This window comes from Lygodium microphyllum, chromosome 9, assembly GCF_053477565.2.
Source record: "Lygodium microphyllum isolate KBCC chromosome 9, Lygodium_microphyllum_v1.1.10, whole genome shotgun sequence".
Classification (NCBI taxonomy): Eukaryota; Viridiplantae; Streptophyta; class Polypodiopsida; order Schizaeales; family Lygodiaceae; genus Lygodium; species Lygodium microphyllum.
Window position 1 is genome coordinate 120,541,985 of NC_141143.1, and position 72,089 is coordinate 120,614,073.

General features: G+C 41.2%; 2 pseudogenes; both read left to right on the forward strand.

The window, feature by feature from the left end:
* Nucleotides 1–3,253: 3,253 nt before the first annotated feature.
* Nucleotides 3,254–30,115, forward strand: LOC148031500 (uncharacterized; annotated as a pseudogene).
* Nucleotides 30,116–62,294: 32,179 nt separating this feature from the next.
* LOC148031501 (pentatricopeptide repeat-containing protein At4g38010-like) lies at nucleotides 62,295–64,406 on the forward strand (annotated as a pseudogene).
* The last annotated feature ends 7,683 nt before the right edge of the window (nucleotides 64,407–72,089 follow it).

The window sequence follows — 72,089 nt, forward strand, 5'->3', positions numbered from 1 at the left end:
TGCCAAAGACATGTAGGCATTGTGACCAAATCCACCACCCACTTAAAATGAAGAGACAATGGATATGTGGGTTGCAATCCATCCCGATGTCTCACAGATGAATACATTTGACATGTCGTACATGTTTTCACAAAGTGAGCAACATCCTTATACATACCCTGCCACCAATATCTTTCTTTGATCTTTGTAAAAGTACCCCAAACACCTCTATGACCAGCCCACAAGCTTTCATGAAATTATTGCATTACTTTTACTTGTGAAGCTCTATCACCCAAAACTCGCAATGGCATACCCTGTTTCTTTTTAGCATGTTTCCATAAGTATCCATCTTTTAAAAAAAACCCATACGCTTTCCTCTTGATTTTCTTAAACTCCTCATCTGACCATTCATCTCTCTTTGTTAATGTACTGAGGCATTGACCAATTCTCGGCCACTCTCCTGTATATTTGTCTTCCAGAAACACTTTTACATAAGATACAAAACATCTAAAGTGTCTTCTCTTTGTTGTCCAAGCTTCTGTCAATGCTGTAGCAACACCTTGCATTGCTAAATTCACTCTTGCAACATCATTTTCAACCATAGTAAAGCCATCTTCTTCATCATCCATCATCCCATCTTCATTCTCATAACGTGCTTGAGATAACATGTCTACCACTGGGTTATCTCTTCTTGCAATATGCTGAAATTCAAGGTTCAAAGATTTGATGTATGCAATCCACCGGAGCATAGCAATGTCTGGAGTAGCACAACTAGTAATCATACCCAATATCGGCAAACAATCGGTCTCAATGACTACATGAGCACCCATAAAATACTCCTTATCACATTTAAGGGTTGTCACAATTCCTCATAATTTTCTTTTAACCTATGGATATCTTCTCAATTGTTCAATCAATACTTTAGCACCAAAGCAATTTGCATATCTTTGTCCTTCCTCATCATCTTGCCCAGTTGCCCATCCAATCCTGATTGGGCTTGTATCAATAGTAATAATGATAGGCTTTCCATATGAATAGTAAGCCTTTCTCAATGTAGGAGTAGATTTTAAGAGTTGCTTCAATTTCTCCATTGCTTTCTGATGCTTCCTTTCCCAATGAAATTTCTAACCTTTCCTTAGAAGCTGATAAAGAGCATCGGCTACATGTGCAAAGTGAGGAATCTATATCAAATAGAATACACATGCACCCAAGAATCTACGCACCTCTGATACATTTGTGCATACATCTTGCATTCTATCAATCCCATCTATTTTTGCTAGTGATGGCCTTCGCCCATAAGGTCCACACATATGCCCAACAATCAAAACCTCTTCAACTCCAAAGACAAACTTTTGTCCAGAAAGAGTTAAATGCACCTCTTGTAGACTTGTCAAAATCCTCTCACAATCCACAATATGGTCTGCAACAAACTGTCTGCATCCATGAGCATCCATCTCTTCATTCTTTTCATCCACTACACACCCTTTGATTGGAACATCATCCAAGAAGGGCATAGTCAATTGTGGTACACTACAAGGGTACACACATATAGTGACGCTAAGTAGCGACGTTTTTTTTTTGGCGTCACTATTTACATCGCTAATCCTTGAAATATTTAAAGTCAAAAAATGTGTCGCTATCTGCGTCACTAAAAACGTCGCTATTAGCGTCACTATTTAGCGACGCTAATAGCGACGACTTACACTGGTAACATTTTGCGAAAACTCGAATGTTTCTTTCAAAAGCGTGCGCGAACTGCAGAAGCAAGGCGAAGGCGGAGAGAAAGAGAAAGGGAGGTGAGCAAGAGAGGGAGGTGAGCAAGGGATGTGAGCAAGGAAGCAAGCCACGAGCCGCACGCGAGGAGAGGAGCGTTGCCCGCACGAAGAGTTCATGGAAGAAGAAGAGAGCACGACGGTATGCCCTGTTTTGGTTTCTTTACAATCTTTGTTTTGCTTTGCAATGTAGGCTAGAAAGTGTTGGTTTCTCTTCGATCTTTGTGTTGCTTTGCAATGTAGGTTAGGAAGTGTTGAAAGAGAGAGAAATGGAAGCGAGTGTTTTCAAATTTTTTCTTGTGTTGGTTTTTATTCTTTGCAATGTAGGTTAGAAAGTGTTGGTTTTTCTTCAATCTTTGTGTAGCAATGTAGGTCAGGAAGTGTTGAAAGAGAGAAATGGAAGAGAGTGTTTTTATATTTTTTCTTGTGGTCATTCTCTTCAATCTTTGCAATGTATATAGGGTAGGAAGTGTTGAAAGAAAGAGAAATGGAAAGGAGTGTGAAGGGGGATGCTTGTTTTGTTTGATTATAATTTTAGAGAGAGTGTGAGAGAGATAGAGATGTAGAGAAAGAGAAATGAGATGCTTGTTTTGTTTGGATTGTATCTTTTTCAAGATCTTTCTAAACTACATATTCATCCACAATGATATTTCTAAATGTAGAAATACTTCTTTTTATAGGATCATAAAAGTAAAATGCTTTGGTGATGTTACTATTACTCATGAGAATACGTTTGAGAGATTTAGAATCTAATTTCTTTCTATGAGCATAAGTAATGCTTCCAAAAATTTTCAAACAACTCACGACTAGCGTTTGACCAATAAAGGCTTCAAAAGGAGTTGTGCCTTTCAAGGCATAGTGGAAGATCTTTTAACTATTATAAAAATGTATGTGTGTGAGCATAGTTTAGAGCCGACCTCAAAGATAGATAAGTTTAGAGCCGAACTCAAAGAGATAGGTACGAAAATTTTTAAAAAAAGACCCAAAATATATATAGTGGAGTAGTCCCAATATACAATATAGAATCGTTATTAAATTATCATTCCATTACATCGCAGTCAAGATGTCTAGCACTCACGACCAACATGGTGGGGATCGTGAGGCTTGGCTCAATCAACGTGTCCCCTGTCCATGCACGCAATGCAAATTGGCCATTTGTCGAAAACGTCGTTTGTCCATAGAGCATGTGCAACGGTATGGAGAGTTTCGAGTTGAGATAATTGACCAAGCAGTCTTGAATTACGAGATTGCAGTAAGTTCTCTCTCATTACTATATGACATGTAATTGATTTAAGTATAACAGTTTGGGGTTATCTTAGAAGTTAGCTCCTTAACGTCCTTTACAGGGTTAGGGCCATGTCGATACATTGCAGTCCGCAGATCTCTTGCATCCAGTAAGACAGGTTCGTCCGCGCTCTATACAATTGCCATCTAAGATAACTAATTGTCTCATAGAAGGTGATAACTCTCAATCCCCTTCTATGGGTGAGAATGCTGGAGACATGGACGATCCTCCTACTTTTTTGGAGCCTGAGTTAGAGGACGTGATCGAATCATTGCTTCCGACGGACTCGGAATCCCAAGATCCTTTAATTGCGGAGGCTACCATTCCATTGTATGATGGGAGTCGGTATCCCGTTTGAAGACACTTCTTGCATTGTTGAGCATACAAAGAAAGTATGGATGGAGCGATGCGAGTGTGACAGAGCTATTCAGGTATATTATGATGTGTATGATTCTTTATTGAAAGACATTAAAATGTGCTATGTAGTACTCTAATAATGTGCTTCATTGCAATTTGTAGAACGTTGAAATCTTACATTTTGCCTACCCAAAACACGATTCCTAAGTCTCGTGATGATGCAAGACAAGTGCTGCGAAAGCTAGGCATGGATTATAATTGCATTCATGCTTGCCCCAGTGATTTTGTTCTCTTCCGGGGAGAGCTTGAATTGTTGGCCACATGTCCTAAGTGCGGTGCGGACAGGTATCGAAATGACTTGCAAGGACAAACTGTTCCACAGAAGGTTTTGAGGCACTTTCCGCTGATACCGCGTGTTCATCACATTTTTCGGACCAAGAGTTTTGCAAAGTTGACTACATGGCATACGAAAAATCGATCCACTGATAGTGTACAGCGTACACCAGCTGACTCGGAAGCATGGCATCACATTGACGAGACTTTCCCTGACTTTGCAAAGGAGGCGAGGAATCTACGATTCAGTCTTGCCATGGATGGGGTAAATCCTTTTGGTTTACATTCCACCTCCTATGGTGTATGGCCCGTGGTCCTTGTTAACTACAATATACCGCCATGGCTTTCCACCAAGAAAGGACACCTTTTGCTCAGCTTGCTTGTGCCTGGACGATACAAAGTCAAGAATATGGATGTCTACCTCTCTCCACTGATTGATGAGCTAAAGGACTTGTGGGAGGGAATTGTAGTGGAGGACATGAGCAGACATATTGGTAGGCGATCCGCAACTATAAGGGCAATTCTTATGTGGACCATGCATGACTTTCCAGGTTATGGAGAATGCTCTAGTAAAGCGTGTTTTCTTATTTTTCTAGTTTTCTTTGAGCGATATTGGTGTTATGACATGCCTCATTGTACATGTGTGTTCTGTAGGGCTAGTCATGTCAGGTTACCATGCATGTCCTATGTGTGGACCAAGGTTGGATAATCGTATCTTAAAATCTATGAAGAAGATGGTATTTGAGGAACATTGGGCTTTTTTGCCAGAGAGTCATGTCATGACAGAAGGATTTCTTGGCCGCCCTCTTGCGAGAATGAACGCACTGAGCTAGTTTGATCACAGGATGGTGGACCAAGACTCGCTTCCCAGTGGAATGCGACGCTTCTCAATTTTCTATGAGCTGACTTATTGGAAAAAACTGAAAATTAACCACCTTTTAGACCCCATGCACATTTTTAAGAATGTGGGTAGCTTGATATGGGACCACCTCACTAGGCAGCGAGACACACTAGGAGCGAGGATGGATTTGAAAGCAGTGGGAAAGATGGAACCATATTGGCCTATAATTGGTCGAGTGCAATTGCCATGCGCTCCTTGGGTTTTGTCTGGCAATGAAGTGCGATGAGTAAAGGAAAACATCAAGTCCTTTCGCACGCCGACTGGCCTAATGCATTCTCTCAAGACAGCATTCACAAAGGATGACCAACTGACAGGACTCAAATCCCATGATTGGCATAAGATGTGTCAGGTATGTACGGTATGAGGCTGCGTATGGCATGATTCTGCATATTAGATTTCAGAATCTCCATTTGTTTATGCACAATATTAATTACATGGCTTTCACAATTCGTATTGCCGATTGCAATCGTGGGGTCTCTGACATCGGAGGTAAGGACAGCCATTTACAAATTGTCCGAGTTGGTTCAGTTTGTCTCCCAAAAAGAGATTCACACATCATCAATTGAATCCGCAAAATGCATGGCAGTAGAGACTGCTTGTCTTTTGGAGAAGTATCTTCCCACTAGCATGCTCACGATACAAACCCATCTTCTAGTGCATATTGTAGATGAACTATAGGTTGCAGGTCCAGTCCATAGTCGATGGATGTTTTTCCTTGAACGGTTCATGAAGACCTTAAAGGGATTTGTGCGACAACGGGCTCATCCTAAGGGTAGCATGGCTGAAGGTTGGTTAGTGTCGGAGGCCTTGGTGTACATTTCTGAGTGGTTGTTCACTGTGGACCGGGACAAAGGCTTGATATGGTCACTTAAGGAGGATGATCGTCTGAATGGAGATGTCCTAGTGGGAAACGGAATAGAGAAGAAGATGGATGCATCCATGGAGTCCAAGGTGAACTGATTTTGTATGCTGCATAGCGCTACGATGGAGAAGTGGCTACACTGGTATGAGGATGCTCGAGCTGAGCGAGAGTCTGCAAGATCTTCGACGGAGTACGCGGCAACGGCCCATTCGATATCCAAAGGGCTTAGAGGAGATGCCTCTACTCATGTCCACTAGATGGCTACATGAGGCCCTAACCAAAGCATCTCAAGATGGAGAAACAGTTATTGAAGAAGAGTGGGACTTCTCACATGGATGCAATCCCAAGAAATTACAATCTATACTGCAAATCGCAACTAATATACTTGTTTTTCTCCCAGTATAAGGTCCATAGTGTAGCATGGTCACGTGGACGACATTTCAGAGTAGAGCACATCGACAAGTTACGCTGGACAATGGATTGTGGAGTGATGGCAATATTTGAGTAGGAAAGCCGATGACGTGCCACAGATCCAAACCATGTAGTTGCAGAGATGGAGTATTTCGGATGTTTATAGAGTATCCTTGTAGTGGACTATCAAAGTTTCTCCGTGACCATATTTGATGTGCAATGGTTCAAGGTTACTCTCGAAGGAGCAAGTGCAACTGTTCGGCGAGGGCCAAGTGGCTTTGTTGAGATTGACTCAACAAAGAAGTGGACTGATTTGAGTGATACATTTGTTTTGCAAAATCACTGTGAGCAGGTAAGAGTCCCTAATACTTGACGCGCTTTAGCAATCTCAAAGTGGACTTTTATACTAATCGTAATATGAATCAGGTCATCTTTTTCCCTAATCTGCAACAACCTCAATGGTGGTACGTCATTCCCATGACATCTAGGAGTATCCCCGTGTTTGCCAGAACCCCCATACCAATCGTAGAAGAGACACCTTTAATAGTGGCAATGACAGAAGGCATACAAGAAACTAAGATGAACCGCCTTGAGGACCAAGACATCTCACCTATGGAGATAGAGGAGATAGAGGATGGGTTTTTTGAAAATGAAGCAGAGTCCTCATTTTGTGGAGAAAATCGGTTAGGACAGTTTGTATGTTTTTGGAGTATGGTGTTTTTGTATTATCTTTTTTTTTTTAATCTTAAAATGAAGTCTTGCAAATTAAGTCTTAGTTTTATTATGTCTTGCAATTCATTATCTAATATTATTATTTTTCCTTGTATGTGCAGGTTTAGGATTTGGGCATGGACGACAGGATGAGTCGCGATTTTACAGATGACGACATTGACGCGATGCTAGCGCGTTTCTCACCAGAGCAGCTAGCACGGGTCAGAGATAGAGCCGATGCACAGCTTTTCTGTTTCACCTCAGCACGATCGGCAGACTCTGGACAGTCCGATGCTTCGGTCTCCAGTAGACGTAGTCGCAGGTCTCGCTTTGCTTCAGAGTCACGTAGTCGAGGAGGAGGCAGCTCCTGTTGTGGGGATACAAATGCAGTCTCTCCTTCTCACACTGCCACCAGGGAGTCGACACCGTCTTTCACTGGCGGTGGCGGGCAGACGTCTACTGCTCCCACTCCTTCACACACCCCACCAATCACTCCTAGGGCCGATAAGAAGTACACGAAATCCACTCCTCCAGGTATGTATTTTTGCATCCTTTTTCGCAGTAGCACTTATCAATTCAAGTTGTGTTTGACACATTTGTATTAATGTCATGAAAGTACCCGTTTGCAAAGTCTTGCAGGTTACTCGTATCTCATAGATAAGGCCACTAGCCATTTATACATGAATGATGAGGGAAAAGCTGCCATCTCTAGGATACATGAGTTGTGCCAACAAGTATTTCAACACAACATTACAGACAAGTGGAAGCAGATCCCAGATGCCAGCAAGGAGTACATAATCAATACATTGTATCGAGAGTTCCCTCAACCCTCTAGCAATGAAAAATTTTCGAGAGGGTGGATGATGACGCGTGTGCGTGACTATCAATCGCATAGGCGGTCTGATGCACGCGAAGCAGTCAAGCAGGGCAAATTGAAGCTGGAGTGGCTAGATACAGAGGACTGGAGTAATCTCCAGGATGAGGCGACATCCACTCCAGACAAGTGGAAGTAGCAGAAGGACGCAACAAAGACGTGCTTGGACGCAAGATCGGTGCATCACCTTGGTAGCGGTGGCTACGCAACATTCCTGGCAGATTTAGTAAGTATTAATAGGGTAGAGTACTCTAATTTAATGACATCCATGTTGATGTATGTATTTCGAACATGAATCTCAAGTATGTTTTTTTTCAATGTTTGTGTGCCACAGCAAGGTTTTACGAATCACGACCCGACTGCACTAGAGGTGACATACGGGGAGAAGCATGGCTTGAGTGCCCTGATCAAGAAGCTCTATGCTCGAGGAGGACTGGTAAGTAGTTATAAATATCATTCCTAATTTGAGAAATCTGTCATTATATGTCAGTTTGTATTTGGTACTCACAATTATATATGTATTTGCTATTGTAGGCTCCCTTCGATATGCCACTACAGCCAGAGGAGTTTGTCTGATGTGAATGAGTCGTAGAGAGCAGATTAGGCTACATAGGATTACTCCCATCTTGTATTATGTACGGCCTTATGGCCTCTATCCTCCATATGTAATAGCTAAGTGTATATGATTCGGACTTCTATGTTGTAGCATGACTCCCTATACAGAAAACGTCATTATAGCATGTATATGTTGTAGTGGTATAAAATCCTTAAGTACCCTATTCATAGCATTTTTCATGTGTGCCACTGAGTTTGTTGCACCTTGTGGGAGAGTACACATCCGTACTAACCCCAAAGGAGTCTTCATAGTTGTGATATCCCTGCTTTCAATTGCAATCTGAAACTGATCATAACCCGAGTAAAGATCACCCAAAGAATAGATCGCTCTGCCTGTAAAAGCCTCTGCAAATTCATCAACCACAAGACCTGCACCCACATTTCTTATGGTCACTTTATTGATCGGTTGCATGTCCTGAATAAATCTCAAAGCCCCATTCTTTATGGGCACAGTAAACCAACGATTTAAGCACTAGGCTAAAGAAGGCTCCAAGATCTTCATGTGAATCTTTTCATTTAGCAAATCCATTAGCTTTGGCAAGTAAGCTTTAGGCACTGGAATAGGCCTCAAGTTCCATGATACATGTGGCACAGTAAATATGACCATAGGAGAGACAACATTTGGATCCACACAACCTATTTCACTTGGCTGAAATGCAAATGGCTTCCCATGTCTAGCCAACATCCACATAAAACAGTCTCTCTCAGCAAGCAAAAGAAGCCCTTCTGCACCAACTTTCAATTCCTGTAATGTTTCATATGTAAATTGATAACCTATATCTTTAGGATCCCGTAAGCTTAGCTACCTTGACACTTTTTCATACATACCCTCACTCTTTGGTGGAAGTGGCAAAGCAATTGGTTTCACCTTTTTGTCAACTGTCTTATACTTTGTCTCCACAAGTGCTTCAACCCATTGTAATCCTTCCTGCTGAGCAAACAATGCTATAACATCATACATATCCAAAGAACATACTGACAACACTCTGTTTTCAACCTCATTTTCTGCATCTATAGTTGCTGAAATTTCAGCCATAGTGTCAGTAATATTCAGCCCATAAAAGATGCCTAAAATGCTATCATTTTCAGCTAACAACCCCAATGCTCTAAGTTTTTTAGTAGCCCATTTCATAGATATGCGTTCAGCCTTGCACATAGCTTCCATAGGCTTAAACCAACATGAACTGTTTGCTGTAAATTGAGAATGACCACTAGTAAATACATGCTTCATTCCATCAAGAGGTGAGTACACCCTCTGTATAGCACTACTGTAGCCCCGCATTACAGCAGTGCTTAATGAAAATCCAGGTCTTTGAATTCCCTTGCATTTGGAACCAAAGGAGACTCTCGAAGCATATCACGATTTCTAGGATGATTAACACAAACAGTAAGAAATTGGACTGCTTTCCTCCCATCTTTGCTTCTAACTCTTGCATAAGCAGAACCATCATCAAGTACCTTTGTTTCCATACGCACTCCTGTAATATAGGGCTGTCCCAAAATCACTGCATATGAGGAATTATCTTGCACAAAGAAGTGTTATTCTTCTTGTACATCACTAATTGTCACTTTTACATTAGGACATGCAGCATAAAGCTCTCCCGAAGAATTATTTGTAGCCCTCATATGCCAACCATGATCAGTGTCCACAGGCCATGCACCATTTTCATACAATCCACACTCAATGACATTTATCTCAAACCCATGGTCAAGTAAAGCAACACAAGGAGTTTCATGTTCCCCTATTTTCACTACCATTTCAGTGGTAGCCCTAGCCCAAAGATTTCTTGTGTACTGACTTTGAGGAATAAATCCTAGAGTCTCTTCTCCATATTGTTGCATTTGCCTTACTCCACCATGCATATTGCTACAAGACAATGCATTTTCAGCCACTTTCTTCTCTTTTTCACATACTGTCCACTGATTAGTAGCATCCTGCATAGATAATCCAGTACTTACTTCGTGCTCATATTTAGCCCGAATACCCAACAAAATAGTTTCCTCTTCCAATTGCAGCAATGCACTAGAGCTATCACCAAGAAACTGACGCTTCCTTTTAATTATGTCAATGATCTCATCATGAAATTCTTGCTTGGCAATGCCAAGCACCTCTCCCAAGGTAAATTCCACCCGATTGTTTAAGATCCGTTCTTCAAGAACCTTCTTAAGATCTATGGCTGTCTCAATGTCAGATTGCAACTTATATCCTAGATGCTTGCCCTTCTATTTGCCCTCTTCTTTGTTATGGACCTATTTTTGCTCGTGACTGACCTCTTCCATAACATGCTCGAGAGGTGGCTGATTTGCAGTTTTAGGCTGATCCACACTTCTTCTTGTCATTCTTTTAGATGTCCCTACAATATCTTCATCTCTTTTTCATTTTTCTTCCACAAGTACATCCGTGTTTTGTACCTTTGCTAAATATCCATACACTGAATATGCATCTACCGGTGATTCCCAACCAGTTATGCCACGAATGTCTTGCCCTACATGAGACATTTCACTATCAGTAACCTTTCTCTTTTCAGCTGCATATAAAGCATGTGTCCATATTTCAGCCTTTGGACCACCAACCATCACTTGGCCATGCATTCTATCCAACTGTAAACCAAAAGTAGAAGCATGTACTGCAACATAAGCATTTTGGACAGCCAAGCCTTCCAACAACTTCTGCATACCTCCCTTTTCAAAATTCAAAGCAAGAGGAAATCCCGTTTCTTGTGCATGGATCTTCCCATCTTTCCAAAAGATAAGCTATCGTGCCAAGGCCTCCTGATAGGCAACACAATCCTTTCTCTCGTGCTGCAAACTGTCACACCACATATATCTTTTTCCAGGCTTAGGGCCTACTACCCGTCCCCTTTCCTCTTGTCCTTTTTCGTCCAATTTTGCAACCTTCAATTGAAGATCCCGAATGCCTTTGACCAATTCATCTAAGACATCTTCCCTAATAGAGGGAACAATAGCAGGTACAGCCATAGGGTTAGCCACAGAAGTAGGTGGCTTATTGGATACATCAACTGTCTTGCCCGTAGCAGTGGGCAAGCTAGAGACATGCAATTTTTCTCTTCTTCTATGCTTCTTCACAAGTACAGTAACAGCTTCCTTGTCATGTCTCCACTCTGTTTTCAAACCTGTCTCTGTAGTCTGATCCTCCATCAAATCATAAAGCTTCTCTTGAAGCTCAGGATCAGCTGCTGTAGAAACAATTCAATTTTCTGACTTGCAAGAGCTTGATGTTCTGCAAGATCCAACTGCTCAAATCGACTTTCAAATTCTCTTAACAATTCCATAGCCACAAGACCCTTATTGGGTTGTAAAACTGTTTAATGTGTTTACCGCAGCACAGAGGAGTGGGAAAATGGAGCAGAGGAGCGGAAAAATGGAAAAAAGGAAATAGCCAAAAAAAGGTGCAGGATAAAAGAAGGAAAAGGCGCCTTGACCGGTAACCAAACCCTGAAAAATTTAAATGTTCGGGCACGACCCTCAAAAAGTCTCAGTGTCGCCCCGAGACAGCAAAAGAGTAAAAGGCGAACCATTAAATGTGAAAGCGCTCCCGAATCCTTGTAAAAGAGCGCCAAGCTCGCTCCTGTGCAAATTGTATGCATTAGTTGGGAATAGGATAAATTAGAATGGTGGGAAATGAGAAATTGGCTTAGGCCAATGGCCGGCCTTATAAAAAAGGGGATGACCGCCCAAAAGGGATTTAGGGTTTTGTATATAAAGTTCAAAAGTGAATGAGAAGCTCATTCTTTTGGTGTGTGGCAAAAGGAGTCTTCATCTTCTTCTCTCCTTCTTGCTTGTGTATGCTCTTGAGAGAGGGAGTGTGAGAGTGTGAGGGAGTGAGTGTGTGGGAGTGAGGGATCAAGAGGGTGAAGCTCTTCACCATCTCCTCTTCTCTTCTTCTCTTCTCTTCTCTTGTGCGCACGGCTATGGAGGATGGAGCTTGGAGATGGAGGAGGCTTGAGGATGCTTGAGCTAGCATCGAGAATCATGGAGCTACCGAGGTGTGCAAGAGAGGAGGCTACTCACATTGGCATCAAGGTAAGCTCACTAAACTCATAGGATCGACAGCATGTCGGCTAGGTGAGAGATAGCCATTAGAGCTCGCTTGAAACACTTGAAGCAATAAGCGGTCCGTGGGTCTTGGCGGTTGAGTGAAAGCTCCTATATTTTGGTTCCGTTGTTGCCAGGACCAACGAATTCAAGCTTGAGCACTTGCATGCCTCATATCAAGCCTCGAAGTAGGGGATTCATCCCCGAAACAGAGCTTGAGATAGGTTGGAAGTTTGGGTGTTTTTTATCTTCAAAACAAGTAAGTATTTTGGAATATTTTAATTGTTTGATGATTGGAAAACATGGAGAAATTATTTCAGTTTTTTGCTTTCGTTTAAAGTAGGCGAACATTAGAAAATCGCACCCGAGAGGCATAGGGTTTGCTACTGTAAAACTGAGAGAAAATCGGAAAAAACAAGTGAAAAATGGAGAAAATGCTCATTTGAATGTGTAGGAATTGCAAGGAGAGTGATCGATAACATCCTGCGTAATGTCCAGCAGGGGTATAAGTTCTTGGAGGGCAAGAAAATCCTCATTTGCAACTAGTTGAGAGTGAGTGAGAGAGAGAGAGAGAGAGAGAGAGAGAGAGAGCTTGGGTAACCCATTTTGATCGATCAATGCAAGGATTTACGTTGCTATCGGCGATCCCCAAGTATATAGATCTCTTCCCCATCACTCCAGCATCATTCATGTTGAATCTTGTAGCTTGTAATAATCAATACCTGAAGATTTTTTACGATTTCATGCTCGAAAGTGCATTCGGGTTGGTGGAATCATACATCCGATCCAGTGCTCGATTCTCAGAATCGGACGCTCGAACAACCATCCGATCGAACCATCCTGTTTGATCGGACCACTCGGACCAACACGTCTGATTTTGGAACTCGGACCACTCGGACCAACCTGTCCGATCAGACTCCTCATCCGATCGAGGGCAATCGGACCAACCCCTGTCCGATTCGTAGAATCGGACCCACGGATTAGGACACCTCAGTAATCGGACCCACCTGGTCCGATCGGACCACTTGTCCAATTTTCAGAAATTGGACACTTGACCCTTGTCCGATTCTGAGAATCGGACATCTCAAAATCGGACCCACCTAGTCCGATTCTGAGAATCGGACCACTGGTAAATCGACCACTGGTAAATCGAATGTCTGATTCTCAAAATCGGACACACCCTTAGGCAGAAAAAAGAAAACATCAAAAATTGACCCCTGCGACCGACTAGAAGTGCAACCCGCTCCAGGATAACATAGCGAACGCCTTGTAGGTAGTTTTCGATGTAGGAGTCACGACCAAGGGGTAGGGGAACAGTGCTGGAGCACTCCCCAGTGACCTGACGCGTTGAGAACGGAAATCCAATCGTAGAACCTGTGATCGACCCCTGAGTGAATAGCAAGAAGCAGCGCAGACCCTAGAATCCGCTAGAACGGCCAGGACTTGAGCGACGAAGCTTATCAGGCCCGAGACGAGACAAGAGGGCGTAAGCATATAGAGATTGTTTGCCGCACTCACATTGAATTCTGCACTTGAAGTACACATAAGAAAGCTGAAAGCCTGATTGACCACAAGTGCACGAGAAATGACACACACTGAGTGATCATAAATTGAGGATTGTATTCAATAAGTCAAGGAACTCACTCAGATAAAACCACTCAAGGAACCCACCAGCAAGAGAGAACCAAGACATAGACAAACCATCAAAGCACAGAGTAGGACCAAGCAAGGAGCGCGAGAACTCGACCATGGCGGAAGAGAGCTCAGACCATCGGTCTAATGAGGAGCTCAATTTGGACGTATTCCCAGATGCTATTCAGCAGAGCTGGTGAGCAGTTATGACACGCACACCCGGTACGAGCACCGCGGCAGGACAGCAGACGCAATCATCGCAGATCTAGAAGAGGAGAGAAGGCTAGCCCTCAAAGCATTACAGGGCATAGTTGAGTACAATAGGGATCAGCAGGCTAGGAGCCAAAGGCAAAGCATGGAGCTGCATGAGGTGCAACAAGTGCTAAACTTAGCTGGCTGAAACCGAACGGACCATGAGAGAGCACTAGAGGGAGACTTGACGTTGAGCGAGCTTATCATAAAGCGGCTGCTCAATAATATAGCAACAGAGCAGAGTGCCACCGCACTAGCGATGTCGCTGCTCGCAGGACTAGGGGCGAACCAAGGCTCAAAGAGCCAGTCCAAAATACTGATTGTTGCCAAGCAACTCGACAAGTACCAACCCCATGGACGACCCATACAGCTTTGTTGAGCAGTTTGAGCAAGTCTGCGAGGCCAACGGCCTCAACAACCTAACTCAACGCTCGCAAGCGTTCGAGCTTTGCCTAGGTGGCAAGGGTAGGACGTGATATACGAGCCTAGATGTTGTAGAGCGAGCCAACTTCAATGGCCTCAAGGATCTCTTCATCAAGAGATTCACCAAGCCCGAATACTCCAATAACCTACTAGTACGCTTGATGAACGTCAAGCAGAAAGAGGAGGACATCCATGACTACGTAACCCACGTGAGGAGTCTCTTCAAGAGAATCCCTCTGGGTGAGCAACCGCCGAGACTGAAAGAGCAGTTTTGACTGTATTCATCAGCGGCATTCGAGACGAGGAGTTATATAAGGCTTTGGTAGGCAATTCGAGCTTGCAGCAAGACGCGATAGCTAGCGTGTTTGAGGAAGCCATCAGAGTCGATGATTAGTTGAAGGAGCGGAACTCTAGGAGCTCGAATCTAGAGGAGACCAACTCGCGAAGCTCAGAGAGAGTGTCAGCCTCTAGTGAGTGATCAATCCCATCATCCCAAGATAAGGGGAAGGCCACCGAGACACACCAAGGCTTGGTTGATGTCAAGATGGAATTAGCCAAGTTGCAAGACATGTTGAGATGACCAACACGCCCGCACGTCCAATGCATGTACTGTGGCGAAAACCACTTACAGACCGAGTGTCAAGACCCTATGTCAAGACCTTGTGCTAACTATGGTAGGTTTGGCCATGACATCGCGCAATGCAGATTACCAAGAAGACTTACGTACTCGCAACCCTACGGCCAGCCTTACCCAGCGAACAGGCCGCAGCCATTCTTCGGAAGGGGAGCCCCATTGGCTCTTCTCGCACCTAACGATATGAAACCAGTCGTCCCTAGAATGGGCATAAACCCTACAGCCATTCCTAGACCACCTGGTCCTTATGTGACCCATCCACCGAGCGATGCTCCAGTCCACTATGTGGAGGAGCCGAATGAAGAAGAGACCTACGTATACCCTTACGTCTCGCACGATGACAAGGGCAACGCGATCCTCATGGATTATCGACCCGTGCCGGTAATGGCGTTAGGAAGGGACGAGGTAGAGGCCTAGGAGGGCAGAAGCAGGATCCAGTCACCTGTTGGACTTGTGGTCACCCCGGTCATGTCTCATCATGCTGCCCTGAAAGAGAGCAGCAAAACAAAGACAAGGCTGACCAAAGGTGCGCAAAGTGCGGAATCACCCATTCCTTCGTAGACTGCCCCAAGCGAAAGCCATCTTCTAGCTCAGCCAATGTACCATCTGTGTCATTGGGGCTGTTTGGTGTCAAAAACCTTAATGGGGAGGCCACACCTATCCCATTGCGGGTCATGACCCGAGCCCAAACGAAGCAGGCCGGCATCTCTCTGCTAGGACCTAGCAATCTTGACGCAACCTCGATAGGGAAGAAAAGCCGCAGGTGTAAGAAGAAGAGATCGAAAGCTAAAGTCACACTAAAAACCGAGAGTGCTACAACTCTGCCTGCTGCTGGAAAGAAGGTTTCAGATGCAAAGGCATAGACTTCAGCCCCTAAGATGGCCGAAAAGGGAAGCGCTAAGGTAGGGGAATACCCGCATCCGAAGCGATAGTTAGAGGCCATAGAAAAGATGAAGGAATGGGTGAAGGAGGCTCAAGAGCATCTCAAGGACGCTGAGCCCATCATAGAGAACGAGATCGATGATCTCTCTAGTGTAAGCATGCCAATAGCACCGCCCCAACCCAAGTCGGCAGAAGCAACTGTACCACAAGCAGTGCCACTAAGACCAAGCCTTGACGCTACAGGGCCACAGATCAGTCACGGCCATTGGCCAGGACAATCCAGGTTAGGGGAGAGATGAGCACACAATGATCTCCTGACCACGCTAGTGACTACCCCTGTAACACTTAGCCTGGGAGATCTGCTTAGGCAGCATCCTAACCTATGGCAAGATCTTAAGCAGGGGGTTGAAGGGTCACGAGAGCAGGTCACGGCAGACCCTCAAGACAATGACGCAGAAACGCAAATACCGAGCTTGACGCTGCACTCTATGCCTAAATCCTTGCACGTCAATGCCTTCTGGGAAGGTTCTGAGATGCATGCGGTCTTGCCGGTTTTAGCCCTAGGTGACACAACAATAAAGGGAATCGTAGACATGGGAGCTGGGGTTAGTGTGCTTAGCCACGCAGTGCTTCAGACTTGGGGAAACCCACCTGTCAAAACTGCTAGGTTTAATGTCACGTTAGCAAATGGTATGAGAGTGAAGCCATTTGGGATACTTAAGAATTGGCCAGTGAAGATCGCAGGTGTCCAATTCTCTATTGACTTTATAGTCATGAAGGGAGTGGACTACGATATCCTATTAGGCCGACCCTGGATGCGCAACGCTAGAGTCATCGAAGATTGGGGTAACGGCTTGATCTTCCTTGGCAATAGAACGGATGTCGTAAGGATAGAGATGGACACTTGGAAGACCTCACCAGTTGACCTAGATGCCATCTCTGCTATGCTCAAGGGTAACACTCAGGTCAAGAAGTCTTATGGGCCCTTGACCAACTATTATCCCATGCCCAAAGGATGAGCGGGATTGAATGCACATTCTCGCTACAATCGACCTGCCATTCTCAGATCATGAGGCATATGAGCAAGCCATCAAAACGATCGGCAAGTCTAACGAAGCACTCTCTATACTAGTCTGCATGATGGCAAGAAGCCTCCGTGGAAAGCCTAAGCCTGTCACCTTCCAAGTACCATCCAAAAAAAGGAAACTCCAGGGGATATGGGAATACCTAACGGACAAGCTAGCTGGCAATCCAGCTGCAAACTTCAAACCACTCCAGGATCTCTTAGAGGAATCCAAGTGGCAATGGACCAAGGTGCATGATTTAAACCTCATGTATAACTAGGCCCTAGTTCCTGACCAATGACATGAGACATATCAAACCCTAGGAGACGACGAGCAGTCGGATGACAAAGATTCTAGCAACGAATACGAAGACTACCAATCCTTCAGTGATGAGAGCGAGGGTGAAGTAGATATCGTAGAATACGACACTGAAGGACAAGAAATTGAGCAGATACAAGCAGACTCCAAGCCGCAGGAAAGGTAGACCTTTAGGGTAGAGCGAGGAGTCATGCGCATGGAATGTGATCATGCTTGGTTGGAACACATAGGATTCATAGACCTTGAGCAAGCAGGCCTAGCCCAGCCAGGAATGACATCAGTACTTAGCACTGAATCACCATCTAAACTGCGGCCACCAGGGGAGACCACCTCTTCTAGCGAGCAGGTCTAGCCCAACCAGGAACGACATCAGTACTTAGCAAGCAGGCCTAGCCCAGCCAGGAACGACATCAGTACTTAGCACAGAATCACTATCTGAACTGTGGCCACCAGGGGAGACCACATCTTCTAGTGAAGACAGAGGGTTTGACTCTGAATTGGAAGTTAGTTCAGATAGTGATCCAGAGATCCCTAGGCGGCCCAAGACCAGACGTACCAAGGGGGACCTACCCGTCCACCTGAGGCGCAAACGATTAAGGTAGGAAAAGGCAAAGCAACCCAGGGATACACGAATAGAAGAACAGCGAAAGCCGCAAGACCTCCCTAAACGCTTCACGAAATTCAAAAAAGGGGATAGGGTAGTAGTTATGTTAGGTGCCAAACGTCAAAGGTAGAGGAGCGAACCAATCGAGGGACCAGCCAAAGTCAAGGAGGTAGACTTAGCCCAGGAAGGGGAAACACCCCGACCAATATTCATTGCCGATGACTTGACTGATGAAGAAGAAACGAGTCTTGTCACTCTCTTGCAAGAGTATATAGACGTGTTTGCCTGGTCCTTAGAGGAGCTTAAGGGGGTAGATCTGAGTGTCATGACTCACAACATACTCATGATGCCAGACGCAACGCCGATCAAGCAGCGACCATACCCTATGAATCCAAAACATGCTCATGCTATCAAAGAGGAAATTGACAAGTTGATGAGAGCTAGATTCATTTACGAAATTGAACACACAGACTGGGTATCGCCCATAGTCATTGTGATGAAGAAAAATGGAAAAATCCGAGCGTGCCTCAATTACAAGAAGGTGAACACTGCTACAAAGAGGGACAACTATCCATTGCCGTACACTGAACACATGCTTGAGAGGGTGGCAGGCAAGGAAGCCTACAATTTTCTGGACGGCTTCTCAGGGTACAACCAGGTGCAAGTGCATCCTGCGAACAGTAGGCACAAGACCGCCTTTGCCACTAAGTGGGGCGTCTTTGCATACATAGTCATGCCCTTCGGGTTAACCAATGCCCCTGCCACTTTCCAACGTCTCATGTGCACCATCTTTAAGGACATGCATCGCAAGGAGTTAGAAGTCTTTGTTGACGATCTTTGTGTCCGCTCGACATGGATCGAACACTTAGACAAAATCCGTGTAGTCTTTGAGCGGTGTCGCTTGTATCGTCTCTCCTTGAACCACTTAAAGTACCAGTTTTGGGTTAAGCACGGATGCATCTTAGGGCACGTGGTGTCAAAGAATGGCATTGCCACTGACTTCTCGAAGGTCAGGGTTATTGTTGACCTTCCACCCCCAATTAACTATAAGGGAGTTCAATGCTTCTTAGGCCATACGAGGTACTATCGGCGGTTTGTACTGAACTATGCGTTGATTGCTAGACCATTATACAAGTTGTTGATCGTCTTCGAATGAACCGAGGCATGCCAACAAGCATACGAAGAATTGAAAAAGGCTCTAACAACAGCACCAATTCTACAAGCCCCAGATTGGACCATTACCTTCCATGTGCACATCGATGCTTCTAAGTTTGCCGTGGGGGCAATGCTGTGCCAACCTGGCGAACACAACTTAGATTATCCAGTGAGCTTTACTAGCACACAACTCACTGAGACGGAAATGAACTACTCGACAACAGAAAGAGAGGGATTAGCCATGGTGTTCGCTGTGAAGAAATTTCGGCATTATCTTTTGGCCACACCCTTTACCTTCTTTGTGGACCATCAAGCCTTGCTCTATCTTGTAAACAAACCTTGTGCTACAGGACTCATAGCTCGATGGCTCCTTCTGCTTCTAGAGTTCGATTTCTCCGTGGTAGTACGAAAGGGAAAACAACATTACATGGTTGATCACATGTCACGCATCCCCATGGGAGAAGCCACTGGACAAGGTATCGTGGATGAATTACCCGATGCCCATCTATTTAACCTGTCTAGTGAGAGAGAGTTATTCAAGGCTGATCTAATGCCATATTGGGCGGATGACATAGTCCAAGTGCTTGAGCACAGACTGCCTCAGCAACCAATAGAAAAAGCCCAACTTAGGCACTTAATCCTTAAGGTCCATCCCTATCAGCTGATTACAGGCCAACTCTATAGGCTGGGGCAAGACAGACTGCTACGTAGATGCGTATGTGAGCATGAGATGCACGATGTGCTCTCGGAGGCACACAGTGGCATCGCAAGAGGACACTTTAGCAGAGACACTACAGCACAGAAGGTGCTGCAGTCTCAACTATGGTGGCCCACACTTTTCTGCGATGCCACGCAATTCGTCAAGCATTGTGACGAGTGCCAACGGACAAAAGTCCTGATTCGCAAGGATCAGATGGAGTTGACCCCAATTATTGCTCGACAACCCTTTGAAAAATGGAGAATCGACTTCATAGGACCCATCAGTCCTGCGGTGCAGTACTCACAAGCTAAGTACATCATTGTAGCCATGGATTACCTCACAAAATGGGCAGAGGCAAGAGCCACATGTAAAAACGACGCTAGGACGATTGCCAAGTTCTTATGGGAGCAAGTGATCTCGCGATTCGGCTGCCCCATCGAACTGGTCAGTGACCAGGGTACACACTTCATCAACGAAGTGATAGCACATCTCCTGTCCACCTTTCTCATTATCCATCGCAAATCATCTCCATACTACCCTTAGGCAAATGGTCAGGCAGAATCCTAGAATAAGATTCTCGTCAATGTCCTGACCAAAGTAGTCTCAGCCTCACGTAGTGACTGGGACAACAAACTTATGGCGACTTTGTAGGCTTACTATACACCTTATAAAACGGCTGTCGGTCAAACCCCGTTCAGGTTGACCTATGGAACAGAAGCAATCCTACCCTTAGAATTCTTTGTTCCTAGCCTGAGAATAGCCCTTCAAGAATGATGGAAAGGGAAGGAGACATGGACGCAACGCCTGGTCGAGCTTGAACGCCTATCAGAGACCCGTCTTCTAGCCACCCATGCACTTATATGTGAGAAGGCCCGCATCGCAAGAGTTGGTTTGACAATCATGTCAAGCAGCGCGACTTTGAATAGGGTGACTTAGTACTCCTCTACTCCATTAAGGGACATAAACAGAAAATGAAATTTTGAGGCCTTGGACCCTTCAAGGTTCATGCGATCAGCCGCACAGGCAATGTCGAACTCGAAACCTTAGATGGTGAGGGAATAGGCTTCTTCAATGGCAGTCATGTCAAGAAGTACTACCCTCCCACCCATCCTTTGAACAAGCCCCCGATGTTAGAACCGCCTGTCAAAGTACGAGTGGCCACAATCATGGAGATTGATAATGAGGATGAGGAAGCCGTAGAGCCCGCATACCTCCATATAATGGTCACTGCAAAACAAACCTGCGCTTTCAATGCTTTGATCGATCAGGGAGCAGACTGCAATGTCCTAACTCACGATCATTGGACCAAACTTGGCAGCCCACCACTTCAGCCCACGAATGCTAAATTGACCCCATATGGGGCCCATTCCTACGCACTCCTCAGCAAGTGCAAAGTAGCTGTTTCTATCGAGTCTGAGACTATCGCAATGGTTTTTTACGTGTTGCCAAATGCTAAAGATGCAGGCACGGAGTCACTGCGGGGGCGAACTTTCAAAAAGCAGACTCACTGCAATGTTGATTATGAGTCGCAGTGCATCCACTTCGCAATAGGGAACGTTTGCATTGTCACAACTTTCAGCAAGGGCTGCGCGACTTCACCACCGTCTGCAAAGCCACCGATAGAATTCTCCATGACCAAATCTACGGAGGGGGGTAGTGCGCGGCCGCCACCTTCCAGAATTCAAGAATCACAACCCATAATAGCAAAACATCAGGCTCAACAGCCTAGATTTCAATGGAAGCCCAAACAGCCGCAATCGCCACCTAGGAGTCGACATTCCTATCCTCGTAGGACCAAAAACTCTAACCCTAGGAGGCCAAGACGCAGTAACAAAAAGCACCGCATGATCAAGCAACGATGGTCCCCAAAGCCCTCTTACATGCGCAAGGCTACTATGAGGGAAATACCTGGCTGTGGATCCCTAAGGCCCATGCGGTCGAAGGCACCATTCATACACTGCCCTCAAGCTTGATCAAACCGCGTTCCATAAACCCTCAAACCCACAAGCCACAGTGCTCTCCTGAACCACAACCATCCGCCTCATCCACGCCTAGACCCAAGGGAGTCCCACAAGTCTACCGGCCCAAACCGCAGGATCCGTCACAACAGTCATCACCCGCCGAAGTCAATTCGCCTCCCCAACTTCAACCTAAATGCAGCAGCTCGTCCGTCATGGCTGCTCCCAATCCACTCAACATCCAAACAGCCCGACCACAAACTCACGAACCCTCCCAACTGCCCATCTTCGTTGTCAAAAGTTCTTGTTCTGTCAAACCTCAACCACCTGTCGGCCTTATGCCCTCCTATGAATGAAAATCCTTTCTAACGCTAGCCGCTGACCTTGCTAAGGACACCGGGGATAACGTGGTGGAATGAATTAAACGACTCAATGCCACCTTCGTGCCGCTAGCCCTCAGCTACGACCGCTTGGACTCAGGTCTATTGGAAGAACCCTTTGCAACAGAAGTGCGCAATATGCCTTGCTCTTGGGAGAGCTTTGAATTCGCATTTGCAAAAGCTTCTCACTCTGCTGCTGCTGAGTTGCTCAACAGCGAGATCTCCAAAGAGCAAGCCACTAAACAACGTCTCATCACATCCTACGATCAGCGAACCACTTCTGCTATCACTGATCAGGAAATCACAGAGTTATCCAAGCTCGCTGATACTGACTCCACATTTTTGAAGCATTGGTACACACTTAGGCTACAATGAGAAGTTGAGGGATGCTGCATAATGACCAACGCTGAGTAGCGCAGTGCAATCAAAACAGCAGAGTACGATCCCACTTACGTCACGCCAACCTCGTATCGAGTATTAACCACTCTTCGTGGCCGACCCATGGAAGAGCACATCAAGGGGCATCCCTACCTTGACCGCCTCTTAACAGAGGAAGAACTCCACATTGCTAGTCATGTCGATTCTGGTGATCTCCTAACCAATGTTTTGACATACATCACGCACGTCGATATCCATCCATTCGAATTAGACCGTGAAGCTCAGCTAGAGTACAACCCCAACTTCTATGCTTGGCTCTTGTGCAAATAGACCGACGCTCTTTATGCTGAATGCCCTTGTCTTTTCAACCTCCATTCTTCTCGTTCCAAAGGGGGAGGGGGTAAGGTGGAATTTAAAAAGTGAACCAAGTATGAAATATCAATAAAAGTTGAAATGCAATGGTAAAATGTAATGGTAAAAGTCTGAAAAGAAAAGTTAAGGCTATACTCAAAATATTTCAAATCAATAAAATCTGCTATGCTTTTCTTCTTTCAGCAAGTTACTTGTCAAAAAGCACTAATAGTGGAAATGGCTGAACTTGCAGGCATCTATCATGCCAAGCCAGGATAAGGCTGGCAAGCTCCCCTTCTCGAAGGAGGAGCAAGCGAAGCTCACGGTGGAGACTAGAGCCTTTAGCCAATTGAAGTTCCGTCACATCTTCAACCTTGAAGATGTGGCCATCAAAGAATTGGCAGTGCGCCAGATTATAGACCAGCGCCATCTGCAGAAATACCTAGAAGGAGTGGGCTACAGGGTGGACTACACCCAATGCGCCGACTTTTTCCACACCTTTAACATAAATAGAGGCACCATCACGTTGCGCAAGAATGAAGCCACCCGGCAAGTACAGATTGAGCTGACCCCGGAATTGGTGGAGAGGGCACTGGGGCTGCCAAATAAAGTGGAAAGAAAGCCGAAGAGGGACGTCTACGCCATGTTAGGAATGGATAAGGTGAAGGTCCATACCAATGATGGGATTAGCTTGGCAGACATCCCAAACCCAGATATCCAACTACAAGAAAAAATGGTGCACACTTTGTTCTCGAGCCAGAGGTACAACACCATAATGAGCCGGATCAACATGCCTCTGCTCGACAGCATTGCGGCACAATCACTGGATGAGGTAAACCTGAACGAGTTTGTGAGGAGAACCATAGAGGCTTCAACTAAGGCTCTAGCAACGGGAGGAAGAGCCGCTGGAGGAGAATCCCCATCATCCAGATCAAAACACAAGGCATCGTCCTCCAAGGCCTCAACCATAGGGTTTGGAGGCATCTTTACTGCCATAATCTGAGAAGCACTAGGGCAAGGACGGAAAGAAGAAGATAAGAAGGGAGATGAGGAAGGAAGTGACGAGTCACCGTCACAACCCCCACCTCACACAGAAGAACAACACAGGTCTTCAGATAAAAAAGAGACTAACGAAGACAAAGAGAGAGAGTCCCAAGGCAGCCCACAGAGGCACATAGAACAAAGAACGAAAGCCTTGCATGGAAAGAGGGAAGAAGAGCACAAGAAAAAAGAAAAAGAAGATTTGGAGAGGGCTCGAAGGGAGTCGCTCAAGGATGAGGAGGAGAGAAAAAAGAAGGAGCAAGAGGAGGCAAGATTAGCTGAGATGGAATCAAAGAGGGCGGAGGAGGAGAGAAAGAAGACTGAAGAGGAGTTGAGAAGAAAGGAAGAGGAAGAAATAGCGCTGGCCACCTATCGCTCCATTGAGGAGCAGCACAAAAGAGATGAGGAGGGTGCAAAGAGCCCACGCAAAACAAAAGCACCTGGTCCCAGTACCAGTGTGCTGAAAATCACACCCCCGCCCCCAGCAGAAGGAAAAGGCAAAGAACCAATGGCACCAATTCCCCCTCTCTTTGTACCTACCACACCAGCCACTCTCATCACGACAACGCCCACTACCACCGCCACCCAAGGCTCCACTCCCAAGGTCGATCTCAGCAATGTCTTGGAGTGGGTGCAGTTTTTGGTTGACAAGCAGATGGGCCAAGGAGGAGGAGAGGTCACACCCTCTGCACCCGGAACTAAGAGACCTATAACTGTTGATGTAGAGTCGCAAAGGGACCCAAAGAGACAAAAAATAGAAACTTCCACCACCTCCGTCCCCACAACAGGCATGCCAGCACAAGAATATGTCCCTTCCTCTCTACCACCACACTCCAAACCCGCCTCGATCTACGTAGGTATCTGCAAAGCCGACCCTTCCTTAATAGATCCTGCAAACCCCAACCTCCTTCCCAACATGATCAGAGTGAGCAATAGTAGCCATATCCCCCTCTGTAACTTCTTTCCTTATTAACAACCAAAAAAAAAAGGAGAAGAAAAGAAAAGAAAAGAAAAGAAAAGAACGTACAAAAAGAGAAAAGCTAAGAGAGAAAAGCAAAGCAGAAAGCATGACAACACAAGCATTTACTTGTAGAAGTACTCAATCACCACATAAGCACTATCACTGCACCTAGGGGTTCTCAAGTTAGGTGTGCCCGGTGGCTTCGGTCGGCCGGCTCCGCTCCTAACTCCCTAGTCCCTTTTGCTCCCCCACTTCACCCTTAGGGCACATCAAGGGCAAGACATACCTAGGGAGGTAACACTCGCCTATGGTTAGACCTGTCACCCTAAGCCACTCACACCGCACCTCCCTTGGCACAAATGGGGTCCTCAAGTGTGGGACATTACCAAGGGCTTGTAGACCCATCTCCCAGTTTCACTGCCACGGGCACCACGCACTACACGAAGAGGCAGACACACCCCTTAGGGAGTGCACAACTTTTCTTGTAGGTTATGTTCGTGGTTCAAGAACTAGCTACTCAACTGAAGAAGATCACCCACGGCATCCTATTATGACCAAAACTTTTTCCATGTGCCAGACATGACACCATTGCTGCTGTTTCAGGAGCTTTTCTGCATTGGATTGAATGGACCAACATGCTTCATGTCGCCAACCATATGCCTGCTGATGACTACCATGACTGAACCAAATCAAGCAAAAGGAGTACTCAGTAATAGATTTGCCATTGGCATAGATCTTGGAACCTTATCTTCCAAAGATGCATGCCTAACGTCTCAAGATCTACAGATCGCTTATTGATTCCACAAGCTTGAATTTTTTCAATGCAAGGATGAAGATCTTCAACGCAGCATTGAAGATCTTGAAATCAAAGACAAAGATCTTCAAATCAAAGACACAGGTCTTCAATGCGAAGACAAACCATATCTTTGTCAAGGCAGAGTTCGCCGGGGGGGGAGGAGGGAGGAGGGGGGGTTTCCTCCAGGATAAATCCCTCCAATACCATCCTCCTAAGGGATTGCTTATTGATCAATCGTTTCTAATGCTCAAGGGATGACCGACCATATATTTTCCATCAGCCAACTGGAACCCCTATCAACCATTGCAGAATGGAAGCCACACCTGTGTGAGAAATGCCGAGCATCTTCATGAAGCCTAAAGCACGCCGGAATCTCTCCTGGTCATCATCATTAGACTCCATCACCTCTCATTCACACAATCACCTTTGAATCAGTGTCATCTACCTACCAGTTCCGCCTAGTAGCAGACCTAACTAGCCACTACTTCCCACTGCAGTGCCATGGGACTGGCACTTGGCTAGGAGGGGGGTAATGTTTACCGTGTTTATCGCAGCACAGAGGAGTGGGAAAATGGAGCAGAGGAGTGGGAAAATGGAAAAAAGGAAATAGCAAAAAAAAGGCACATGATAAAAGAAGGAAAAGGCGCCTTGATCGGTAACCAGACCCTAAAAAATTTAAATGTTCGGCACGACCCTCAGAAAGTCTCAGTGTCACCCCGAGACAACAAAAGAGTAAAAGGCGCACCATTAAATGTGGAAGCGCTCCCGAATCCTTGTAAAAGAGTGCCAAGCTTGCTCCTGTGCAAATTATACACATTAGTTGGGAATAGGATAAATTAGAATGGTGGGAAATGAGAAATGGGCTTAGGCCAATGGGGCCGGCCTTGTAAAAAAGGGGATGACCGCCCAAAAGGGATTTAGGGTTTTGTATATAAAGTTCAAAAGTGAATGAGAAGCTCATTCTTTTGGTGTGTGGCAAAAGGAGTCTTCATCTTCTTCTCTTCTTCTCTCCTTTTTGCTTGTGTGTGCTCTTGAGAGAGGGAGTGTGAGAGTGTGTGGAAGTGAGTGTATGGGAGTGAGGGATCAAGAGGGTGAAGCTCTTCACCATCTGCTCTTCTCTTCTTCTCTTCTCTTCTCTTCTCTTCTCTTGCACGCACGGCTATGGAGGATGGAGCTTGGAGATGGAGGAGGCTTGAGGATGCTTGAGCTAGCATCGAGAATCATGGAGCTACCGAGGTGTGCAAGAGAGGAGGCTACTCACATTGGCATCAAGGTAAGCTCACTACACTCGTAGGATCGACGGCACGTCAGCTAGGTGAGAGATAGCCATTAGAGCTCGCTTGAAACGCTTGAAGCAATAAGCGGTCCGTGGGTCTTGACGGTTGAGCGAAAGCTCCTAAAAAAATCCACTCTTGAAAAGTCTTGTGTGTAATCAAACTGGTCTCCTCAATGTAAAATTCTTCCCTAAGTGTCTTCTTGAAGGGTACCTAGTCTGCATCCTACAAGTATGATTCAGTAATCTGTGCTTTCAGTTCATAAACAATAACACGTACCAAATACCAGCTCCATGCAGATTGAGTCACCCCAAAGAATTCCATCTTTTGAGCATAGGTATATACATATGCATATACATTCCTGCCATTGAATAACTTCACCTCACGCTCAACTGCTTGTAAAGCATTCATCATAACATTTTCTGTTTGAGCTAAAGCTTGCATCACCTGTTGTTGTTGTACCTGCATAAGCATATTCATATTTTGCACCAATTGTTGCAAAACATCACTGGAGAATGTATTCAAAGATTCTCCCATCTTGTCTTTCCTTCTTTTGACAACCTTTCATGTCGGGTTCACCAATTTTGGAGAGGTTTTTGTCGAAAGGTCGAATCCACCGAGGATCAAAAGTAGAAGGAAGTAGAGATAAGAGATGGAAGAGAAGATAGAGAATACCCAAGTGGTAAACACTACAAAGACAAATCACAATGAATTGAATCAATATGTATTGAAAGAATCTAGAGTCTTCGCACTACTCAGAAGCAATCTCTAGGCATTAGATCTTCTGGAGCTTCTTTGTAGAACAAAACATGCATAAAAATTACAGCCCCTTCTCTGCTGCTCGGAACCCAAATCTGATGGCTCTGTTGGCTCCGAAAGGGGGGTAAAACCCCTAGAAGCCTAGTCACAGATCTCGTAGATCACTCATTCTTCTTCTTTCAATTCAATCTGTAGTTTTCAACCTGTTTATAGCAATCGCAACACGCATGATTTCGTCCATCTGTCTTTTTTATGAAAAATCTCCTAACTGGCTAAAAAAGCAACTTGCTTTTTGCATGCCATCCTAATCTAGAAGCTTTTCTAAAATTTTTAGATTTTTACAATAAATAATATCAAATATAGGCTAAAATTATCCAAAAATCTAGTATTTTTGGATAATCCATGCAACTCACACTAATACTAATGACTCAAATCACATTGACTCTCTTGATTAATAAGAAGTCGGATGATGATGCATTCCATGCTTTTTCACACTGTGTCTGCATAGCATCACGACAACACATGTGTAGGCAATATCTTTGAGATGGCATCTTCTAGTAAGAAAAAAAATGATTGCCAACCAACTCCACATAGTGCTATAGGCTCAATGAAGAATAGCAAATCACAAACATTGATTCCTAGAGGAGGCAATGTGGTTGTGTTAGAGACTCCTTCGTATAAGCAAATCTTTCGACCTCCCAAGTTGAACGATCATGACAAGAGCAAAAATTATAAAAAGTAATTTTTGTTGAAGTTTTGTAGACACAACCAAAATGTTGTTTATTGTGTAAACCATAGAATAGCTAAAAGTTGGCTAGATGACCATAGTATACATCATGATTTGCGACACAATAAGGAATAGCAATAGAAGCTCATGGATATAATTGATGCAAAACATCACACCATTTTACCTCTTGAGTTTCTTGGAGCTTCTTATATATGGAAGAGAGAATATATATATGTTTATCTTCGTGATACTTTGGCCACACGTCGAAAGAATCAAAAGGCAAAAGCAAAAGCAATGGGTTTATTTCTTGTAAGTCATTTATCTAACTTCTATATTGTGGTTTTGTAAAAGTTACATTTGATATTTAATACACATTTTCCTTATATATGTAGGGAAAGTCTATCACAACACACGAGGTTCCTATGCAAGAGGAAAGCTTACTAGAGCAAGTAGATACTAATATTCATGAAAAAAAATATTGGATGATAAACTTATCCAAGAAAGTGTGAGTGATGTTTTTTAATAAGTATTTTAATTTTTTATTTTCATATTTAAATATACAAAATTCACTCATTCTGTAAAAAAAGTTATATGAAGCAAATAATTCTTATGATAAAGTCGTTACATCCCATGAGATAGTGGATGAAAATAATATGACTGTAATGGTGTGTACTTTCTTTTATATCTTTGAATATTGAGCTTGTAAAATATAAACATGCCATACAATGACTTATATGAAATGATGAAAACATATAGGATGCTGAAGAGGATGTGTATCAACCACAATTTGAGGATCAAGTTGTTTATTATAATGAGATACAACCATTTTTAAAATGCATAATCTCTATATTTGATCTTTAAAGAAGTTGTAGATGATATTGATAACTTTCTTATATATTGTAGGATTATTTGCTATAAAAAAGAACATCATTTATGGAGGTATTAAATGACTCTACAAAGGTTTGATATCTTTACAATTTGTATATATAAAAATAAAATTTACTTGTATTCATGAAATGGTTCTTTTTTTCAGGTAATACATAATGATCATGAGGATGATATTATTAAGGATTTGCAAAATGAGAATGTAGAGATTGTTGCTGCGAGAAAAAGTAACCGTACATGCAAGGTAGTTTTGTAAATATTGGCTTTTATCTTTGCAAGACTTTTATATGAAGTGTATTTATCTAAAACATTGATGGTATTTTGAAGATGATTGAGAAAATGCAATCCAACATTGAAAGTAGATAGATAAGTCATGAGAACAAAAAGCAAAAAAAAAAAAAAGTGCATGCTCTTATGAAAAATTATTGTTTTTTTAATTGAGATTACACTTTATATTGATATATGTGTTGGTCATAATATAGGATCTTAGTTCTATCCAAGATTCTGGAATATCTCATTCTTTGTCACAACACGAAAAAGCTCAATCGTCTCATCTTATGACTTCTTCGGTATGTTATAAATGTTTACTATTATATTTACTTCATAAGTAAGGATTATAACTACTAATTGCATGGATAGTATTTTAAAATTGTTTCTCATTTATACATAATAATTATGTAGTATAAGTTTATACTTATATCAAATTAAACATTTATCATTTATAGATTATAAGTGATAATATTGGATTGTGTTTCTTACCCTTCATGTTTCTTCAACTTATATAGGTGGAAACATATATATGATGATGAATATCAAGAGGCCATACTTATGAAGTTTTTTGACATTCAAAATATTGATGAGTTATATTTCTCATTGAAATCATCTTTCAACATCATAAAGAGAGACGCCACCTTAGAAGGAGATTGTAAAGAGCAAAATCCTTTTGAAATTAAAAAGCTTATTATAGACAGGCTTCTTTATACCAAAAAAATTATTGTTACGAGAAGTGCAAACAATGCACTAAGTCTTAAGGATATACTCCTACTAGAGTGAAACATTTATATTAAAACCTTTTATGAAAACTTCAATTTGTGATGTGTAAACTTGTTTGCATCATTCCTCTTCATTGATTCTTTAATATTCATGCATTAGACAATTGATTGTATTGTTCCATTTAAACTAGGATAATTTGTATGGTGATTAATCATTTCCATGAGCTTGAACAGAGGAGTTTACTAAATAGATAGAGTTATATCTAGTTAAAATCAATGAAAAAATGGTTGTTTTGTTAGTTTATGTATGTAGTAAAATTTATTTATTTTTTTACTAAATATTAAAATTATGATATTAAATTATTATATAGTTATTTGAAAAAGTGATAAATTGTAGAGAATTGCTAACTAGTAGTCTTTGCAATTTTGCTACTCAATCAAATAGCTATATGGTAATTTTTCTAAAGTGATTTTGCTATCTAGTAAAGATTTTACTATATACATATATAGCAAAACATCCACTTTTTACTAGTTGAGACTTTTCCTAGATATGCTATAATCTATCCAGTAAACTTCTCTTTTTTTGCTATATAGCAAATGGTTTAGAGATCCTTGTGATAGAATTCCATCTCGCCAATTCCGATTTCACAACAACATCCATGTCCACCATTCGTAACCCCAACCCCTAAAAGAGCACCTCCTAACCCACCCGTATTTAGATCAAATTCTAATTGAGGATGAGTTACACATTGCCAATCGAATAGACTCCAATGACTTCCTCATGGATGTTCTCACTTGCATCACTCAAGTAGGCATCCGTCCATTCGACATGGACCACTATGCTAATCTAGAATACAATTTGAACTTCTATGCTTGGCTCATGCAAAAGTAAAACACCGAGAGCACGCCTTGAATGCCCTTGACCTCTCAAACCTTAATCCTAGGAAGGATTCTTCTCAATTCATGTAGACTCCTAATAGGTCTTCATTAACCCCATGTTGATGTTTACACCACCCTACGAAGTCAAAATTTTTCCTTCAATAGAGGTTGATCCTTTATATGAAGTGATGGGGATTTTATGCTTGTTATATATTTTAACGATTTGAATCACATCATCCTTAGAAAAATCTTGGATAAAGTACAGTATCTTGGAAAAAAATTTAGTAGGACAAAATGTGTTAAGAGATTTTGAATGAAGCAACAACTCCCCTTAGCTTCTTTCAATCTTACAGCCTTCTTAAGAAGAGAAACCCCTCACAATAGGCACTGGCATCAACCTCTATTCATGTATTGTATGTCTGATCTAGGAATCCATGACTCAATAAGACCATCCCAATCTCTATCAAACTTGTTCATTCTAGATTGCCTCTTTGAAAGCCTACCCTTGTTAGTGATGAAGGAGAACTTCTTGTGGATTCTTCTAAGGGTTCACTAGAAGATAGTGTGCTCTCTTTGGGTTAAAATTCTGATACTTTATCATCCTGTAGATAACTCTAGCGATTCATATGATCCAAAAAAAGTACCCCAAGAAGATTTGTCCACCCTTAGATTCCTAGAAGAGTGTTGATTTTTCATATATACCTACTTTTGATTCAATGCTATGTATCCTAGCAAAAAATATGATTTGAAAATGAACTTCATGCTCAATCACATTTGATTTGAGAAGAAGTGCAAAGTAAGAACCCATGCCATGCAATCGCACAATCAATGCAATACATGAAACAATGAATGCACTAAAGGATTAGTGCCTAGCCTATCTACAAGTACCCATGCATCATGCAAGATGCAAACATAGTTTCTTGATAAAATTAAGATCCTTAGCCTCACCTCTCATCACTTATAGTGGAAAGAATAATTATAATGCTTTTCTCCACCTACCCAAATCTCATAAATACTCACAAAAAATGATCTTCAAGATGTTACAAAATAGAAATCCCATGTCACAATTGAAGGAGTCCTTCATAACCATCAAACTCACCCAAGCAACTTTCATGCTCATCTCGAGGTTTCTAATTTTGTGATGAGTATCCCAACTCTTCTACATGCAAAGAACATAGGTGGCACAATGAAGGATACTCTCTCAAGTGTGTGTGCATCTAATATTTATTACATCTAGCTGAGCAAGCATCATGTTGCACTAGTGTTCAATCATGGTGCAAAGAGCACATTATCCCAACCCATGGCATGGAATTAATTGAAGAAAATCATAAGACATCCCCCAAGTATAGTGCATCCAACAAGTGCAATGTTAAGTGCTCATGAATACATAATCCCTGTGGTGTGCAAAGATATTGGCTAGAAAGTATACCTAATTCAAGATTTCCAACAACTACAATCAAAATCTAGCCTCAATTTGTCTAAGAAAACACCAATCTCAAGCAAGACAATCAAGTTCTCAAGCACAAGAGATTCAAAAACAAAATTAAAACAATCCTAGTCTAAGCAAATCCAAAAAATCTAGCTATAAAACAACAAGACAAACAATCATGCGAACAACTAAGCACAAAATATCCTATCTACTTGATGATTCACTAGGGGCTTTTAGTATATGTGAAAATGTGTGACATATTTAGCCCACCCCCTAATCTACAAGCATTCATACGAAATATTGCCTTCATGAAGTGATGCTACATCAATCATCCATTCGATTTTCTCATTCTTTGGCTTTTCTTGCTTATGTTTGCTCCACTCTTCTAACTTAATTTTCAAATGAGAAATATCCAGTTTCCTACCAGTATACCTCTCCTCTGGAGTCATGCCATGTATTGTTGCAGTGGAAGTCCTGTTCATTATGTAGATTGCTGTAGCAACTGCTTCAGCCCAGTAAAAATCTGGCAAATCTTTTTCGTTGAGCATGGCACGAGATACCTCTCCAATATGCCTATTTTTCCTTTCTGCAATTCCATTTTATTGTGGGGTATGACTGCATGAATATTGCTGCTTTATGCCATGCTCCTGCAAGAACCTTGCAAACTCATTTGAGAGGTACTCTCCCCCTCCATCTGACCTTAGGCATTTTATTTGCAGGCCTGTTTCTTTTTCAACCATAGTTTTAAGAGTTTTGAAATGCCCAAACACTTCACTTTTCTTTTTCATAAAATACACCCAAACTTTTCTGCTATAATCATCAATAAAAGTGACAAAATAATGACAGCCTCCAATAGATGCAGCTTTAGTAGTCCACACATCAAAGTGGATTAATTCCAATGGCTTCTTACTCTCTTGAATATGTCTAGGAAATGGTTTCCTTGCCTATTTTCCAAATTGACAGGCTTCACATACCTTATGCATTTCTGCAACCTTGAATTTAGGCAATCCTGCAACAATATTTTGGGCCTGCATTGATTTAAGTCATTGTACATTAACATAACCAATGTGTTTATGCCAGATATCAATATCTGCAACTACACCGGTCCCATGTCCAAACATTGCTGCACTCAATTCAGACATGTTTGCATCCAACGTAAACATTCTGCCCTTCTTCTTTCCTTTTGCTATCAAGCGACCTTTATTTTTCATATCCTCAACAAAGCATCCATGAGGATTAAATCTAACCTGCAAGCCCTCCTCAACCATTTGACCACTTGGTGATATTCGGGACATGAAATACGTCTGACAAGCATTTCTTTTTCCCATCCTGCATAGACAAAGGAATTTTTCCAATCTGCACAATAGGATGTGCAGTATCATCACCAGTCTCCACAAATCCTGGTTTTTCCATTTTCCTTGCATCCTGCATCCATTTTGCATGACCTGTCATGTGGTTTGATGCACCTGAGTCAACATACCACACATCGTTGCTTTCTTATGCACTTGTCACAGAGTTGGTCATGTGCTGCACCATAAACAAATGCTCATTTCTGTCATCACCCTGTCTACTAGAAGATGCATAATTCCCTTGTTGCAATTTTCCATTCATGATGTCATTCTGGTTTTTATAGCAATCTTTAGCCATATGACCCATTTTACCACAGTAGTAGCATTCAACATTGATGTTTGCATTTTGGCCTCTTTGCCATCCACCACGACCTCTTTGGCTCCCCCTACCTCTAGAGTTACCACGTCCTCCTCCATAGGACTGGTTTTCTTGAGTTTGCTGCATATTCTGATTTCTACCACGGCCTCCAGATCGGCCTCCTCTACCTCTGCCGTCCAGCATTTGAGTAGAAGATAGTTTCTTTTGAAGTTCCTCTTGAAGAAGATGCACCACCATTTCTCTACTCCTCAGAAATTAGAAGAGCAATCAACTCCTCAAAATCAGGAAATCTTTCACGGACGGAAATGGATGTTCGGAACTGTGCATAATCCTTTCCTAGACCATTCAAGGTCACGAAAACTAAATCATCATCTTCCACTGGCGACCCAATGGAAGCAAGTGCATCTGCAATCTTCTTCACCTTCATGTGGTAGTCATTGATGCTCATACTTTCTCTTTGCACATTGTGCAACTCTTGCTTGAGCTGCATTTTCCTGGCTTGCGTATTTGTGCTATACATTTTTGACAAAGTATCCCATGCCTCCTTTGGCATACTTGCATCCTGAATATGCACAACCATAGAGTCTGAAATACTGATAGACAGCCAGTACATAACTTTTCTGGCTCTCTCATGCCATCCTTTAAATGCCTGCATTTGCTGTTGATTGGGAACATTAGGAAGAACTGGTTCTTCTTCATTTCCTGCAACAAATTCCCAATATCATTTTCCCATAAGGAAATTCGTCATTCTAAATTTCCATGCTTGGAAGTTGTCCTTGTCAAGCTTTTCAGTGATAATCTGTGAAAGAGAATCAGATGCCATTACAGAACACTGCAAAAAATTCTGTCATTGTAAAAAACACAGCTTCGGCCTCACAAGGGCAAATTTGCAAAACTGACGAAAGTGGTATTCGACCACACAGTCACTTCCTAGTGACAATTTTACATCAACAGGCAACAAGGATGATTCTGTAACTCCCAATGTCAGAGGCACATAGGCATACGATGCAATTTCTACGGTAACTTTTCACCGACCTGTAGAACAGTGGTCGCACAGCATAAATAGGGCCTTTTCTTGAGTGCGTGCGGAAAACTTCCGCCTCCAAAACAGGCCCCGAAATGGCCTCGAATCAAAAAAATAGGGCAACCTTGGCTAAAGCCCTTTCCCGCAGCATATACTGCCCTCTTGCTACACCGCGAAGGGCGTCTCAATCTAAGACAATGCACTCTTGCACTTTCCGACTGTGCTACCTGCAGAGACTTGCTCCCAAAACAGAAAAATGAAAGCAGCACTGGTCCTCTTACCAGAACACCGCGAACTTGGTTTGCTTTCTTGAGCTCCTTACCACGAACAAGGCTCTGATACTATGTCAAGATTGTGGGAGAGAAGGAAGGAGCCTCACTTGTAGCTTTCTCACTTACACAATGGGGGAATACACACAAAGGTGGAGGCTGAAAACAGTTTTCTTCTTCTTAGTTGTGTAAGCCAAAAGAACTCTCATACAAAGAAATAGAAGAACCCTATATATGGGTCTCAAACCAAACTCAACTAACTAAGGTGGCATACTAACTGAACCACAAACTAGAAAGATAAGGATAGCTGTCATCTAGCTATTATTCATGGGCGGTGTACCAACCGCATCTGCAACTAACAAGTCGGTGACATAAATGCACAATGGTCACCTTGGCATATCACGAGTGGAGCTCGATATCTCAACAAGGGTTAGGGTTTTCCCTGCCCCTTAAGGCCATTCACATACATCTACCCTCATAGACCCTTGCTTAGGGTGAATTCCCATGCCTATATTCTAACAGTTCCAATGTAGGATTCCTTTCATTCTTTCTATACTTGTCATGTGTTGTGGCGCCAATGATAAGATGATCATCAAGCAATATTAGTAGAACACAGTTGGCACCCCAGGCACAAAATCAAGAATGCCACGGCATGCACTCTAATATAATTTGTGGGAGGGAGCAAAAAGAAGATGACTTATGCATCACGAGATCTTGGATGGAACGATGATGGCCTCTCGTCGGCTCTACTATGGCCTTCGTTCCCTCCTTCTGAGCAATTTATGCATAAAACTCACCCAATTGAGGGAAGGTTCATAGAGAACGAAGTGAACAGAGAAAGTAGCATCCACCGTCCATGCTGTAGGAAGAATTGCTCAAACGTCCTTGAGTATCCATTAGCTACCATGTTCTAAACTTCAACATCCATCCTCCATCCCTTGAACTATGGCCGTTGTTGTTCGTTCTACTCACTCTCCTCTCAGGTCATGTAAGACATGCCTTTTTTGCCCAGTCAAGCCTTGAAAGCACGTAGCTTTCTCTTTGCAAGATGTTAATATTAGCTTACTTTCCTAAAGTTTTGTGACCCCCTCAATCTCCATCTCCTCTTTAGCATGCGGCTACCCAAAAAGCCCATAGCTTTTCCCTATAAAAGCTTAAGGCTTTTAAAATCTTTTTAACAAAGCTTTTTGATTATTATGCCATCATATTTGTCATGTTTTTGAACATTGAGTAGATCGCCATCCTCTTGTGGAATATGTCGTCGTGTCCAATTCAGAAGATTTGGTGGAAACATATCCAAATGAATGCCTCTCTCCTCAAATCTCTTCCCCACATGATAAGAACTTTCATACATCCATAAAGGCCATCCTATTATGTCTCTAATCATCCTCATTGTCACCAACGTTGAAAGCACTTGTCCAAACATTGAAAGCAAATGTCAAGGTATCACAAGGAACCTCAACATCATCATCCATAGAGAACATTGCATTCGCTCCAAAGGCTTGAACCTTGCATGTCATTTCCATAAGACTCAAAGAAAATCCACATGTGGACAAAGAGAATAGTCACTAATTTTCATATCATTGTAGATAATATTATGCTCATAGTTGTGTCCTCCCAATGACATCAGATGACTTTGACAAAGCATACCAAACTTCCAACACACTGCCACTAACCAATTCATGTAGGCCTTATAATAATCATCACATAATCTATCTCGAAACTCTGTTTGTGATTCTCAGAATCCAAGACCAATCAGCAATAGTATTGTTCTCTAAAACACATCCCATTCACAGTTCAAACTGAACAGCAAACAAACAGCAAACAAACAGCAAACAAAAAGACACACACAACATAATATAAATTTCTAATGGTGTTGACTAATGAGTTCAAATTCTTGGCAAAAAACTCCACCCTCAAGTTCACAATGGTGGGTGTGCAACATCACGACATCGTATCCTTGTTTCCCTTTCTTCATTTATGGCCTCATGATGATCTTTGTTATCATCATCAGTCGTTGCGTTAGTTGCCATAAAGTTCCTAATCGGTGGTTATAGTTCATGTGATCTCATTGTAAGCTTGTGATGAGGATGGTGATTATTATTGATTGATAACTAGGAGAGAGAAAGACTAATGTTCAAGGTTAATGCTAATTACAAACGATGATGATCAAGAAGTTGATGATCTCATAGATGACAATAAAGGTGAGGCAAAAGGTCAAGATGATGTGAAATGTATTTGGAAACTCAAATGACTACTGTAACTTTTCAAATATTATAGTTTTAATTTTCTCTTTTTTCTAGAAAACCTTAGGAACATTACACTAGGGATTGTTTAAAGCCATACAATGCCTTCTTTAACTTACAAAATTTGTTCTAAGAATGGGGATGGGGAGCTCAAACCTTGGTGGCTAAGCTATGTACACCTCCTAATTAAGGTCATCATTAAAGAATATGGATTTGATATTCATTTAGGAAACTAACTACGTCTTTTCAGTGGCTACTACAAGTACCATAAGAACAATAGTCATTTTGGTAGTTAAAGAATAGGATTCTTAAAAATAAAATCCCTCAACCAAAGAAAATCCATGTATAAATAATTTGGCTTTTTATTTTTATATGTTCCCATCCTTGTACTTTACTTACACAACCACTTGGTGCCAATAATTTTCTACTAGTGCTACCTACCGATTATTCTTCATAATATTGTCACATGCAACTTGGATAGTTAATTTCCATGTTGGATCTAGAAGTGCTTCTTCCAAGTTAGATGGCTCCTTTATTTCTTATATAATCCAGCCATCAAGGCCATGTTGACTATGTGAGTAGAAGCCTTGCTTTCCTCTATTGTTTGAGATCTCATTGGTTTAGCTGCCTTTTTCCTAAAGAGATACAGGCATAGGATTATTTAGATCATAGAGATACATCCATTGTGGCAATGGCTTTTACAGTGGTGTAATGGTAGGTTGCTAAACTTTCTCTTCATCATTGCTTTTGATGGTGCCTAAACACCATATTATGGCTTACTATGATATTATTTTTATCTTGGCCATGCAATTTATAAGATGTTTTCTCTCATTGTTACCCAAGAAGATAAATTTGGTGTTTTTTGGTTGCTACTTGTTCCTCTTCTCACCTCGAACATGTACAACATTCACATCCAAAGGTTTTGAAATGGAAAATAGATGGTTTATTACCATCATAGGTCTGATTGAATGTTTTTTTTTAATAGTCTTTGTGTAAACCTGATTTAAAATGGAAACTATAGTGCTAGAAACCTTGGCCCAAAAATGGTTAAAATCCCTTTCCCTTAATCATGCAGCTTGCCATTTCCACAATTGTTTGATTCCGGCATTCCATAATATCATTTTATTGAGTGTATGAGGCATTGAGCTTCCAAAAGGATGATTCTTACCAAGATTCAAAGAAAAAAAATTTAATAGGAGAGAAGAAGTAAAAACCTCAAAAACATTAAGTTAAGAACATAAAAGTAGTGACTTACAATTCAAGGGGAAGAATTGTCAAGAATTCCTACGAGATAGCTTCAAGTCCTTCACACCATATATGGAGCTCCAAAAGAAACACCAAGGAAATAGGGTTTCTATTGTAATAAAATCTATATTATATCATCAACAACCATCTCTTTCATCTTTCATGTAATCACAACAAAGAAAACAACACCAAGAACAAGAAATCTTCACGCAGTTTCATAAAAACAGTTCTCCCACGGCTTTAACTTTAACAAAATTCATCATTCTCTTCATATTATTCATAGAATTCTTTGATAGGCATAGAAAACACAAAATAATACTCCACTTTGAATAGAAAGATATCACATATTATTCATATTCAGAGATTCCATAGCTTTTTCTCACAATCTCTCATAGATAGATACATTGTTTTGCATAGAATTGGCTCTCTCTCTCTCTCTCTCTCTCTCTCTCTCTCTCTCTCTCTCTCTCTCTCTCTCTCTCTCTCTCTCTCTCTCTCTCTCTCTCTCTCAATAGTATATCATCTCCTCACTATAATACTCAATAATCACTCATAATAATCCTTCTTTGGTCGTGGATGCCCCTTCCAAAAGGTGTGTCTGATATGAGAGGTCACCAAAGCCACTATAGTGACTCTTCATAGCTCAGCACTGTCACTTCACTCCAGTCTTCTCTTGAGTCTCCAGCAGATGCTTCTTCCACTTCCTTGAGCTTTTTTGAACTTACATTCACCTCTTTTCAAGGCTAGAAAAAACTCCCAAAGTCACACATACATTCCAAAGAACACTTACAAAGACATACAGAACATAACAGAATAGGAACAGAGGCTCTACAAAAACTCAACAAAGGGTTACAAAAGGTCAACAGAAAATATCAAAACCACATAATTCATACTAAAACCATTCCAAAATATCAAAAACCATTCAATGAGATTTCAGAAAACCTCAATCTTCATCAATCATTACTCAATGCTTCATATAAAAGAAAAACAAAATAAAACAAAAGCTATCAGAACCAATCAGAACCTCAACTGAACCTATCAAAACATCATATAGTCTCATATCTCTATTGAGAAACATCATGAGCTTCCAAAACATAACCAATCTCATCTAAAACACTCTCAAATACTTCCAAAATAACTAAATATCATTCAAAATCCGTCAAAAATCAACCATTCAAGCCCCAAAAACAACAAAAATCAACCAAAAAAACCTAGTCATTTCAACATTCAACATATCCCTACACTTAATAAGGGAGAGTCCTCACGACCTAGAAAAAAGGAATACAAGTTCAGTAAAGAGCTTAACTTGATCTTCTTTAGCATCTTCAATAAACCACCCAACCACGACCCCAACTTATAACCTGGATCTAATAAAGAATACAACGAAAGGAAAACCCTTTATCCATTAACATCTCTTATAAACAATAGCAAATCATGACAAATTCATAAAGGATATGAGAGGTTCTTCATCTTTGCTTCTTAATTATCCATTCACCATCACCATCATTGCAAATAGTCAAAGATAGAGCTCTCGAACAAATCCAATATTCAACCACCACGAACTCATCACATAGAGAAATTTACACAACACAAACACAAAACAACCATCTGAATGGCACCTCCAAAAGAGACATGTATCATTATGAATCATAAAAGATACATCCATAGGTATCAATGATCATTCCTCTTAAAGGCTTGATGATTACAAAAATGATCCATGGATAAGGATTCATCTACAAAAAAATTTGGAGGATTCTGGAAGAATTGAAGGCAACACATCCTTTCTACCAAGACAAGGTATCTGCTAGGCAGACAAAGAGCATGAAAATACACTACATCCAGTTGTTGGGAATCAATGTTCACATTGACATTCATGCATAACTTTGGAATAGCCTTCGGATCATTATGTGAATGCCTATGCATATATGCTAGGTACCAACCAAAGTGAGCTGTCAATCTCATTGAAGGATTTTTGAGATTGTGAATATTGTTGAGCAAAATGGAGATAATTTTGATATACTTGTGATGCCAGGAGGCATATTACATAGTGGATCCCATGCCACGATGGATTCCGTGAGGTTTTACATTGGATTCCATAAACTTTTATTACCGGGGCTCATACACAAAGTGGATTCTTTGTGCGAGAAGTCGATGGGGACGCCTATCCTTTTCGGGCGTTTTGTTAATTTAGTGTGTACATGGGTGATTCCATAGCAGGTGATTCCACAAAATACATATTTAAATTAATAAATGTTTATGAGTTTAGAGTGTGCACTCGAGATAAATTAAGGTTAGGATTGATTTCTAACCAATTACTTTATTTATATAGCTGAAGACTGCTAGGTATTCACTTTTGTCGGTTTAATTATATTATTTTACTAACGATTGTGAATGCTTCAGTTGATGTGTAGAGATAGAAGCAGTGGCGGTAAAAAGCATTGGAGGATAGCATGTATTCGTGTTATCATCAATATTTTGATGGGTGTATACCTTAGGCATGGCGCCTATATTTTGTCGTGCCTATTTATCAAGGCGTTTGATATTTATTTATTATTTTTGTATGCACATGGGCGCACGATTTAGATATTTGTATTTGGACATTGTATTGGGTATGCCTGACTTCTTGGGCGCCCGTCTATTAGCTTTATTTCTATTTGGCACAAAAGCAAACTCAAAAGCCAAAAGCGTGCTATTTTGTAATTTGGGCTATTATTTGAGCTTGAAGATGATTAATACATAAAATACATGCTTTGTAGAGCGCTCACACAAGGCGTGGGGGGAGATTGCACCCAATTGGTCTCTTTTCATGTCGTGCAAGTCTTCTACATTGGTTTGTGTGCAAAAAGTAGATTTCTTTTGTTCTTAGGGACCTTCTGACGCTCACTACGCACGCTTACGGCATCCGATCTGTGCACCAATGGTATCAGAGCGAAGCTGAGATCGAGAGCTTCCAATCGCTTACCATCTTTCGCGAAGGCGGAGCTCCTGGAACGATCAAGCTCTACAGTCAGTTTCATTGCGAACGGTCGATACGGGTGAATTCCTGGCAGTCAAGAACCTCTATCTGCATCCTCTGATTGCGAAGGACCGGCCTGAGGAGGCGGAGGACCACAAGGAGAGCTTCTTCTACAAGTCGTTTTTCAACAGACAGTAAACTCTTCTTCCATATCTCAAAAAAGTTCAAAAGCTTAAGTCAAAGCTTAGAAAGCTTAGTATTAAGCTTTAAGAAGTTTCAAGTATAAAATTCGTTGATGGGCGGCAAGAGTGGGTTCTGAACGGCGCCGATTTCATCACCAGTATACTGACGTCCTCGAACGAAAAATTCGTTAAGCTTTAGTTAGTAAAGCTACTAAGCCTCCTAATTTTCCAAAGTCTACTAAGTTCTGCAATTTCTACAAGTCCACAGAAGTCAAAACAGACTTATTTCAACTATTCCCATAAAGGCTGTTCACACACAGAAGCACAGAATCACGGAATTGCTCTCTAGAAGACCCTGTTCCTATTTGCAAACTTGCTGAACCAGTTTCAGCAAACGCAGAAGGTCATACGTAGTTCATACGCAGTTTCTACGAAGACTACAAACATCACAACCGCAAAAGACAAAGACCGTAAAAGCCAAACAAAATATATAAGCCTTGTATACCCGACTTTGAGCTATGTTCATCCCGCTAATCAAATTTCGAGAGTGTGAGGTCTTTTGGATTTTACAAGATGACAGAACAAAACATGGACGATTTAATGGCTGAAGGTGATCTTCTCGAACCTACGATGGAACAAAAATTGGATTTGATTATGATGCAACTTGATGAAGAACGAAGAGCCCGACAAGCTTTGCAAGTTCAATTGGCCAATTTGCAACGATCTACCACTAACAAAGATGGACCGCAACCCAAAGATCTTATACGACGTACCATCGATGCGACACTCGAAGCTCAATCCATCCGCAAAGAAACAAAGATAAGTAAAAGAAACTTCAAATTTCGTACTTTCAATGGATCTCGAGATGGGAAGACTGTACTTGCATTTATCGGTCAGTATGATGACTACTTTCATGAAGAAACATATGTTGAGAAAGACGAAATTAAATGTGTCACTAATCATTTAGTCGATCGAGCATCTCTATGGTGAACTGTGATTCGCAAGAGCATTGATTGTCCCACTACGTGGGAGAGTTTCCAAAAGAAGTTTTTGCAGAATTTTCTTCCTCCTCAATTCCATGAAAAAACCATAAAGCAATGGGATCTTCTACAGCAAAGATATCGTGAACCTATTTACCAATACACAACATTTTTGGAATGCCCTACTGCAACTACGCATGCTCGAAGATGTACATGAAGCGACTCACAAACGCAAGTTTATGTCTGGCCTACTTGGACATTATTATGCTGAAGTCAATATGTTCAAGCCTACAACCCTTGAAGATGCAATTTCTTTGGCTCATGACACTGAAGACAAGATTGAGGAAGAGACAAGCGTCCACAACAATTTCAAGCTAATGGTAACTATGGTTCCAAGCAATTCAATTCAAATTTTAGAAGATTCAATCAAAGTCGTTTTCTTCCATCTTCATTCCGTAAGTCTTGGACACAACCACCTGCTTTGCCATCAAATACCAATCCAAACCCTAAGCCATCCTCACAGCCAAATCCCAATATTCCTAAACTTCCTGCCATTGCCAACAATGTATCTAAAGCTGAACCCATAGTTTGTTACAAATGCCATCAACCTGGACATCTAGCAGCCAATTGCCAATTGAAAAAGCCACCTGTCCATATCAATTATCTTGGAGCAATGGAAGAAGAAGAACGTGAGAAAATGCCTAATTTTACGGAAGATGATGACGACATTGGTATGCCAGGTACGCCAACTCCACATTCTTTGTTGACAATGAAATGTTTAGTGCATGGTAAAGAAAAGATTATTTTGCATGATGATGGTAGCACACATGATTTTATTCCTGCAGAGTTAGTGAAAGAATTGAAATTACAAATTGTTTCTACACATTATCGTATTAAAGCAGCATTCCTAGGCACGAGATATAATGGAACACAAGAGGTGCATAATTTAAAAATTAAAATTGGTGGATATACTGAACGAAGGAATTTCCTAGTTGTACCTTTGCAGTCTAGTGATATTATCCGAGGTATGCCTTGGCGTCATCAGTATAATCCTGAAATAGATTATTCTACGCATTCAATTAAAATTTATTTTCAAGGAAAACAAATCACATTGCATGGTATGCACGCTTCTAATAATTTTCCACTGCTTACTCATACTCAAGCTAAACGTGTATTACGTAAAAGTAGCAAATCTTATTTAATATAGGTGAATGAACTTCAAGCTAAAGAAAAACATATGCATCCTAGGCATAAACAATTTCTTGCTCAATTTAAAGATTGTTTTGCTGATGATTTACCACCTGGACTACCACCTTCACGACCATTCAAGATCATACACAAAATCAATGACAATGCATTTAAACTAGAACTACCACCACATTGGAAAATTCACAACACCTTTCATATTAGTTTATTACGACCCTTTAGAGGCCAATTACCTGTACACCCTGTCTATGAAAATCTACCTTTGTTAGATGAAGACACTCAAATCCTTGAGCCTGAAGCTATTATAGATACTGACTTTATGACCACTAGAACTGGCCCTAGATATTCTAGATATTTGGTCAAATTTAAAAACCATCCTGTTGAAGAGGCCCAATGGATGCATGCTAGAGACTTAAATGCTTTTCCCACTCTATTAGCTCCACATTGAGCTAATAGCAATCGAGGTCAATTGCTATCCCACCCCGGGGGTATGATGCCAGGAGGCATATTACATGGTGGATCCTATGCCACCGTGGATTCTATGAGGTTTTACGGTGGATTCTGTAAACTTTTATTACCGGGGCTCATACACAAAGTGGATTCTTTGTGCGAGAAGTCAATGGGGACGCCTATCCTTTTCGGGCGTTTTGTTAATTTAGTGTGTACATGGGTGATTCCATAGCAGGTGATTCCGCAAAATACATATTTGAATTAATAACTTTTATGAGTTTAGAGTGCGCACTCGTGATAAATTAAGGTTAGGATTGATTTCTAACCAATTAATTTATTTATGTAGCTGAAGACTGCTAGATATTCACTTTTATTGGTTTAATTGTATTATTTTACTAACGATTGTGAATGCTTCGGTTGATGTGTAGAGATAGAAGTAGTGGCGGTGGAAAGCATTGGAGGATAGCGTGTATTTGAGTTATCATCAATATTTTGATGGGCGCATACCTTAGACATGGCACCTATATTTTATCATGCCTATTTATCAAGGCGTTTGATATTTATTTATTATTTTTGTATGCGCATGGGCGCACGATTTAGATATTTGTATTTGGACATTGTATTGGGTATGCCTGACTTCTTGGGCACCTGCCCATTAGCTTTATTTCTATTTGACACAAAAGCAAACTCAAAAGCCAAAAGCGTGCTATTTTGTAATTTGGGCTATTATTTGAGCTTGAAGATGATTAATACATAAAATACATGCATTGTGGAGCGCTCACACAAGGCATAGGGGGAGATTGCACCCAATTGGTCTCTTGTTCATGTTGTGCAAGTCTTCTACATTGGTTTGTGTGCAAAAAGTAGAGTTCTTTTGTTCTTAGGGACCTTCTGACGCTCACTACACACGCTTATGGCATCCGATCTATGCACCAACTTGACTGGCAGTCATCCACTCCCTTGGAATTAATGGCCAATTAATATGCGGTCTAGTAAGAGAATCAGCTGAGCTCCATCCTCTTCTTCTAAGAATCTTTTAATCAAACCCTTTATATCCACTAACCAATTGAGGGGGCTGAGGAATAGAAGTGGTAGGAGATGGAAGAGGAATGGGTAAAAGAGGATGAAGAGATGGGTAGGCAAAATTATAAAATGAGGAATAAGCTAAAGAAGGATTAGCTGAGAATTTAGGTGAATCTATTAAGAAATGTGTTAATTGATAACCAGGAAAAGTGGAAGGAATATGTATAGATGGTGAAGGACAAGACGGAGAAGGGGAAAATACTCGATCTTCAATGAAAGAACAATAAGTAAAGATTGGAATTTGAAGGGTACCCTGAGATTAAAGAAGAAGAGGTAAAATGACTGTTGAGTTGGATTCATAAAGGGAAAAAATATATCATATCAATGGGCCATTTGTTGATAATAAGATAAGCTAGAAAACAGATGGACCTAAAGCAAATCATCGAATGATGGTAAGCATAAAAGAAAGATGAATCATATAAGCTAAAAGATCAACCCTCAGTTGGTTAATGTTATGCATATGATTAGCGGCTTTGTTCCGTCTTTGGTTCAGGATCACAAAACCAATCATTGTATACCATGAAGTGTCACGGCAAGCAGCTACTTTGGAGGAATAACACATGAGCATTTTATCTATCAACAACTCCAAATATTTGGCATACAAAGCAGCTTGTAAGACCACATCCCCAATATACCCCACTAGATCTTCATTGTCTGGAATTAATAGATCACCTTTCAAATACATATAAGACATTAGCATTGTATCTGAAGTCACAGAATCTTCAAAGACCATTCGGACTACTTCTGTCAATAAATCCAAAGACCAAGCCCCACTCCATCCATCTTCTGGAAGAGATAGATCCATCATTAAGAGCTTAATATAGAAGGCCAACTTCTGTAGCTAATAGTGCACAAAAAATGAATGATCTAGAGGAACATACTCCTGGAACTACTCAAATGAGGATCATAATAAGTCCATCTTGGACTGAACCTTTCCACTTTAGCCCGAATCAAAGGGCATAATGTGGCTTGTCGTTGGAGAACTGCCAAGTCATAGGGGACAAAGAAGGACCTGGATGTACAGTAGGACTCTATGAAGAATAACATGACTGAAGCAACTGATCAATAAGTTTCTGAATTTAGATACTACTCTGTTCTAGGGTGATATTTGCTAATTTAAGCTCCTCTATCTGGGTAGTTATCAAAGCTTGAAGCTCTTGAGATTCCTTCAACAATCTATCACTCTCCCCTGTCACATTAACCACTTGGGTTTTAGTGTCAGCCAACTGAGTGTAAAAACTAGAAATTTCCATTTTCTGAGCATCAATGATCTTAGTCTGTTGCTCCATTTAAGTACAAAGATCAGAAAAGCATGCATGAGTAGAAGCTAGCTCCTCATTTGCTTTTGTTAGCTCGTCTTTTGTATATTGAACTTCGTCATAGCAAGAGAAATAGAGATGTTGGATACAGTCAGTCATTGAGAGCTCAATAGAATGCTAGATATCTTGATATAGGAAGGGAATTACATCTCCAACTACCAAGAGTTGTACAAAAGGAATGAAAATCTCTAGAGTATCATCACGATATGCTCTGAAAAGATTCAGTATTGTGAGAAAAGCCAGTAGTTGACTACTAGATTGAACAAGATTGGAGACTGGAGGAGAAATTAGGGTTGATTCAGCCACTCGTTAAAGGCGTTTCCTCTAAACTACCACAAGGGGAATAGGATCAAGATCCTCAATGACAACTTCAGTGTGTTCAGTAGAAGGAGGAGCCTTTAGTGGATCAACTAGCAAGGTAGGAACTTCTTTCGGAGGGGCATCATATGCCAAGAAAACAGAAAGGTAGGAACCAAATGTAACATTAATTACATTACCTCTTGCTCTTACAAAGTGTTGATCCATCTTTGACAAAAGTCAATCAATAGTTATGCCTTTCAACACCATTTTAGAAGCTATAAAAACTCATTTTAAAGGTAATTAGAGGGTGTCTTGGCAGGCATAAATCTGTCTTGAAGAAATTGACATAGCTACTTCCACACAAGATTAGAGATCATGGAGACAGTGATGCCTGAAGTAATAAGAACCTTCTTGGGATCCAACACATCTTGTGCCTACTTTCGCAACAAATTAAGGATATCCTCGTTTGAGAATAATTGTCTAGCCGTAGGGAAAGAGTCTCCCTAATAGGGTAAAAATAGAGCCTTGCCCAAGCTTTTAGGTGTCAATTGGATAATTGTTCCTCTTACGGGGCTAGACCTCTTACTATAAGAGGCTAGAAACTAATCACAAGTATCAGTATCCTCCGAAATAAGTAGCAATGAGAGTGCTACAAACTTGGCTAAGCCCACTTTGCTTATTAGATTTGAATCCAGTAATAAAGAATAGTCATGAGACACCAATGGAACGTATTGAACTGGAGGAGGAGTACGAGGTGCCATTCAGATGGATTACACACACACCATACACATAAACATCACAATGAATGCCTACAATTCAATAGAATGTGAATGAGATAGCAATCTGAAGGAACGGACACAAACTTGACCGACTAACTGACCACCCCAAGCAATCCATATCCTAGAAAAATTTCAGCATGACCTCTACACATGCAACTGAAAGCTTCATGTGATGCAATACAACCAGACACCCTGAATCCCTGTATCAGGTTGAAAGGAAAAATAACAAGACATACCCTATCCCTGACACATCCATATAACCAAGACAAAAAGGAAAATCTCAAAAGAACTAATCACATTGACATGACATTGAAACTATTAACCACCATTAATGACAACAGACACTAGACAAGACTCTATCATGATCCATCCCCACGAATCATGTTTATTAAAAAGGAAATGTGTAGTGTAGGGGAATTAAATATAATGAAGGATTCATTTTAATAAAGTTATTAATAATGGGTGAGATTTTATTAGGTTTATAAACCTTTAAAAGAAAACGACGGTTCTTTTTTATCTTTTAATTAAAAATTATTAAGTGTGAAGCAGTGCTTCTTTATCGTAATCTCAACTTCGAACCTTGATTGTGGTCTCTAAATGCAAATTCATTAAAAATTAAGTGTGTGTTTAGCACTTTTTATTTAGTGTGTGCACTTGTGACGGCGGGTTCATTTTTAAATAAACTTAAATGTGTCTACTAAGTGAACAATGGGTTTATTTTTAATTTAGAATTTTTTGTGTCTCGCATGGATGCATGTGAAAACATGTGTGGATTAAAGTTTCTTTTAGTAATTAATCGTGGTTTTGGGGAAACCAAAAATTTTATTAAAAAAACAAATACCTAGCAAGGGTGTGTATGTAACTAACACTTTGGCGCACTCGTCCACTGATGTGATGCAAACATTGACAAAATGCAATCACAACAAAAGCCAACAAGTACGTCGACTGGCTAGAAAGTTGAGCACATGAGCTAAAAATGAAACATCATATGAAAATTTTCAACATGCATTCAATGTGATAATTAGATTTTCAACGAAAAAGGTATGATATGCTTAAATTGGGTTTGGTTGTTTTTTTTGTTGATTTATTATTTTATAAAATATTTTGAAAGTTATTTTTTTTAAATGTGGTTAATGTCGAACTATTTGTATGGAAGTTTGAAATTGTTAGTTTGTTTGAATCAATGAAAGTGTGATTAAGATGAAACAGAAAGAGCCACTTGATTTTTCATAATAAATTTTATTATTTTTCAAAAAAATTCAAGTATTTTTTTAGATTATAAAAAGAGTTTTGTGATAAATGCACTCATTTAGGAATTAATTTCTTATGAAAAATAATCATCTAGCAATGTGTTTTGAAGGTTTCAGTTCATGTCAACTAACCATCATGAAAGAGGAAATTTTCTAGAATTTTGTGGGAATTTCATGGGATTTTTAGCTAATTATTAGTACTTTTTAGGGATTGTATGGAATTTTTATGGTTTAATGAGATTGTTTTATGTTTTTCTATTTTTTAATAGCATTATCAACTACTGGAAATTATACAAATTTTTCAAAATAATTTCGAGATTTTTCTAGAAATTTTCTTATTTATTTTTTATTTTTAAATTTAATTTTAATTTTTGATATGTTTAGAATGGTTAAAAATATGAAAGAAATTGTTTTTAACATTTTTGGATTTTTTTCATGTTTTTTTAAAAGCATTTTAATGAATTTTTTAATTGATTTTTACCTATTTTACCAAAAAAATTTATCAATTTTACGAGTTTTCAAATTTATGGGAATAAAATAATCAAAACCGAGGCAACAAGGTACCCAACAGTAGCTACGTACAAACAACAATTCCACGGCACGGACGAAACAAGATGCGCATCCTCACGTGTGAACCTAGTCTTGAACATCACACATACGAGATGATGCATGCATAGCGCGTGGACAACAGCAACCAACACGCAAAAAATTCTAGCACGCCAATACACGAACCAACACGCAAACCAGCACCAAAAACGAATACATAGAGCACGTGATCAAGGGCCAGCAAGGAGGGCCGAGGCGAGTGTGGAAACACGAGGGGAATTGGGGGTGTGGGGGGGAAATGGGGTTTAAGGGGGAGGGTGTGTGGAAGGGAGGTTTCTGTGGGGGTGGGGGAAGGGGTGTTGGAGAGGATAGGAGACGAAGTAGGGGGAAGGTGGTGATGGAGGTGGAGGAGGAGGAGGAGGGAGCGTGGAGGGGAGGTGGCAGAGGAAGTGGAGGTGGAAATGGTGGAGGCGAGGTAAAGGAGATGGAGGCAGCCGCGGAGAAAGCGGGGAGGGGAGGTGGGCACTGCAGCTCAGAAGGGCGGGCACTGTAGGCGGGCGTGGCAACGCCCGACAAGGCGAAGGCAAGGAGCACCGGTGAGAAGGGGGAGAGGAGAGAGAATGAGGTAGGGAAGGAGGAGGAGGAAGGGATGGGAGGGAGGAGGGAGGGGAGAGAGAAGAAGAAGTAGAAGGGAGGAGGAGCAAGGGCAGGGGGAAGGAGGGAGGGGAGAGAGAGAGGGAGGGGTCGAGGAGAGAGAAAGAAAGAGAGAGAGAGAGAGAGGGAGAGAGAAAAGGCAAAAGGGAGGCGGGGGGTGAGGGGACGCGAAAGGGTGGTTAGGGGGGAATTTTAATAATAATAATGAAGAATAAGAAAATAAAAAGAGAACGTCCCCCCTCCCACGCGCAAGCGCAGACGGGGTAAAAAACGACAAAAACACAAGTAAAAATAGAGTCGAGAATTAATACGAAGAAATCCGGGCATTGGAACGAAGGGCAACGAAAAGGAAAAATGTCAAGGGAAGAGAGTGAAATAGGTTCCTTTAGTCACAATGCAGTTTCGATGTTGCTAAGGGATGTTCGCATGGAAAAAAGATTAAAAAAACATAAAAACACACAAAAATTTTAATAAAAGAAAATTGGTAGGCCAAAATAGAATGGGGGAAAAGGGAAAACCATGCAGGAGGCCAACCCGAACATGGTATGCAACCAAAATTAAATTCGGAGGTAATTAGGGCAGGTTCACATGGAAAAATAGTAAAAAACACACACAAAAAAACACAAATTGATAGAAAATTTAATAAGGGACAAACCGTACACTGAAATGATAGGCAATAAAAAGGAAAAATGTCTAGGGGAAGGTTTAGGGCAAGGCTGGCTCATCAAATTGTAGCTTCAATGCAAAAAGGATGTGTTCACATGGAAACATGAGAAATGGACATAAAATTCTTCAATAATTAATAACTCAAGATCCATGGCTCAAAATAAGGGGTTGTAAAAAGGAAAAGTGACCAGATCAAAGGGAAAAACAAGGCTTTAAGGATGGATGTGGGTTTTGGTGAATGTAGGATGCATTCACATGAAAAACATAAGACAAGGAATAAAGGAAAATGGAAAAAGAACGGCCATAAGAAGGGCATAAAGGAGAACGCGAGGGGGGGTAAGGGACCCCACCAAAGTAAATTTAGGACATGGCATACATGCATGAGCAAATCATGGTAGATGCATAAGGATATGCAACTTAGACGCACATGGATGCATCCCCACACTTAAGACCTTACCAAGAAGGGCGAATTGAGGAGCAATGACCTAAGACCACACATTAGACCATCCCCACACTTAAAACATGTCCGTCACCGAGAAACACAAGGTGTAGGGTTAGAAAAACTTGGCCCATATTGCCAAGGATTTAAGTGGATTGTCGATTGCACGTGATGTGTTGCCATCAGCTGTGCAGGAGGTACAAAAGTGTATTCACAGCATACGTTCAGCACAGCAAGGACCATGTAGGAGCACCCTAAAAGGCAGAGTTGCTAATGGAATCATGGGAAATTGTCGATGGCGAAGGATATTGCACTCAGCTCACATTCACTCAAATGGAATGAAAAAACATTCATTCACCCCACAACGAACATCACTCAATTTGAATAATGATGAAAATCCAGTCTCACACCCAATTTAGAAATCAACAAGAGAGATGGTTCAGAGGGAGTATGCCAGTGTGCACTATTGATGGTGCATTAGTGTGTCCCACCCTATCTTAGTATAGGTGCAAGCAGAAAGGCCAGGGAGCCTTGTAGTATAGTGTACAAAATAGGGTGACATGTAATGTGGTGTGCCTTCAACATAACTCTCTTTAATATGATGATACATCAACATTGAGGCAGGGATGCATTGATGCTAGGAGGCATATTCCACGGTGGATTCCGTGAGGTTTTGCGGTGGATTCCGTAAAATTATATTTGTTGCCGGGGCTCATACACAAGGTGGATTCCTTGTGCGAAAAGTCGATGGGGACGCCTATCCTTTTCGGGCGTCTTGTTAATTTAATGTGCAAGTGGGTGATTCCATAGCGGGTGATTCCGTAAAATACATATTTAAATTAATGGACGTTTATGATTTTAGAGTGCGCACTCGTAATAAATTAAGGTTAGGATTGAGTTCTAACCAATTTATTTATTTTGTAGCTGAAGACTGCTAGGCATTCACTTTTGTCGGTTTAATTTTATTATTTTCTAACAATTGTAAATGCTTCAATTGATGTGTAGAGCAGGCAGTGGTGGCATTGGGAAGCACTAGGCGATAGCATGTATTCAAGTTATTTAGAAGAAATTATCATTTTTTATGGGCGCGCATCTTAGGCGTGGCGCCAATATTTATTTTGGCACGCTTATTTATTGAAGCGCCTGACATTTATTTATTATTTTGTATGCGTATGGGCACACGATTTAAATATTTGTTATTGGACATTGTATTTGGGCACAACCCGACTCTTTGGGTGCCCAATAGCTTTAATGCTTTAGTGGGACAAAAGCAAACACAAAAGCTAAAGCGTGCTAATTGTAAATTGGGCTATTTTTTGAGCTTGGAGATGAATAGTATATCAAATACATGCTTTGTGGAGCGCTCACACAAGGCATAGGGGGGGATTGTTCCTAATTGGTATTTTGCTTCATGTCGTGCAAGTTTTCTCCCTTGTTTTTTGTGCAAAAGTATTCTTTTGTTCTTGGGGACCTTTCGGCACTCGTTACGCAAGTATACAACATCTCATCTGTGCACCATGCATCGTAGTTAAAGCAAGCTTGAGTAGCACCTCACACATGCATATGAAAGCAATAGTAGAGCAATAGGAAGAAAGAACAATGGAAAGAAGACAAGCAAGGCAACAAGAAGGAGCAAAGCAAGCCCTACCACCATTGCTCATCAGTTGGGTCCTCCAAATGACACATACAATAGGGTGAGGGAGCTCCTTTGTAAGCAAAAACCATTCCAATTGGCCCTTTTCCATTTGGTTGTCTGTCCACACTGGTGTGTAAAGGATAAGGAATTGCCGCCAAAAATGGCTTATGTTTTTGAGTGGAGAACCACACTAGGGGCTGTCTCAACAAGTATGGGGTTTTCCACAAAACTGGAAAACATGGATCCCCCCCCCCCCCTCGGCTCACTCCCCACTTGGGATGCCTCGTGGTGCCCACCAACAACCACCATGTGACCTTGGGTGCGGTTTTTGGTTTTCTATAAGACCATAGCAAGTCACAATACCTCAAAGTTCCATTCACTGAAGCACTAATATGAAATCTTAAAGTTGAACACTATATAATCCATTTCATTTGCCGCATCATTTATACTAAGCTTCATCTACATTTATAATCTTGAAGTCCATTGTATAAACCATTTCAATTGAGGCATCAATATGAAATAGAATATGCAAGATTTAAATTAGAAATGCACAAATTATCATAATACTCCATTTTGAGGAAGGGAGCTTTTGTCCTATGGTTGGGCAAAACTAGATTAAAAAAAGCTCACCTATAATGAAAAAAGTAAACATAAACATCATTAGGATGGGAAACAGTCCATCATCATGTAACAATAATGGAAATTTAAAGTAAAACAAACATAAGTTTGGGTGCACCAATCTTTACTTCGAATGCTGCATAAATCTTAGACATGTTAATTACTTTGCAATTGAAGATTAATTTCTTGGTGTGCTTATTTTTAATTAATCTTTCAATTCATCAACTAATCACTTGAGAGGAGGTGGTGGAGGAGGACGAAGAAGAAGAAGAAGAAGAAGAAGAAAAAGATAAAGAAAGTAACTCACCTCCGTAGGATGTGGTGTCTTTATCAGAACTCTCTTTATATATGATGAATCGATGTTGAGGCAAGGGTGCATCATTGTTGAAGCATGGATGAGTAGCATCTCACACATGCATATGAAAGCAATAATAGAGAAATAGGAAGAAATAGCAACAAAAAGAAGACAAGTAGAGTAATGAGAAGCAGAAGAGCAAGCTTTGCCACCACATGACACATAGAGCATGGCAAGGGAGCTCCTTTGCCAAGCAATGACCATTTCAATTGGCATTTTTCCATTTGGTTGTCAATCCGCTAGTTGATGTGTAAAGGATACAAAATTGTTGTGAAATATGGCTAGTAGATTTGAGTGGAGAAGCCACACTAGGGGCTTTCTCAACATGGGTTTTCCACAAAACTGGGAAACATGGACCCCCTCGCCCCATCCCATCCCGCATTGCTTGCTAACAACCACCATGTGACTTGGGGGGTTCAGTTTTCTATAGGACCATAGCCAATTACAACACCTCAAAGTTCCATTCATTTAAGCACTAATATGAGATCTTAAAGTTGAACATTGTATAATTAATTTCATATGGCTCACAATTTATACTAAGTTTTATCTAAAATTATCATCTTGAAGTTCATTGTATAAACCATTTCATTTGACACATCAATATGAAATAGAATATGCAAGATTTAGATTAGAAATGTACGATTCATCATAATGTTCCATTTTGAGAGAGGGAGCACTTGTCTTATGCTTGGGTAAATGGTTCACTTTGTGGATTTTGACCTCTTCAAAAGAGCAAAATGAGCTCACCTATCATGAAAAAAGCAAATATAAACATCATTAGGATGGAAAAAAATCCATCATCATGTGATGAGAATGGAAAACTAAAGTAAAACAAACATAAGTTTGGGTGCATTGGCCTTTACTCCCAATGCTGCATAAATCTTGGGCATGTTAGTTACATTGCAATTGAAGATTAATCTCTTCATGTGCTTTTTTTTATTAATCTTGTAATTAATAATGCAATTCATGACTAATCTCTTTAGAGGAGGAGGAGGAGGAGGAGGAGGAGGAGGAGGAGGAGGAGGAGGAGGAGGAGGAGGAGGAGGAGGAGGAGGAGGAGGAGGAGGAGGAGGAGGAGGAGGAGGAGGAGGAGGAGGAGGAGGAGGAGGAGGAGGAGGAGGAAGAAGAAGAAGAAGAAGAAGAAGAAGAAGAAGAAGAAGAAAATAATAATAATAATAATAATAATAATAATAAGGGGGGAGAGGGGATCTATGTTTCCTAGTTTTGTGGAAAAACCCTAAACCTATTGAGAAAGCCCCTAGTGTGGTTTCTCCACTCAAAACCACTAGCCATTTTTGGCAACAATTCCCTATCCTTTACACAGCTGGCTAGCTGACGGGAGAAGCAAACCAAAAAGGGCCAATCGGAATGGTTTTTGCTTCTAGAGGAGCTCTCCCACCATATTGGATGTGTCATTTGGAGGAGCCAATTGATAAGCATTGGTTGCAAGGCCTACTCTTCTCCTTCTCATTGCTCTACTTGTCTTCTTTTTGTTGCCATTTCTTCCTATTGCTCTACTATTGCTTTCATATGCATGTGCAAGGTGTTGCTCATCGCTGCTTCAATAGTGATGCATCCCTACCTCGACATCAATTCATCATATTAAAGAGAGTTTTGTTAGGTGAGTTACATATTTCTTTTTCTTCTTTGTCTCTTTCTCCTCCTCCTCCTCCTCCTCCTTCCTCTCAAGAGATTAGTCATGAATTGCATCATTAATTGCAAGATTAATAAAAAGACAAGGACACCAAGAGATTAATCTTCAATTGTAAGGTAATTAACATGTCCAAGACTTATGCAACATTGGGAGTAAAGATTGGTGCACCCAAAACTTATGTTTGTTTCACTTTAATTTCCATTCTCATTACATGATGATGAATTTTTTTCATCCTAATGATGTTTATGTCAGCTTTTTCATGATAGGTGAGCTCACTTTTATCTAGTTTGGAAGATGTCTGAATCCACAGGTGCACAATCTACCCAAGCACAGGACAAATGGTCCCTATCTAGAAATGAAACATTGTGATGAATTGTGCATTTCTAATATAAATTCTTCATATTTTATTTCATATTGATGCCTCAAATGAAATGGTTTATACAACAACTTCAAGATAATCCTTTTAGATGAAACTTAGTATGAATGAGGAGGTAGATGAAATGGATTATATAGTGTTCAACTTCATCACAATTGTCTTGTATAGGTGCATTATGGTATTTGATATCATAGCTCATGTATGGTTGAAAATTAAAGTAACTCTATATGTACAGTACTTGATGTATAAATTATCTTGTATCAATTTATATGTGCATCAATTATGGTTGAGAACTACTTGTATGAGTCATCGTAGATTGTCTAAATGATGCATTGGGAAAATTGCCAAATGTTTTTGGCATGCATCAGAAAAATTCATTGATGTTTTTGGCTACAAATGATGCCTTATGAAAATATTTATCCTCCATAATGTAAGTGAGAATTGCATGTTGTGTATTCGATCCCAATTTTACATGTCACAAGCTTTAATATTTAAATTATCCAACCTTTTAAAGCTTATGCATCAAGTGTATACAAAATGGCATATGTAAACTTCTACAATGCATATGCATATGCATATGCATGGTCTTATATCTTATTGTTTTTTATTTAAATGATGCAATAAGAAATATATAACCACCATAATGTAGATGGGTCTTAATATTAGATAAGTACAAAATAGGCATTGTGTTGTATCTCCTAGTGCCATCACATTGAATCGTTGTATGTTCAATAATCAATCCCATATTTGCATGTCATTGCTCGCTAAGTAAGACTATCCACATTGCTTGATCAATATCCTTATTAGTTGATCATATACAATCTTATTTTGTACATTAAGCATTGATTTCACATGCGAAAATTCAATTAACGTATCAAATATTAAGCAACTATTAAAACATTATATAACATTTATCATGTTATCATATTTTGGTAGGGATGGGTGTGAATATACTTAGGAGTAATGGGGTAGTTTTTTCCCTCTTTAGGAGGTTTTTTTCCCCTTGGCCTTGTATATGTGCCTATTCACTTTTGGAGAATACTTAGTCTTGGAAATCTTCTCTATTGATATTTCTCAATACGGTTTGAGTTGTAGTCTCTCAAGCTTCTTCTTCTCCAAGGTTTTGGTTGTGTACTTGCATTTCTACAACCCTAGATCTAACAATTGGTATATCAAAATGGGCTTCCACCTCTTGGGAAGATTTTGTCAACAATCTCTACTCGATTTTCCCACATTGGGACAATATTTGACAAGTGTTTGCAAGTCAATAAATATTGAAGAGATTAGGTAAGGACTCAACATCGTCATATTTTTTATTTGGGCTTATCAGCCTCCATCTGCACTATTGTCCATACTATGCAACCTATTTCATCCTTTTGTATAGAATTTTTGAGCAACAGTTTATTTGTAGGTAAAAGACCCTACAACTCCTTTATATTGTGATGCATAACGTAGATTAGTTTGTGAATATTTTCCTCCATACAAATAACTTTTGCATAAAGTACAATCAATGGACATGGTTGACAATAATAATGTATTTTGTTGCTAAGAGACTATACAATCTCCTTTATATTGTGATACATAGCATAGGTTAGTTCTGTGCATAGTTTCCTCCATACATATAACTTTTGTATCAAGTACATGATCAATGGACATGGTTGGCAATAATGATGTATTCCATATGTTGGCTATTGATAATAAGTTAGATGAAACTAACTATCCATTGTGGACTTAAATGGTGCACCGTGCGCATTAGTTGCAAAGGGACTTTGGAACATTGTGCATGGAATTGAAAGACATCTTGGCAATCTTGCAAAAGCTGCAAGTGCAATAGAAACAATAGAAATGGATGTCATTGAGGATACTATGGGTTTCAACTTTGCTCTAATTAATGTTAGAGTACCACCACCATCTACTCTTGAGCAAATTTGTTAGGGATGGCAAGATGCAGAGCCTCATGACTTGATTGCATTATCTTTTAAACATACCATGATCCCACATATTTGCTTATGTAAGCTAGTAGGAAAGGTAAGTCTTGAATTTAGTCACTACTCTGTTTCAATGTGACTCTCTAGACTTGTCGAAAACAATAATTCTGCACATGATCTACCATAGAGTTCAAGGTTAAGGTTCTTTCAAATGACCTATCCTTCTAAAGTGTATCTAGGAAAGTAGAAGAAAAGGAATGTGCATCTATCTCACCGAAAAAATGTATATGGCAGAAGAAATACTCAAATGATGGCTTACAAATCAAAGTTGTCCATCCATGTTGTGCTACTTAATTATCCCCATGATCTCACTTTGCGTAATTGTCTAATTGATGTTGAGGATTTTCTCAAATTGACAAGATCTTGAAGCTATCAATGCATCCAAAGTGTAACTGAAAGGTGTTGTGTGGCTATTGTCGGGAGAAGTTGGGGGCTGTGTGGCTATGGCTATGTGTGGATAGAAAGATGAGAAGATTTGTGGAATGGAGATCAGAGAATGACTATGGAAGAAAGAGAGAAGTTAGGTGTAGCTATGCCTAAGAGAAGCTGGGGGCTATGTTACTATTGTTGAGAGAAGTTAGGAGCATAGAAAGCTAAGAATATTTGTGGAATGGAGGTAAAAGAATGGCCAAATTGGAGGCATGTTTGTAGAAAGACGCAAAAAAATGCATTATTTAACTATCCATGTCATAAGAAGAGGTTTTGAGAGGGGAGGGGAAAAGCCATTCTTGGAAGGGGGAGCAATTTTCACATTCTGCATCACCTTTTTGAACACTTAATGGGACCTACTTAACATGGGATAGTAAAAGTGGAGAGGGGAGTGTAAAAAGGGACATAGAGAGACAATCCTATAAGTAGTAGGGACAAGGAGAAAAAGGGAGTGGATAAAATGTAAATTTTTTCTGGACAACCACCAACTCTCCTTGAACTACCACGTCAATTTCGTCTGACATTCGATGGCTCCGCGAGGTCGTAGAAATTCAAAAAGCCCATTTGAAGCTAGGGAAGCTAGGGAAGCAAGGAACGCGGTTGATGGAGAAAATGACATGGTAGGAATCGGCAAAACCCTCGTTACAGCAAACCTAAGAGAGGTAACTTCTTGTCGGTTTAGAAAAAATTAATGTTTTATAAGCTTATCATTATATTTGGCTTTAAACGATTATAAACACATTCTAAAGAAAATGCATATAAACTGCCACCTTAGAAAAATAACCTAAGTAATATAATAATTAGCTATTCAGAAAGACTCTTTCACATTGAGCTTTATTAAAACTGCATTTTGATTGCCCACCTGTTGGATGGTGCCATGGGGATGATTATTTTATACTTTCTCTCCCTCTAAGCATAAAAAATGTCATGAATTTTGGCATATTTTTTCAAAAGCATCTTTTTTTTTCTTCAAAATGACTTCATATGGTGGTTTTTGGCCAAGTTATCTCATGATTATCTAGTTTAAAAATTCATGTCATACTTTTTGATACTTAAGTTACTCAATATCATGCTCGTTCTTGCGTGTTCTTTGTCTACTGATTAAGGCTTTTGCGATTTGTCTTGCGATTACGAAATCAATGCGATCCTCAACATACTAAATGGAATCGGGAATGCTAAATCAAATATAATGCAGAAAATTTTATGATCAAGCCATCGTAGTATTATTTATGAGGCATCTTTGCTTTTTGTTGGCTAGAAACATTGAGGTGTCTTCTCATGTCAAAATGCGGAATTGATTTAATGTAAGACTTGATATTATGAAAATTGCATGTTGTCACTTATGTGATAGCTCAACGAGTAATTTTTAAAATGTCTCAAGCTTGAATTCATTTCTTGATATTAAGTGCTATGGCGAGAATATTACACATCTACTTATGTAACACTAGGCTAGATATCAGTCTTGTTGTAGGTGTTTTGAGTACTTAAACAAACCACAAGAAAGTCATTGAAAAGCATGCTTAGATACTTTAAGGTAACTCTTGACAATGGTATCACATATAGTTTCAAAAGTTCTCTTGTGGGAAACTATGACTTTGACTAGGTAGGTGATAGTGATTCCATGAAATCAATTTTTAGATATTATTTCTCTTTGGATTCAAGAATATTCTCCTGGATTAGTAAGAAGCAACTAACTTGAACTTTTGCAGAAGAAGTTTTCGAGTTGCCTCCCTTAGTGCGATGAATCATGTAACCTCATCAGTACTTCTGATTCCTACAATAGACTAAGTTTCCCACATGTAATTCAAGCACCAAACTTGTTGGCTACCTCCTTGGGTATACCTCTTCATCAACCAACCCATGTTGACAACATCAACCAGGCAAAGTTGATCCTCATCAACAACCCTAGAGTGTTGAGAGCTTTCATCCTAACCGGATGGGGATGTGAGTATGGGTTGCCCTCTGTATTCATCAACAGAGCGTGAGATAGAGGGTGGGGTGAGTGACCAGAATATCCAATAGAGAGGTGAGATATGTGAATGGAGAGTTGCATGCACGAGATGGGTCTCTCAATGCACAAAGCACAAAATTGTTCCTGTGTGTGCACTATAAGGCTCCCTCGCCTTCCTTCTTGCACCGTATGCTGGCACATGGTGGGATGCACAGTTGCACCATCAATTGCGTACAAGGAATACACCCTCTAACAAGTGATAGAGGGGATTACATCAAGGGGTTTCACGAATGGGCTACCCTCTTATCTTTATCAATAGAGCGTGAGATAGAGGGGGGACTGAGCATGACTGATGTTTCCTCAAACAATTATTGAGAGATATGTACATTTGTTTTACTTTAAATTTCCATTCTGGTTACATGATGATGGATTTTTTTCCATCCTAATCATGTTTATGTTTGCTTTTTTCATGATAGGTGAGCTCATTTTGATCTAGTTTTGAAGAGTTCAGAATCCATAGAGTGCACAATCCACCCAAGGACAGAACAAGTGCTCCCTCTCTTGAAATGGAACATTCTTATGAATCATGAGTTTCCAATCTAAATCTTGCATATTCTATTTCATATTGATGCCTCAAATGAAATGGTTTATGCAATGAACGTGAAGGTGTACATTTTAGATGAAACTTAGTATAAATGATGAGACAAAATGAAATGGATTATACAGTGTTCAACTTTAAGATGTCATATTAGTGCTTTAGTAAATGGAACTTTGAGGTGTTGTGATAGGCTATGATCCTATAGAAAATGGAAAACGCCCCAAGGTCACATGGTGGTTGCTGGCGGGAACTGTGGGGCAATATGTAACTCATCTCCATAGGATGTAGTGCCTTTAATAGAACTCTCTTTAATATGATGAATTGATGTGGAAGCAGGGGTGCATATCATTGTCGAAGCAAGGATGAGTAGAAGATTGCACATTCATATGAAAGCAATAATAGAGCAATATGAAGAAAGAGAAACACTCCTTCAAATGACACATACAATAGGGTGGGGGAGCTCCTCAGAAGGCAAAAACCATTCCGATTGGCCTTTTTCCATTTGGTTGTCCGTCCGCCAGGCTAGTGTGTAAAATTGCCAAAAATGGCTAGTGGTTTTGAGTGGAGAAGCCACACTAGGAACTTTCTCAACAGGATTGGGGTTTTTCCGCAAAACAGGGAAACTCTACCCACACCAACCCACCCGGGGGCGCATGGTGGCGGTGTCGACGACCACCACGTAACCTTGTGGGGGGAGGGGGTGCCCGGGGCTTTTCGGTTTTCTGTAGGACCACAGCCAATGTTGTAACCTAAAAGCCATGAAAAGTGGCGCATGGGCACTCTCTTTAAAAGTAAAAACCTCGATGTTAAACCTCTGAGTTTTTAGGCCCTGTTCTTTGGATCTAAGGAGGTCTCTGTGAATTAAGTAGTCGCCATGCTCCAGCCTGCTGGCTAACTGCATGTCTGGCACGGCCATCCTCCCCTCCTCATTTCTGTACGATGATTGCTTGCAGAAGCACAGCGCCTTTGGATCTTTCTCATCCCGTCACCTCGCCAAAGTCCAAGAAGAAGAAGAACAGGAAGAAAAAGAAGAAGAAGACGAAAGGGGGAGCCATGCTTTCCTCTCACCTGGAAGCCGTACTCTAGAGTTTGGTCATCATTGTAGCATACCATCGCCGTTGTCATCGTCAGCAACTGAAGGACCTAGCAGCTTGTCAGGTTGGGACCTGTTGTGGAAGGACAAGCACCACGATTTTGTAAGGATCAATGGCTCGTACACTACATGCTGGATTCGTGAAGCGTTTACAACGATGCCTCAAGCACTTGAGGAAGCAAGAGAAGAAGAAGAAGAGACGGTGGTACTAGAAATAGAAAAAAATTGTAGAAATAGCAGGATGATAAAGGGAATCCATAACAGGTCACACAAGCAGAAGGTTTCGATCCAGGAGAAAGTGCAGCAGGACACTGGCTGGCCACGCACACTTGTGGCCTCATTAAAAGCTTGTGCCGAGCAGAAAGATCTGCTTAAGGGCAATAGATTACATGCAGAAATTGTTGGGATGGGTTTGCTGGAGACGAACATTTTTATTGGCAATGCCTTAGTCAACATGTATGCCAAATGTGGTTCCCTTGCAAAAGCACAGGCAGTGTTTGACAGACTTCCATATCGTGATGTAGTATCATGGAGTGCACTGATTGCAGGATATGTGCAGGAAGGGCATGGTGAGCTAGCACTGAAGTGTTTTGAGCAGATGCAACTTGAGGGCCTTTGTCCAAATTCAGTTACCTTTATTTGTGTGTTGAAGGCCTGTGGCTCCATACGAGCTGCAGATAAGGGCAAAGAAATACATGATGAGATTGTTAGAGAAAGGTTGCTGGACAAAGACATTGTTGTTGGGACTGCATTGGTAGATATGTACAGCAAATGTGGCTTGCTTGCAAACGCACAAGAAGTGTTTGACAAGCTTCCCTTTCATGATGTGGTCTCATGGAGTGCTTTAATAGCAGGATATACTCAGAATGGTCTTGCTGAGGAAGCAGTGAAGTGCTTTGAACAAATGCAATATGAGGGATTGTCTCCAAATGCATTCACTTACACATGCATATTGAAAGCCTGTGGCAGCATAGGAGCTGCTGATAAGGGCAAAGAGATACACAAGGAGATTGTTCAAAGAGGGTCGCTTGAAAAGAATATGGTTGTTGGCACTGCATTGGTAGACATGTATGCCAAATGTGGCTTACTTGCTAAAGCTCAGGAAGTATTTGACAAGCTCCCAGTTCGAGATGTGGTTTCATGGAGTGCACTCATGACAGGGTATGCCCTGCTTGGAAAGGCTGAAAATGTTTTCCGTTCATTTGACAAAATGATTGGAGAAGGTATTAAACCAGATGTGACCACTTTCACTATTGTTCTAAATGCATGCAACCACACAGGTTTATTGGATAAGGGGCAAATGTACTTTGAAATTGTTCGCACTTGCTATGGTGTCATCCCAACTTTGAAGCACCACACTTGCATGGTTGATCTCTTTGCTCGTGCAGGGCACCTCGAGAAGGCAGTAGGGATGATCAAGGAAATGCCATTTTCTGCTGATTTTGCTTTGTGGCTTATTGTGTTGAATGCCTGTCAAAAATGGGGAAATGTGAAGCTTGGGAGAGTGGCTTTTGAACATGCAGTTCAGTTGGATGAAAAGGAACCTGCAAGTTATGTCTTTATGAGCAATATCTATGCAGATGCTGGTATGCACGAAGAAGCAGACAAGATTGAAGCTATGAGAGTGCAGAAGCAAGCTTGGATGAAGCCAGGACAGTCTTGGTGGACTGATGCGCGTGGAACTGTCCATTCATTTACTGTTGGGTCTTATAAGCATTCCGAAATCAAAATTTTTCATGCAAGGCTAAAATATTTAGGCCATAAAGTGTCACAAGGTGGTTGTTTCCCCGGTTTGCATCAGGTGCCTGAAAGCAGTTCCAGTGTTCCAAAGAACAGTGTGTTATGTGGACATACTGAAAAGTTGGCAATTGCATTTGCCCTTATCAATACACCTAATGGAACACCTGTGCATGTTGTCAAAAATATGCAAATATGTAGTGACTGTCATTCTGCCATATCTCTAATATCAAAAAGAGAGAATCGCATAATTTTTGTGAAGGACACAAGTCGATTTCATGTTTTTGACAATGGGAAGTGTGTCTGTGGGGATTTTTGGTGTTAGTACAACTCCAAGACATCTTTTGTGCTACTTCCAGTGTGGATGTATACTATTCAGACCAGAGAAACTACAGGTTAGTTTTAGAAAATGTGAAATAAATTCATCTTCTTGAACTTCATATGGGATCAAATGATCAACCTTTTAAAACTAGTACACTGATGGCTAGTATTATCTGTGCATCTGGGAAGCATGTAATTATTAGGTAGCAGCATTATCAGTCTGCTCCCATGCAGCTTGTATGGCTTAGGTTAAGAAACAGAAGGGGGTGACAAATTAGGACTCTGAATACAAACTAATTGAACCGCTGCAAGTTGGAACTGACAGCTGATAATCTGGCAGCCAAAGCAAACAGGGTGTTTGCTTTTGAACAGGTTGACTGTTTAGAGGATTGAAATGTGGGGCAACTCTTATTTGAATGGATGGTTCCACTTGCTGGTCATTTGCCGATCATATGGATGCATGCAGTGACACATTCAGCATAAGTGAGCAGGTAATTTTGAACAGCACCTTCGTCTCGTCACCGTTCACTCCAGTTGACTAGAGCAGAAAAGTCACTTAGAATATGGTTTGGACCAAGTAAAGCCTCTTGCCAGATTCCTGGCCACTCCTCTTGAGCTTCCTGTCATACCCTGGCAGATTATGAGCCCCCAGACCCTAGCATAAGCAGCTGCAACGCTTAAAAATTTCAAGTCCAACTGATTAGATGAGTCTCTTGTGTAACGGGTGGACTGAGAAAAACCACTACCAGAATTTAATTGACTCTGCTAGAGCTGACTACCTGGACAATTCCCTGGCTTTGATTCAGGAACCCCAGATTTTCAGACCTATTTTGTTGTGACTTCACTAACAAGTTATCACAGTTTTTATAGTGTGAGAGAGAGCATACTCGACCTGATTGTGACCTTTTCAGGCCCTTGTATTCAGTATAGCCAATTTTTGCATTTGTTTTTGAACCCTATTCAATCTAAATATGTATTTGGTTACTTAAGTATCACAAAATTTTTATAGAGAGAGATTCTCATTCTCTAGAAAATGTGTAAATGGTTGCTCAATACACATCTGGAACATTTAGATCCCGGCAAAAGTCTTGTATAGTGGAAACCGAGGGGAATAGTATAGTGGCAGTAGGAGAGACTCCAAGAAAGGCAAAAAGCCCCATGTGACCGTTGTGGCAGGAAAGAACACCAAAGGGCGACATTTGGTGTTGCAAACCCCAGTTCCTGGGACGTCTTACTCAGGGTATGTAGCTTGTGCAAATCCTTCTTGTCACGTCACTTCATGGCATTGGTTTGCAGGATGATATCAACAATGAAATCCACGAACTTCAACAAGTAGTCCCAAACAAGGTATCCGACCATGTGTGCCTCTCTTCTCGTCAATTCAGGTCAACCTTTATTTCAGAATGGTAGCCTTGGTCATTTGGCCTGTAACAGTCTCCAGAATGAAGCAACAGATCATGATAGCCCACAGTTATCTGGAGGACTCCTGCCTGACAGGGCCTCAAGGCTGTCATGAATGGATTCAATGTGGGCCGGCGGGAGGCTCTGCACAAAAAAAAGCAGCAGCTGGAAGTGAAAATTCTAAAGAGCCTTGCAATGGAGAAGGAATCTGCAACAACAATCCAGACATTGGCAACTCAATTGGCACTGCTGCTACAAACTCTGAAGGAGGCTTCATGGAGGATGATCGAGATGCTTTTTTGGTCTTGCTTCCTGGTGAAGGGTTCAATCACCAGCTGAAAAAGTGCCATGGCCTTTAATTGGTCTGTATCATGGTTCATGTTCTGCCCCTGAAGTGCTTTGAGGCATGCTGTTGGTGCTATAGGGTTTTATCAACCAGGTACTCTCCAAAATTCTTATTTTGCATTCCTGTTTGAATGTAGAGATATGGCTGTCAATGTGTTGGGGTATGAGCAAGGGATACTCCCAATTCCCTGCTTCTCTATAAAACAGAATGGAGTTATTTGACCCTGATGGTCAGAAACCCACTAAGATGCTGGTGTGGGTGCAGTTTTCCAACCTCCCAGATCATATATGTATATTTATGTATGATATTGGGGTGGAGAGCCTATTCAGATATCAACCTGCATTGGCATCCCTAGATTTTGGTTTAGATTGTTCTTAGCAGGAAATCGAAAGAATTTGTGCTTATTAAAAGTGCTACTGGATTGGTAATGGGAATACACGAGATTATCTATAGAAATCTTCCAAATGCATGCTTTTAAGTGCTCGATGCAGGGGTATTTTTATCTGAGATTGCTTGCAATTGAACAAAGAGGAAAAGGAAGATGATCAATCACCTCTGGCGGACAAGGAAGACCAGGTCTTCCCGAATACCCCTCTTCAAATCAAGAATCCTCTGAAAGCTCTGATGAGGAAGATTATGTTAATAATGCTTGATTTTTCCAGGATTAAGACATGGCTGATGATTAGCTAGAGAAAGAGGTCAATAATAATTATTTGGAATGACCAGTGAAAGCAAGCCTCAATACTCAGTTGAGGAGGAATCTCTACCCAAAAAGAAGGAAGCAGATATCCAACAACAAAGCAAGTCTCAATGGCATCTCCAAATATTACATTGGGTTTGTGCAAAATATCCGATTGCAAGTGGAGAAACAACTTTGGGTTATTGACATAAGAAGGGCGACCATGGTCTTGAAGATTTAAGGACTTGATCGATGACAATAGTCCCATTCCTTTTGTCTCTCTTCTCTCTTCCCTTTTGTCTTTAATAGTCCCATCCCTAAAAAACTTTACTAGGACCCAAAAAGTAGCGTTTTGACTTTTATAGTTTTTAAAGTTTGAGAAAATTTTTAAATATATTTACATATTCTTTTCACGTATTCCTTCCTTTTTGCTGTTTTTGTCTTTTCTTTCTTTTCTCATCCCATCTCTTTTTTCCTTTGTCTACTTATGTGCCATTTGAGAAGCTTGAGATATTCGTTCAATTGCAAGGTGGGTTAAAAACCCCACTCTACCAACTCCCCCCACAACTTGGCACGCCCCCTCCCTCTGCACTTGCACTCTTTACGCACTCAACACGGCACAGAAAGGTAACACGATATGTGAGATTAAGGTATACTCTTGTATTATTCAATCAAAGAAGGGGTACAACATAGGCACATCCCAGGACTACACCCTCGTGACGCCGCACATAAGAGGGTTCACCACTGGGTATAAGGAATCACACGTAGAGTGGAAACAAGGCAGGGCTTTGAGTCACTACTACTCCCTATATAGGTGTTTCTGGTAATGCCATGGTATAGCTACAAAGCCCTTATACTCACCCTTACTTACTGGATTGCTGTCCTCAGCAATCTAAGGGCAGTGTTTATTTTTGACTCATCTGGGGTCTTAACACAGTTTTTTTTAACAAGTTGGCTAGTGTTTGCCAGTCTATATGACCGAGGGGTCTTAATGCAATCTATACAATCAGATTGGTCAATGTCTGCCACACTAGGACTTGGAGGTCTTAACACAGCCGTTTCTAGCAAGCTGGTCAGTGTATGCTCATCTAGATGTGTTTAGGGCTTTGTTGGATTTATTAGTGTTGGGATTACTATGCGAATCCACCCTCGACTCAATTGCATTTGAGTGGAGGCGTTGTGGGCCTATGATTGAGAACCGCTTGTTTGTTGGAGAAGCTCAAGGGGCATTGGAAGGAGTAGTGGGGTTCTCCTTGAGCCAAAGGGCGAAGGTGTCTTTGCCGCGCTCACGAGCCTCCGTTTCTAAAATCCAAGTGGCTTCCTTGAGGGGACGCTTGCGCCACTTTGTGAGGTACTTGAGGTATTCTCTTTGTTCCTGGCGTCGGAGGAATGCTTCTATTTCAAAGGGGCCGTTGGAATGGAGCATTGGTACGCGTCGTCCCCATTGGTTATCGGGATAGAACCTGCGCAAAAGACGAGTATGAAAAGCATTATGGACACATACACTGTCTGGCAGGTTGAGTTAGTAGGTGACTTCATTCAACACTTGAGTGATTCGATAGGGTCCATAGTAGCGGTGGTTGAACTTGGGGGTCATGTTCTTGGGAAGTGACATATTCTTAGAGCTGACTAGGATCATGTCGCCTTTGGTGAATAGTACGGCTTTCCTCTTCTTGTTGGCGTGCTCAGTCATGGTGATCTCTGAATTTCTTTAGGAACTTCTCTGCATCTTGATCTTCTGCTTTGGCCGCTCCTGATGCCAAGGCCAGTGGGGTAATGACTTCTTTGCATGTGGCCAATTCAAAGGGCGTGTAACCCGTGGCCGAGTGGATGGAGCTGTTGTAATGGAATTCCAAGACATCAAGGTACAAGGCCCAATCTTTTTGATCCACTCGAGCATAGCTTTTGAGGTAATCTTCAATGCCTTGGTTGACTCTCTCTATTTGTCCATCTATTTCAGAGTGGAAGGATGAGGAGAATCTCAACTGTGTTTTCAGGGTCTTGAAGAGTTCATTCTACATGTCGCTCATGAATCTTCCATCTCTGTCTGATACTATAGCCAAGGGTAAGCTATGGAGTTTGAATACATGTGTGAAGAAGAGGCGGGCTACCTCCTTAGCGTTTAGTGGTGGTTTGGCCGGGATGAAGTGGGCTTGCTTGGAGAAGTAGTCCACCACTACAAAGATGATTGTGTACCCATGGGATTCGGGAAGTTCCACAATGAAATCCATACTGATGACATCCCATGGGCAGTTTGGTATGGGCAATGGCAAGTAATCCTGCTAGCTTTGAGCGTGGTGCTTTTACAAGTTGGCAAGTGGGGCAGGTTTTGATGTAGTCGATGACTTCCTCCATGTTGGGCCAAAAGAATTGCTTTCTAAGGGCCTCCAAGGTTTTGCTTTGTCCCTTGTGTCCTCCAAGTTTACCATCGTGTATTTCATGGAGGATGAGTTTCTTTAGCTCCACATTGTTGGGGATATACAATCTTTTGCCTACAAATAGGATACCCTCCTCGAGGGTGTACATTCCATGCGGGGTTCTGCTAGCTTCCACATCTTTGATAATTTTGTGCATCTTGTGGTCTTGTTCGAAGGCCTCCTTGACTAACTCCATGAAGTTGCTATTGACCACATTAACGGCTTTCAAGTCAGCTTTACAGCTTAGGGCATCTGCTATCTTGTTGGTGGAGCCGCGCTTGTGTTTAATCTCTAGGTTAAATTTTGCTAGGAAATCTAGCCAGTGAGCTTGCTTTGCCGATAGCTTGGGCTGTGATTGGAAGTATTTGAGGGAGATATTGTCTGTGAAGACTACTGTGTGCTTGTCTTGAATATAATGCTTCCATTTTCTGAGGCAGTGGATGACTGCCAGCATCTCTTTCTCATGTGTACTCCACCTTGTTTCAGCATTTGTGAATTTCTTGGACTCATAAGCTATGGGGTAGCCTTCTTGCACCAGTACACCTCCGATGCCATAATCAGATGCATTTGTGGAGATCTCGAAGGGTTTGGTGAAATTCGGTACCTTCAAGACGGGAGTTTGACTCATGCATTTCTTCATCTGCTCAAAAGCTTCATGTTGCACACTCCCCCATGTAAAAGAGTTATCTTCTTTGGTGAGATGGGAGAGGGGGGTAGTGATGAGGTTGTAATCCTTGATGAACCTCCGACAAAATACTGTGAAGCTGAGGAACTCTCACACTTCTCTTACAGTTTTTAGTACGGGCCATTTTTGGAAAGCTTCCACTTTCTTAGGATTCACTTTGATACCAGTTGCTCCTACAACGAAGCCTAAAAATTCCAACTCCTTTACTGCAAACTCACATTTTTCAGGTTTGGCATATAGCTAATGTTGCCGCAGCTTCTCAAAGACAAATCGTAAGTGCTGCTTGTGTTCTTTTAAGGTTTTGCTATAGACTAGTAGATCATCAATATAGATAATGACAAAGACATCTATCTCAGGTCTAAAGACTCCATCCATGAGGCCACAAAATGCGCCTGGTCCATTACTTAGTTCGAATCCTAAGACTAACCACTCAAAACTACCATATCGGGTGCGAAAGGCTGTTTTAGGGATATCTTCTTCTGCTGTGCGGATCTGATGGTAACTTGATCTAAGGTCTATGCGGCTAAAGTACTAGGCTCCGTGTAATCTATCTAAGAGGTCCTCCACTAGGGGGGTCAAGTATTTGTTTTTTATGGTGATTTTGTTAAGGGCCCTATAATCTACACAAAGTCTAAGTTCCCCATTCTTCTTCTTGACAAATAACACTGGGGCACTAAAGGGGATCTACTGGGGCAGATAAAACCTTGTTCCTCTAATTCATGCAATTGCTTTTTTAGTTCCATGAGTTCGTTGTGGTTCATGTGGTAGGGTGCTCGGGTTGGTGAGGCAGATCTTGGAATCAATTCAATCTTATGATCCACATCTCGTCTGGGTGGTAGGCCCTTTGGTAGCTGCGATGGCATTACATCTTTGAATGCTTCAAGTATCTTTGCCACCTCTGTGTTGTTGCTCTGATTTTTGGGCTTTTTGCTGTCTTCTTGCCCAATGGGTCGGATCATACACAAGTAGACCATATCTCCTTGCTTGACTGATTTCTCTACTTGCTTGGCACTACACGTCATCATACGTGGCATGATAATGGTCCTTTGGACTGGTGTTGCTTGGGTTGGACCTCTTGGTTGATTTGCACTTGGCTTCACTGTTTTGGCATGAGACTCCTGGCTTATTCTCCTTCATTTGTACTTTGATTGGAGTCCTGCAAGGTAATTGCATTCTTTCACAGGGTACTTTGACGCCTTCTCCTTGCATATCTAGCATCGTCTCATTCACTCCTTTCCCAAACATTGCAATGACATATTTGTCATAGAATTCCAAGCCTAGGATCACTTCAAAATCATCCATAGGGATTACTAAGAAGTTGAGTTTTGCTTTCCATTTTCCAGCTTCTACTTGCACTACAAAGACTTGTTTCACTTCTTTGGTCCTTCTGGGGCCTTAGATAGTTTCAATCCATGTTTGGTTGCGCACTATGGGGTAATGAAGTTGTGCGTGGCTCTTGTATCCACCATGATGGCTTGATTCCCTTCGCTCACTCTGCCTTTGATGTATAGGTGGTGGATTGTTGCTACTCGGGTTGCCATGCATTGGGGTTGTGCGCTGACTGTCCCCACCCTTGGGTGGTCCATGCTTTCATCACTTCCGCTTGGGATTTCTTGGATATGCAGTGGTTGTGGTTTTTCTCCTCTATATGCGCTAGTGGCGTTCACCCTCGACCCGCTTGATGAGGCTGCATCTTCCACAGGGCGTCTGTTTTGGTAGTGTGGACCCTCGCATCTGAAGCATATGATTCCGATGGAAGGGCTTGGGGGTCTCCACCATGTTATATTTGATCTTGTAGGTCCATATGATGCATTGGGAGTTGGCCTGTAATGGTTGTTTCCCCATCTTCCTGTTGCTCCTCTTGGTACCAATGCGGATTGCGACGCAGTCGGGGTGGTATTGGGGGTTTGGCT